This window comes from Coenobita brevimanus, chromosome 101 (assembly GCF_032717465.1).
Source record: "Coenobita brevimanus isolate Jiangsu-jjx chromosome 101, ASM3271746v2, whole genome shotgun sequence".
Taxonomy (NCBI): domain Eukaryota; kingdom Metazoa; phylum Arthropoda; class Malacostraca; order Decapoda; family Coenobitidae; genus Coenobita; species Coenobita brevimanus.
In genome coordinates this window covers 50425782-50497870 of record NC_137054.1, presented here as the reverse complement: position 1 = coordinate 50497870, position 72089 = coordinate 50425782, and positions in this window count along the sequence as shown.

Genomic DNA, 72089 nt, shown 5'->3' with positions numbered 1-72089 from the left:
AAAAACACGAGCACTGGAACGGGGTCCTTTTACTAGACCGGATGTAATGCACTAACAAAGGAACAGGGCATAAAGAGAGACAGTATACCGTATCACATCTATTGCTTAAGTTCTACTCATTACAGTGTACATACAACGATATTTAGTACATAGGAGAACAGAGATACAATATTACACTCGTTTACATAGACTGATCCAATATATATTAACACGTGGCACAGGGCAGTCGTGGATATTCTTACTGTTACTTGAATGGAATGTTACCTCACTGTGATTGTTAGTTTGAATTAATTATTATGTTACTTGTAGATAATAATAAATGGGGGAGTTTCACTTTGAATCACTGCGATTGGGAGTCTGTGTCGGAGATATTACTATAATAGAGGTAGGGTGCGGATGGCGACACTCGACACTGTCACCAAGTCGCGGGGGCACATCACTTGCCTTTCGGCTCACTCGCGCACCTACCTCCAGTTCCACAGAAAACTCCCTGGTTCCTTGATGCAGGGGGGACTGAGTTATTTAACACTTTACACTTCGTACCCTGATTACACGAATTTCTGTTATGCCACTGTTTAATATATCTTTCATAAAACACTGTCACTGTACTTTGGATCACTGTCACTGTATTCTGGGTCACTGTCACTGTCACTGTCTTACCCTTGTTTCCTGGGTTATTAAATCACTGGTACTTACTGTCAGGGGGGCTCCCTTGTCTGGGGCCTCGACCTGAGGGGCGGCTCCTTCCTAGGGCCGTGCTGGTGGGGTGCAGGGAGGTCCTGTGGTCTGGGGGCCTCGACCTGATCGGGGGCCCTCGGAGCTAGCTAGGGCCGAACAGCCGGAGTAGTCGGGCCTGCTTCCTCTGCTTCCGGGGAGTGAGGGAGCCTAGATCTCCGTCGTTGTAGACTGCAGTGGAGGGCCTGGGCGTCCTGGGACTGCGGGTGCTCAGGGGGAGAGGCGCCGTCAGGGCTGGGCTGCGGCAGCGTCTCCTGTAGGGCTCCGACAGGGCTAAAGAACTCCCGGGTGTGGGTGGTAAGTCCGTTATCGGGCCTTGCCACCACTCTAGTGCCTCCTCCTGGCCTAGAAGCCTGGATGGCAACGAAGGGCTCCCCGAAGGGAAAGAGGCTAAAGGGGGACTCACGCTCTTCGTGGTTCCCTGAGTGTGTCCATAGGTCTGAGTCAGGGCTCTACTTCCCCTATTGTGCACTTGGGCTGAAGCTGTGAACTTGCCCGATGTGCGGGGGACACCTATAGGGTGATCGAGGTCGCCCTTTCGCCGTGGCAAGGTACCGCCGACGTGGTGTTCCTCCCGCAGTAGGAGACAAGCCGGAGCGAGGGGCTCAGGAGCCGCACTCTCTCCAATTCGGACAGATCCTACTGTCAGGGAATTCTCCACCCTGGTACGTGCCCCAGCCAAAACTGAGTGTCTGCCCATACGGAAAGCGACTAACGGATGAACAGGTTCGCCCGTCCGTTGCGGCAAGAGGCCGACCCCGGGACGCCGCTTCCGTAATTGGGTAGCGCTACACGTACGGTAGCAGGGTCTCTCTACCCTGGACCGTATTCTGGCCGTAGCCAAAGAACAACTGGAGAGGGATGCACACAGGCAACTCTCTCTCCTCAGCGTGTTAAGGCCGGAGCCTGGGGTCACCTTCCCCTTTACACACTCTGTCAGGCCGTAGCCTGTGTCTATCTCTCTTTCTCTCTTTTGGCCGTAGCCTTGGGTCTCTTCCTGCCCTTGGGCCTCTTCCTGCCCTAGAGGGTGTAACAAGACCGTCAATACGGTGTTACCTGGGACTGACCTCTTTTCAGTCCCACCCCTGGTCTGACGGTCACTACCCCGCCCGCACAGTAGTTCAGTTTGCCTGAACGCCTGGGGTTGGGGCATTTGCGGGGAATAGGGGCTCGGGGTCGGGCTGCCCCGATGACCCTCTTGCCCGGGACTACTAACCTCACCGGTGTGTCCTCCTGGGGTGGTGGTGGGGTGGCGGCTCGGTGGTGGTGTGGGGGGTGGTGAGGTGGGAGGTCCTGCAGCAGGCACGGCAGGCATTTTAGTTATAATTTGGATAATATGCGTCTAAGGTTGTTGCCTATAGTTTTTATGTCCTGCTTTTCTCGTTGTGTATTCTAGCTCCGGTCTCGAAAGAGGACCCCGGCTATATCACGGATGTTTCTAGGACGAGAAGTCACCCTTAAAACACCTAGCATAACTGTTACACGGGGCGTTTTTAGCTCGACTTCTCTGGCCAAAAACGCTCGCAACTGAGTGGGGTCCTCTTTCCGGATCGGGAATAAAACACTCACAAAGGAACAGGGCATAAAAACTAGGCAGTACACCTTAACACATCTATTAGTGTTATGCTGAGTGTTTTTAGGTAGACTCCTCGTCCTAAAAACACTAGCGACTGAGCGGGGTCCTCTTTCCGGACCGGAAGTAAAGCACCAACAGAGGAACAGGACATAAAAACTAGGCAGTATACCTGAACACATCTATTGCCTTAATTCTAAAACCGTTACAATATAACACAGAGTGATATTTAAGATAAAGGATACATGGACACAGAGTTAGACTTTGATAGCACAAAATACAGTTGCACTTAACACATGATATGATAATGTATACCAATGTCTTTAGTTATTTATATGGAGATACCAATATTTCACTTTAAAATGCCCGCCGTGCCCACCGCAGGACCTCCCACCTCACCACCCCCCACACCACCACCGAGCCACCACCCCACCACCACCCCAGGAGGACACACTGGTGAGGTTAGTAGTTCCGGGCAAGAGGGTCATCAGGGCATCCCGACCCCGAGCCCCTATTCCCCGCAAGTGCCCCAACTCCAGGCGTTCAGGGAAACTGAACTACTGTGCGGGCGGGGTAGTGATCGTCAGACCAGGGGTGGGACTGAAAAGAGTTCAGTCCCAGGTAACACCGTATTGACGGTCTTGTTACACCCTCTAGGGCAGGAGGCCCAAGGGCAGAAGGCCCAAGGCTACGGCCTAAAGAAAGAGAAAGAGATAGACACAGGCTACGGCCTGACAGAGTGTGTAGAGGGGAAGGTGACCCCAGGCTCCGGCCTTAACACGCTGAGGAGAGAGAGTTGCCTGTGTGCATCCCTCTCCAGTTGCTCTTTGGCTAAGGCCAGAATACGGTCCAGGGTAGAGAGACCCTGCTACCGTACGTGTAGCGCTACCCAATTACGGAAGCGGCGTCCCGGGGTCGGTATCTTGCCGCAACGAACGGGTGAACCAGTTCACCCATTAGTCCCTTTCCGTACGGGCAGACACTCGGCTCCGGCCGGGGCACGTACCAGGGTGGAGAATTCCCTGATGGTAGGATCTGTCCGTATTTTTAGAGAGTGTGGCCTCTGAGCCCCTCACTCCAGCTTATCTCCTACTGCGGGAGGAACACCACGCCGGCGGTACCTTGCCACGGCGAAAGGGCGACCTCGATCACCCTATAGGTGTCCCCCGCACGCCGGGCAAGTTCACGGCTACAGCTAAGGTGCACAATAGGGGAAGGAGAGCCCCGACTCAGACCTATAGACACACTCAGGGAACCACAAAGAGCGTGAGTCTCCCTTTAGCCTCTTTCCCTTCGGGGAGCCCTTCATCACCATCCAGGCTTATAGGCCCGGAGGAGACACTAGAGTGGTGGCAAGGCCCGATAACGGACTTACCGCCCACACCCGGGAGTTCTTTGTCCCTGCCGGAGCCCTGCAGGAGACGCTGCCGCAGCCCAGCCCTGACGGCGCCTCTCCCCCTGAGCACCCGCAGTCCCAGGACACCCAGGCCCGCCACCGCAGTCTACAACGACGGAGATTCAGGCTCCTTCACTCCCCGGAGGCAGAGGAAGCAGGCCCGGCTGCTCCGGCTGCTCGGCCCTAGTCCCAAGGGCCCCCGATCAGGTCGAGACCCCGAGACCACAGGGCCTCCCTGCACCCCACCAGCGCGGCCCTCAGAAAGGAGCCGCCCCTCAGGCCGAGGCCCCAGACAGGTGAGCCCCCCTGACAGTAAGTAACAGTGATTTGATAACCCAGGAAACAAGGGTAAGATAGTGACAGTGACAGTGATCCAGAGTACAGTGACAGTGCTTATGCAGAAAATATATTAAACAGTGGCCTAACAGAAACTCGTGCAATCAGGGTACGAAGTGTAAATTGGTAAATAATTCAGTCCCCCTGCATCAAGGAACCAGGGAGTTTTCTGTGAAACTAGAGGTAGGTGCGCGAGTGAGCCGAAAGGCAAGTGTATGTGTCCCCGCGACCTGGTGACAGTGTCGAATGTCGCTATCCGCACCCTACCTCTATTATAGTAATATCCCCGAAACAGACTCCCAATCTCAGTGATCTAAAGTGAACCGCCCCAGTTTATTATTATCTTGAAGTGACATAATAATTAATTCAAACTAACAACCCCAGTGATGTAATTTCCATCCAAGTGACAGTAAAGAATATCCACGACCTCCCTGTGCCACAGTGTTAATATATATGTGATCATTCTGTGCAGTTGAGTGTAATCCTGTATCTCTGTTCTCCTATGTGCTAAATATCATTGTATGTACACTGTAATGAGTAGGACCTAAGCAATAGATGTGATACGGTATACTGTCTCTTTTTATGCCCTGTTCCTTTGTTAGTGCATTACATCCGGTCTAGTAAAAGGACCCCGTTCCAGTGCTCGTGTTTTTACGACGAGAAGTTGCCTTAAAAACACAGCATTACACACTTAAACCCAAAACATATATGCACTTGATAACAAGGGGAATAAACAAGGTTCAGAGTCTGTGAGGAGAATATTACTATAAAGAAGACAGGGTGTGGATCACGACACTCAAAGTGCCGCCGCGACACTGGTTGCGGCGGCACTTTACACAGGCTTTTGATTCTCCCGCGCACCCTGATCTTCATTCACAATTACGGAAAGTTCTTTTATTCTGGGGCAGGTGTAATTACTCTACTTTCTATGATTGGTGGTCTAAGTATTTTCTACTCTGCTGGGTATGTAATTCTTTTGGATTAATAACAATTATCACTGGTTTTACATTAATCACACTGTCACTTCACTGTTCTTCTTCCCTGGCTCATTTTCGGTATAAGGGGCGTCACTTATTTACCCGTGTTTCCTGGGTTGTTACACTCTGTCATCGGGCGGGAGAAGAGGACCTCAGGGGGACTGCCTGTAACTGGCAACACACTACCCGCAGGGGAGTCACTGCCCAGGTCCGGGCCGTCGCTGAGGTGCAGGGAGGCCCTCCTGTCTGGGGGCCTCAACCTGAGAGGTGGCCCTCGGGACTGGGGCCAAACAGCTGGAGGAGGGGGGCCTGGCGTCAGTGGCTCCGCGGGGTGAGGGAGTCGGGGTCGCTCTCGCCTGTAGTCTGCTGGACTCACCTGGGGGTCCTGGGGGTGCGGTCGTCTGCCAGGGGACGCAACGTCAGGGTTGGACTGTGGCCTCGTCTCCTGCTGGTGCCTGCAAAGGACAGAGATTTCCCAGGCGTGGGAGGCAGGTCCAGTCTCGGACTTTGCCACCACTCTGGCGACACCTCCGGGGCAACACTCCCGGGTGGTGACGAGCAGTTCCCACAGGGGAACGAGATAGGCTGAGTGTACATGGAGACTATGTCCTCTCCTATATACAGGGAGGGAAGCACAGAGGTGACTCTCTCTCCTGGGTCTGTCACAGCCGTGGCTCCAGGTCTTTTCACCCTGGGACCCACTTCTAGCCGTCTGCTAGGGCCTCCTGCCCTTGTAGTGCCTGAGGGTACTAACGCCTCGGTGCTCACTATTGGGCCTCTTGCCTGGGAAGTGGCTGAGGGCACTGACACCTCGGTGCACACTATTGGGCCTCCTGCCCTGGACGTGGCTGAGGGCACTGACACCTTGGTGCTCACTATAGGGCCTCTTGCCCTGGAAGTGGCTGAGGGCACTGACACCTCGGTGCACACTATTGGGCCTCCTGCCCTGGACGTGGCTGAGGGCACTGACACCTCGGTGCACACTATAAGGCCTCCTGCCCTGGACGTGGCTGAGGGTACTGGCGCCTCGGTGCTCACTCTAGGCCGTAGCCTTGGGCCTCCTGCCCTTGAGGGTGTAACTATGGCCGTCGCCAAAACGTTACTTGGGACTGAAACCTGTTCAGTCCCACCCCACTGCTGACGATGGTTGTCCCGCCTGCAAGGTCGTTGCCGATCTTTGTTCACCTGGTGTCGGGGCAGTTGCGGGGAAAAGGGGCGCAGGTCAGTAGTGGACGGGTGACCCTCTTGACCTGGGTCACTAGCTCCCCCGTTGTGTCTTCCTGGGGTGATAGTGTGGCGGTGGCCCGGTGGTGGGGTGGGGGGGTGGCGGGGTGGGTGGTCCGGTGGCGGGCATTTTAATTAGCTTATTTCAATACACTGTTACGATACAAAGAGTTACAGGATATGATGGAGACAGGTTTACAGAGTTAGCTTCCCAGTAATATATATCACACACAGCACAGGCAGAGACTAGAGTTCTGTAATTGTATCTCGATAGTGAGTTGTAAGTTCTATATACCCGTATTGTGTCTATAGGCAAAATTAGTATTTAATAGTCTCGACCTGATGCACTATAGGTGGAGAGGGCCTCGAGTCGAGGGAGTGAATATTACAATAATTGATTAGAGCGCGAGTCACGACACTCGAAGTTATTTAGTCGCGGGGACACTTCACAGACTTTTGGCTTTTCCTCACGCTCAGGTTCTATGTCCGGGTTCACTAGTCTTTTCTGTTCTGCCTGGATATTTATTTCGCAGTGTGTTACTGATATTATTCTGGCTTCACTCTTTCACTGTCATTGTTCACTCCCGTCTCTGTGGTTTTCTATGACACAAGAGATACACTTCAGTCACTGTTGGCCCTTGTTTCCTGGGTTTAGCACAAGAAGCGCCTGGGCGTGGGAGGGGGCTCTACTGGGGAGCCCTCCTGCAGGAGACAGTGGACTACCCGTAGGGGTGTCACTGCCCAGGGTTCCTTCGTCAGGGGGGCACAGGGAGGCTCTCCCGTTTGGGGGCCTCGACCTGAGAGGCCCTCGTGTTGGAGCCTCGTTGGTGGGGTGCAGGGGGGTCCTCTGGACTGGGGGCCTCGACCTGAAGGGCGGCCCTCGGGACTGGGGCTGAACAGCTGCAGGAGGCGGGCCTGTTGCCTCTTCTTCCAGGCGGAGAGTCATGGGGGAGTAAAGCCCAAGTGGCCTGACTCTGGGGCCCGCCGGCCCGGTCTGGGAGCCTGGGTTCTGCGGTCACCTTTAGGGAAGGGTGCCTTCAGGGGCAGACTGCGGCACCTCTTCTTTCTGGCATCCGTCAGAGACCGGGACCGACCAGGTGTAGGCGGCAGGGCCAACACAGGGCAGCACCACCACTCCAGTAGTAACTCGGGGGAACCACGCCTGGGGGGAGTAAGAGAGAGGCGTCCCACGCAGCCGAGAGGTGAAAGGCCGGCCGCACAAGGGACCTCCTTCTCCGGGAGGACCTCGGAGATCACAGATGAAGGATGTACAGTGGCCGATCCTTCCCCCACACGTACAGTGGCCGATATGGCGGCTCCGTGATCTCCAAGGTCTACAGCTGAAGGGCGTACAGTGGCCGACCCTTCCCCCACATGTACAGTGGCCGATGTGGCGGTGCTGCTCCCGAAGGAGGAAGAGGCAGATGAGGGGCGCACAGTGGCTACACCCTCCCCGGCATGTACAGTGGCCGATACCGCGGGTCTGCCTGCCCCACGGAAAATAACAGAAGGACGTACAGTGGCCGATCCTTCCCCCACACGTACAGTGGCCAATCCTTCCCCCACACGTACAGTGGCCGATCCTTCCCCCACACGTACAGTGGCCGATCCTTCCCCCACACGTACAGTGGCCGATCCTTCCCCCACACGTACAGTGGCCGATGTGACGGTGTTACTCCCGTAGGAGGAAGAGGCAGTGGATGAGGGGCATACAGTGGCTGAACCTTCCCCGATACGTACAGTGGCCGATATTGCGGTTCCACTCCTGCTTCCTTTTCCAACCAGAGTGTGCTCAATAGCTGACACTCCGGAGGTAGTACTCCCGTAGGAGGAAGAGGGAGTGGATGAGGGGCGTACAGTGGCCGAACCCTCCCCGGCACGTACAGTGGCCGATATCATGGTTCCACTCCTCCTCTCTCTGCCAGTCGGAGTGCGCTCAATAGCTGACACTCCGAGACCTTTGCCAATCGGAGTGAGCTCAATAGCTGACACTCCGAGGCCTTGTCCAGATGTGGCTGTAGCTGAAGGGCATACAGTGGCCGAACCTTCCCCCACACGTACAGTGGCCGATGTGGCAGCTCTACAGGGGGAAAACAACTGAGGGGCGTACAGTGGCCGAACCCTCCCCGGTATGTACTGAGGCTGTACCGCGGTGTTGCTTGTGACTGACTCTGGATCAGTCCCACCCCGAACCTGTTGGGTGCTGTCCCGCCCGCAGGGTCGTGTCTTCCGCTGGCGTAGTTTCCGTCGGGGTGGTTGAGGAGTAGAGGGACTCAGGACAGGGGGGCACCAATGTCCTTCTTGCCCCGGGTTGACCTCTCGGTGACCCAGCCCTACGTGGTGTCCTCCTGGGGTGGTGGTGAGGTGGCAGCTTGGTGGTAGGGTGGGGGGTGGTGGGGTGGCCGGTCCGGCGGTGGCAGGTATTTCAGTAACAAATATAATAAGAGAACAGATGTATTTTTCTTCAAATTTCCAACAAATAATATGGCCATTGTTATGCAATGTTGCCTGAACCCGCCTCCTCGGGTTCAGGTACGGTGCGGGCCTTGAGTTCTTTGTTCTCGACCAGGCCAGAGTTTGCAAACAAGGAGGGGAAACACCAACTGAGCAAAGGCACACATACATTAAATGCAGAACAGAATACACAGATTGGTACAATGATATACACCACGGTCCATGACCAAACCTAATCAGTACAATACATTTACCGTTACAGAGAAATATAGTACACACTTACACAGAATAATTCACGATACAATACACATATGACAGTTGCACTTAGTATGTCTCACTAGAATATACAGAGGGGAAAGACACAATAGAACCTTTAACACAGTCTATCTCGATATGCATAAATGCGCGTGACAGGGATGGGAATATTCTGTCATTCCATAACACATCCGCATGATATAGATCCCACCACCACCACTGCCAGACGCCTCAATCCCGTTTGGGGTGGCCACAAACAAAGCGCCTCCACGTCACCCTGTCCCCCTCCATTTCACTGCCCTGCTCCCAAATCACACACCCCTCTCTCATACACCTCTCCACCCCATCCCTCCATCTCATCCTCGGCCTCCCCCTCCCTCTTCCCCCCTCCACCTCACTCACATACACTCTCTTCGTCAGTCTCTCACCCTTCATCCTCTCCACATGGCCAAACCACCTCAGTGTGTTCCTCATAACGCTTCCTATCACATCCACATTCACACCACAACGCTCCTTTATATCCTCATTCGTCAGCCTGTCTCTCCATGTGACTCCACAGGCTTCTCTTAAATAACTCATTTCCACTGCTCTCACTCTTGACTTGTGTCCTTCCAACAACGTCCAAGCTTCACTTCCATACGTTAGAGTTGGTATCACAATACTGTCATGTAGTAACTTTTTCACTTCCATGCTCACTTCCCTGTTTCTTACCACTGCTTTCAAAGAACCAGCAACCTTTTCTTCCCTGCTGTACAGCAGGGTGATATAGATGCAACTTTATATTACCTATAACACATCCGCATGACATAGACGAGATACAAGCTGTCTTATGTTACACTCGCGTGATGTGGGATGTAGGGATATATCACTTATTACCTACTTGCATGACATGGACGGAAGGTGATATTATTTCGTTGTGTTCTCGCGTGACAGGCTCACGGAGTATTACCCTGGGCACACTTGCTTTACATGGACAGGATATCACTATGGAGGCATATTGTATATAACTCGGGGGACAAAGGTACAACACTGATATGTCTATGGGGTCAACTGTGTATTGCAGGGGGGAGGGGATGCACACATGAGGTGGCCAGGGACTAGCGCCTTTGTACCACTATTAGCTTTAATGTGAGTTCTTTACTGTGTTCACCGTTCACTGGGTGAGGGGGGGCAGGGGAATGTCATTAGGGACACTGGGAGGGATCTACTTGGCACAAGGTCATACTCTATCACACGAGGGGGGAGCACTGACGGGGGATATGACAGTAGTCTAGGGTTCTTTTACTCACGAGGACAGGCAGCCACAGGCAGTGGCCAGGCATAGGAAGCGGGCTGTCAGGAGTGTGCTCCCAGTGTGGGTCATCGTTGGGATCACCAAGTGTCCTGAAAGAGCTGAAGGGCGGAGGAGCGGCCATCAGGAGTAGGGTCAAACAGGGCTAGGAGGTGCGGGGCATGGCGCCTACTCTTTGTCATGGTGGGTGTCCCAGGGGCAGACCTAGCCGAGTCTGGGCCAGGGGTTGGCTGTGGGACAGGCAGCACCCTCCCGGAGCTGCAGTCTCGCCTGGAGGAGGTGGCCGTCAGGGGATGACTGCAGCCGCCTGCGCTGGGAGGAGTCTGGTGCTATGGCGGGTGGCAGGGGCAGCTCATTGACACCGAGGGCTATGGTCTTACCTCGGGGAGGAGGCCATCAGGGGTGGTCTGCGGCCTCTCACTCCGGGGAAGTCCAGCAGTGGCTGTCACTGGCAAGGGCAGTGCTGCAGCAACAGGATGCATGACCTCGGGGTGGTCTCGCCCTGGTGTGTCTCTGGGGGACTGCGGGGAGCAGTCTCCACACTCCATACGGGAGGGGAGGGGAGAGGCACGCCTTGCTCTGCCACAGGAGGGGCGGCCCGAGCAAGAGATGCCACACTCAGCAGGAACCTCTGGGGTCATGGAGGGGGGAACGACCGGTGGCCTGCTCCCCAACTTGGTAGGCCTGATGGTCCCTGCCGAAATTCCATGCCGGAGCACGAGAGGAGGCTCCGGGGGATGCTCCTTCACCCAGGCAGACCCAGTGGGCACTGCCTGGGTTCCCGCCTGGGTCAGCAGCCGAAGGAGATCCAATGGACACTCCTCCAGGCGACCACTCGTCCCGGGGACGACCAGAGGAGGAGGCCCGTAGGGTCTCCTGGCGGGCACCGCAGGTCCAGTGGACTCTGTCCTCCTGTCGTCGGGGGATGGTGCAGCTGGGAGATGACTGGTGGTCTGCTCTCCCGAGGTAGATCCAGTCGATGCTGCCCCTTGGCCCACCGCCCTCCTGGGGAGATCCAGCGAAGGTCGACTGTGAGACGTGCCGACGTGCTGGCTCCTGGAGGTGGGTGGCAGAGGGAGGAGAACCGGTGGTAACTCCTCCCACGGTAGATCCAGTGGACGCTACTGTGCCGCTGCTCCTCTTCGGTATCACAGGACATGAGAGTCCAGTGGAGACCCCTCCTCTTCTAAAGGCTGATCCGGTGGACATGGCATGCAAAGGCCTGTTTAGGACTTGATGGTTGCAAGTCCCACCTCGATTCTGGCGAGTGCTCTCTCCGTCGGAGAGTAGTGCACTCAAACTGAGTACTGCCTGGTGGTCCGGCTGCATGGACGAGGGGCGTTGGGTCACAGGGGAGATATGTCGTTCCTGCTCGGAGCGCAGAAAAACCTCCCCGTCGTCTCCTTGTGGGGTGGGGGACCCCTCCCTATGCTCTCCTCCTGGGGTGGTGGTGTTTGGCTTGCTCCACCGAGCAGATATTTCAGCCATGTACTTAAGCTAAATCAAAATTTCTTTCTTGATGTCACATTGTGATTATCAAAGAGATCTGAAAGCAGCATTTCCGTGGCTGTCTTTTTGAGAAAACCTAGACAATACTTTTCACATCAATGGTTGTGTTGCGGTAATCTTCATGTATGCCAAACCTGACAGCCTGTCTCCTGACATAGTGCTCCTAAGGTATGTTTTTAAAATCCATGATTTTCCTTTTTTTTTTTTTTTTTTCTAATGTTAGACATTGTTTTTCTCCTCCAAACAAGTCATGCTTGAACGAAATCTCTGGTGTAATAGCACGTATTCCTGGCAAAACATCGACCTCAGGGACTTGAGACAATAGGTTCATGAGGTAACGATGGGGATTGGTCAATTAGTTATCTATGAGTTACTAAAGCGTGTATTGCGATTTTATGGGCCTTGGTGTATGCTAAGTTGTGAAAGGAAATTGTCGTAAGTACGTGATCCATGCTCAGTGGGTGTGAAAATCAACATGAGTCCCATTCACTACATTAAAGATTAGTCAACGCTGGCCCGAGACTATATAGCCAGAAAACCTCCCGAGTATAATAGTCAGGGTTACCAGAACAAAACAGTTTTCAGCAAGTTTTTATTTCCATTTATTCACTTTTTATTTTTTCCAAAAAGGAGGTGCGTCTGCACCCGACACACCCTTCCCCCTGAACCCGTCAATGAGCTTTACTTGTGAACATGACTGTCCTTAAAATGCTGAATAGTCTTACTGTGGGCAGCCCAACACCCCCACAAGAAGCCTATGGAGGGGCAAACAGAGTGTGACTTGACTGGGTGACAGGGACATAAATCCGCCAAGGCCGCATGCCCCCTATGACCCGGAACTCGCCCATCGCCACCATAGCAGGAAAGAGACTATCTTCTGGGCAAGCCAACCACCGACAGGATCGGGGTGGAGCTCTTACTCTAGCTCCATTCAGCACCCCTGAGACGGCTGGTAGCCGTTCAATGCTCCTACAGGAGACGGCCTGCAGCCTCTCTGGAGGTAATCAGGAGACTGCCAGTAGCCACTCCTGCCTTCGTCAGGAGACGGCCAGAAGCCGCTCTGAAGATGCCCTAAAAGAGGCAGCCGGTAGCCACTCGACCCTCCTACAGGAGACAGCCAGTAGCTGCTCTGGAGGTAATCAGGAGATGGCCGGTAGCCGCTCTGAAGGTAATCAAGAGATGGTCGGGAGCTGCTCTGAAAGTGCCCTGAAAGAGACGGCCGGTAGCCGCTCGACCCTCCTACAGAAGGCTAGAAGCCATTCTGGAGGTGTAGCTACTCCGAAGGTGCCCTCAAGATGGCCGGTAGCCGCTCGACCCTCCTGCAGGAGACGGCCTGTAACCTCTCTAGAGGTAATCAGGAGACGGCTGGCCTGGATGCAGTGTAGTCTGCAGGGGCAGCGTTCCTGATGGTGGCTGCATTGAGGGGAAGAGGGGCGCACTGTTGCGAGGGACATAAGCCCGTCTCGCCTGGGTCTTATGCACTCCCTATGCACCTCCCCGTGGTCTACTCCTGGGGTGGCTGTTGGGTCGTAGGTTCTCCCTGGGGTGGGTGTTGCGATATCCTTCCCTGGGCTTCACGTGGGGGTGGGGACTTCACCATCTTCGGTGGGGAGAGAGTCACGTTCTCGAGGTTGGAGGTGGTAGGTGTCCTAGGTGGTGGTTCGATGTGTCGGTGTGAGGTGGCGGAGGAGAGTGGTCCAGTGATGGATGGGTTAGTTGTGCTTCAGGTGCGGGACATAGGCATTGTGGAGAGTGGAGGTGTGTGGTGTCTGCAGAAGGAGGCAGAGGAGTTGAGGTGTCCCTCAGATCTGGTGGCGTTTCCCCTGGGCAGGGAACCAGGTCACACGGCTTATTTTCATCTCTGGTGGTGGTGAGTGGTTGCATCCTTCCGGCTGAATGCTGGCAACAGGTGAGGGGACCTGGTTTTTATGGGAGTTCCGAGGACAGGTGCAAATCCTCTCCCTGGAGGATTGGGTTGGTGGAAATTTCGACCATGCTTGGTGTATTCTCATTGTGATGGGGGTTGTATTAGGTGTGGTGGGGCTGTTGTGGTGATGTTAGGGGTGTGGGTGAGGGTGTGACTGCATACCTGGCTGGTGAGCAGGAGAGGCGGCCGGATCTAGTTGTGGTGGTGGTGAGGACGGGCATGGGTGGTGTGGTGGTTGGGCCAAGTGGTGCATCGGCTTGTCGTGGGTGGGTGGTTGAACGTCCTGGTGGTGGAGTATGTGGGGTGGTGGTGGGTGTGGGGTTGGTGCATGGGGTGTGTGTGGGGAGATTGTGTGGGCATAGGGGTGGTGGTGGGTGGTGATGTGGTGGGTCCAAGTGGTGCATCAGCCGGGTGTGGGTGGTTGGTTGATTGTCTTAGCGGTGGAGTGTGTGAAGTTGTGGCTGTGGTGGTGGGCGAGGGGCTGGTGCATGGTTTGACGTCGGAGGTGGTTGGGGAGTGGGTGTGTGAGGAGGAAAATTGGGTGGGTGTAGGGGTGGTGGCGGGTGTTGTGCGGTGTCGGTGATGTGGCGGAGTGAAGGAGGGTGGGTGGGGGTCTCCAGGGGAATAGGCCTGCGTGTCTGGTGGTGGCAGCGCGGCGGCGGGAGGTGAGGTGTCAGATGAGGTCGTCGGTGATGCATCGGGGGCCCGTGGGGGTGGTGTGGAACGTGGGGAAGGTGGGATGGGGGAGATAGTAGTGGATGGGGAAGGTAGGTGAAGGTGAGGAGGAGGAGGGCGTAAAGTAGCAAGTGTATGAGTCAGATGGGTGTTCTGGGGTGGCAGGTGGTGGCGGGTGGTGTGATTGGAGGTGGAGTGGGTGCAACGTGGTTGAGTGTTGTCTGTTGGGGCACGAAACAGTCGCACGTGATGGTTTCGATATGAGTGTTTGTTGCCATGATGCTGGATGGTGAGTTGATAGGGAATGAGGACGTTGATGATGGTGTAGGGCCCCTCGAATCGTGGCGAGACTTTGCTCATGACCGGTAGGCGTGCTACTACTAATGAGTCTCCTGTCTTGCAGGGGTTGGGTGTTGCGATGTCTGGCTGCAGGTCTTAATGCTTTTGCAGGTGGTGCAGTCGTATCTCGAGGTATTAAAGGGGGTCGGTTGTGGGAGTGGGAAGCGTGGTTGGAGATGGTGTTGGAGGGTTAGGAGGAGGGGGGTTTCTCCAAACATCCGTTTGTGGAGGATGATTCCGTCATCTCTTGGGCAGGTGTTCATACCCCACTGTATAATTTTAACATGCATTGGCCAATCTTCGTTCTCTGTTTCCTGTATTCAAGCTCATACTTGGTTAAGAAGGGTGCAGTGGCTCTTTTCACACACTCCGTTCCCCTGGGGCCAGCAGGGGGAGAAGTGGGAGATCTGGTAACCAAAAATGGTGGAGAGTTCTTTCCAGATCTTGCTGGTAAATTCTCGGGCGTTGTCTGAGTGAAGGGCTTGGGGAATATGAAAGTACGGGAAGACATGGTGGACGAGTGCTTCGGCCACGGCCACGGCCATGTCGTGGTGCTCCTTGGCCGGGCAGGCGAGAGGAATTCTGAATAGACGTCTACAAATGTTATGACGTATTTGTAGCCGGCTTTGGGTGAAAGGGGCCCGACTATGACCATGGACAACAGTTGCCATGGTTTGTGGGTGGTGATCCTTCCTGATGGCCCAGGTGTGCAGGTGATGTCTTTACCTATACTCAGTTTTTTTTTTTTATCGAGGCGAAGATGCACTTGACAGGTTGATGATTATTGGCTGAATGCAACATTACTTCATAATCTAGTATTATTAACTGACAACAAATATCTCAGGGGGAAATTTGAGTTAGTAAATATTTTTCGGACATGTTGCATTCAGCCAATCATCATGAACCTGTCAAGTGCATCTTCGCCTCAATTAAAAAAAAAAAAAAAAAAAAAAAAAAAAAAAAAAAAACGGAGTATAGTGTGCAGGCCAGGCAGGCCTGGATGATTTGTTTGGCCAGGTTTCTTTTTTAATGCGAGGAAGAAGGAACCAAAGGCCACGAGCCCGCAATTATTGTTCCTTCCAAGAGAAAAACAAAATACAAGAGACAGCCAAATTCAAGATCCGATCATTTCGAGATGCCTGGACACACTGCGTTTGAAAGACTGGAGATCATAGGAAGCAGGAAATACAGACAGAGGGAGACAGTTCCAGAGTTGACCTGTTGCATAAATGAAAGACTGGGAGTAACGGTTAACTCTTGCATTAGAGAGTTGGACAGAAAAGGGATGAGAGTTTGCTGCTAGATGGGTGCTACGCGCCGCCCGACGTAGAGGAGGAGGAATGCATGCAGACAGTTCAGAGGAGCAGTGACCATTGAAGTAGCGATAGAAAAGAGATAGAGATGCAACAGTGCGATGAAGAGACAGAGGTTGAAGGGAGTCAGTAAGAGGAGGAGCGTTAATGAGACGAAAAGCGTTTGACTCCACCCTATTAAGAAGAGCTGTATGTGGGGAGCCTCCCCACACATGAGAGTTGTACTCCACACAGGGGCGGATAAAACCCCTGTATAGAGTCAACAATTGTTCAGGGGTAAAGAAGGAACGGAGTCGGCTTAGCACACCTAGTCTCTTGGAAGCAGATGTTACAAGAGATGTAATATGATCTTTCCAAGATAAGTCCCGAGTAAATGAGACCCCAAGCATGTTCAAGGATGATGCAGGATTAAGCTGAATATTATCAAACATTAGTGGGTATACCTGCAGAATACTCTGTCGGGTTGATAGGTGTAAAAACTGAGTCTTTGAAGCATTAAAAACAACCAGATTATTTTTATCCCAGTCAGAGATACGAGCCAAGTCAGACATTAGGTGTGCCATAGCCTCGTCCCTTGTTTGTTGAAGTAACTGCTGAGATGGACGTTGCGGGAACCGAATGGATAGGTGAAGGGTGGAGTCATCAGCATATGAGTGGATAGGGTTAGATGTACAGCTTAGAAGGTCATTGATGAATAAAAGGAAGAGAGTTGGTGATAGGACAGAGCCCTGAGGAACACCACTGTTGATAGATCTAGGAGAAGAACGATGGCCGTCTACAGCAGCGGCTATAGAACGACCAGAAAGAAAGCTAGAGATGAAGGCACAGATAGAAGGATAGAAACCGTAAGAGGGCAGTTTGGAAATTAAAGATTTATGCCAGACTCGATCGAAAGCCTTTGAGATGTCAAGTGCAATGGCAAAGCTTTCGCCAAAGCCCCGAAAGGAGGATGACCAGAAGTCTGAAAGGTAGGTGAGAAGACCGCCAGTGGAGCGTCCCTGACGGAACCCATACTGACGATCAGAAAGAAGGTTGTGATAGGAAAGGTGCTTTAAAATATTTCTATTAAGAATTGACTCGAAAACTTTTGAGACACAGGATGTTAAAGCAATTGGACGGTAGTTAGAGGGTTGGGAATGGTCACCCTTCTTTGGGACTGGCTGAATGAGAGCAAACTTCCAGCAAGAAGGAAAGGTATGAGTTGATGGACAAAGGCGAAAGAGTTTGCCTAGGCAGGGTGTAAGCACAGAAGCACAGTTCTTGAGAACAACAGGAGGGACTCCATCAGGCCCATATGCCTTGTTAGTATTGAGGCCAGTGATGGCAGAAAGTACATCAGCTGAAGAAATTTTGATGTCAGCCTTAAGGAAGTCAGAGGGGGGAAGTGATGGAGGAACAGCACCGGAATCGTCTAAGGTGGAATTGGAGGAGAAAGTCTGTGTGAAGGGATCTACTTTATCAGTAGAAGAAATAGCTACAGAGCCATCAGAGTAGAAAAGAGGAGGGAAGGATGAAGAGGTAAAGTTGTTAGAAAGGTTTTTGGCAAGGTGCCAGAAGGAGCGGGAAGAATTCGAGTTGGAGAGTTGAGAGCATTTAGTATGGATGAAATTATTTTTAGCAGAGCAAAGAACAGACTTAGCACGATTCCAGGCAGAAACGTATAAAAGATGTGATTCAGGGGTGGGTTGGCTCTGGTACCTTATATAGACCCTCTCCTTGTTGCGGGCAGCATTAGAACAAGCATGATTAAACCAAGGCTTTCTTGCATTAGTCAGAGGATATGAGAAAGGAATGTATGCTTCCATGCCCGAGAGAATAACCTCTGTAATGCGCAAGGCACACCCAGATGGCTCCCGACCATGGAAGCAATAATTATTCCAGGAAAAATCAAAGAAGTACTGCCTGAGGGCCTCCCAATCCGCAGCTCCAAAATGCCACAGACGTTGGATGGGCCAGGCATCCAGTAGATGTCAGTGAATACTTGTAAGAGTTTTTTGGTGCCGAGATTGATGCCATTGTTGGAATTAAGTGGGTCATTGCGTCGAGGGTGGCGTCCAGGTCGAGGATTATGTACCCGGCCTGAGTAAACAGATGATCACCATGCCTGTGGAGCTTGAAGAGCACATGGGGTGGTATCCAGTGGGGGCACTCCTTATTTTACCATTGTCGTAGGAAGTTAGAGGTGGCATTGATGGAGCTGATTGGTAGGTGGGACAAGGCGTCGGCGCTGGTGTGTAGTGTCCCTGGTCTGTAAGTGATTTCAAAATCAAACTCCTCGAGGGTCTCTCTCCACCTGATCAGTCGGGCGTTGTGGGTGTTGGATTGTCGTAGCCACTGGAGGGACTGGTGCTCTGTGATGACAGTGACATGAGTGCTGGAGAGGTAGGCTTGGAAATGCTCCAAGGCCCATGTAATGCCCAAGCACTCACGTTTGGTGGCGGCATAATTCTTCTCGGCTTGGTTGAGGGTATGATTGACACATGCAATTATGTGTTGTTGCCCCTCTTGGACTTGGGACAGGATGGTGCTGATCACCACTAGGGACACGTCGGTGTACATGTGAAAGGTCAGGGCATAGTCAGGGAATGCGACGACTGGGGCAGTGATGGGATTAGTTTTGAGGGTGTGGAAGGCGGTGATTTGGTCATCAGCTCAGATGAATGGCTTGCCCTTCTTAGTCAGGTCGTGGAGGGGTTTTACCCTTGATGAAGTGCCAGCAGTAGGATATGTGCCCGAGAAAGGTGCACATGTCATGGACATCTCTTGGTAGAGGGAGGTCTGCGATGGCCTGCAGTTTGTCGGGGTTGGGAGATATGCCTTCCTCTGAAATGATGTGGCCCAGGAAGGAGACAGACCGTTCAGCCAGGACGCACATGGATGGTTTAAGTCCTGCCTGGCGAATGCGCAGGAAGAATTACTTGAGGCGCTGGAGGTGGTCAGCCCCATGTCCAGCTGAAAATAATCACATCATCCAGGTATGCCAGGCAGATTTCCCAGGTAAGGCTGCTGAGGACTGACTCCCTGAGTTGGGAGAACGTGGCGGGGGCGTTGCAGAGTCCGAATGGGAGGACACTGAACTCATAGTGTTTACCATTACGGGCGGAGAAGGCTGTCATTCCTTGGTCCTCAGGGTGTTTGGGAACTTGCCAATATCCCAATTGTAGATCTAAGGTGGAGAACCAGGATGCCTCATATAAGAAGTCAAGGGAGTCGTTTATCCTTGGTAGAGAGGTGGCGTCCTTGGTGGTCATTTCATTGAGTCGCCTGTAATCCACACAGAAGCACATGGTCCCATCTTTCTTTTTGACCAGGACGACAGGTGAGGACCACGGGCTGGTGGAGTGGGAGATGACGCTGGCAACGAGCATTTCCTGAACCTGTTGGTCTTCCTCAGCCCATTGTTTTTTTTTTTTTTCGCTGTGATGGTTGGCGAACAGGTGGTCCTGTGGTGTGGATTTCATGCATCAGGTACGTGGTGTGGCCGATGTCTGCTGGTCGTGACGAAAACAGGTCTTGGAAGTCCAGCAGGAGTTGTTGGAGGCTGTTAGCTTGATGAGGCGAGAGGTGTTCAGGTAGGGAGGTAGGGTCGCAGGGGAAGGGGGGGTTTCACAAGGCATGATCTCCCCCATTTCTCCAACCACTAACCCTCTGGGGAGGGTAAGGGGGATGATGGAGAGAGTGGCGATGGGTACTGTTCCGAGGTGAGGGGGGAGGAAGGTGTTTGACGGTAGGCAGGAGGAGAAGGCCCCAGGTGTTAGGCTGGGAAGAATAGGACGGAGGTTCCAGTATGTCTGTTCAGGTGTAGCCAGGCCTCGTGCTGGGAGGGAAGATGGTCAGGGTGGAAGCGATGGTTGCGGGGAAGGTGGGATGGACAGGGTGGAGGACATGGTGGGAGGGGGGCAGAGTGAGGGGTGTGTGTGCACGTGGAGAATGGCTTCTGGAACTGGAGACGCCGTTTGTGGCAGTCGATGCTGGGGTGCAGCTTCTGTAGAAGGTCCAGTCCCAAGTAACCATCATAGGCACGGCAGGTTGAGTCGAAGGTGATTAACTTGTGTTTGGTGGATATTTGCTGGTGGGTATTGGCTCGTAGGGCCTGGGTTTCCCCACATATTGGCAGGGGGCCATCCCCCATGTGTACAAGGTGAGCTGAGGTGGGGAGAGGCAGGCCAAAGGCCAAGGTGTGGCCGGAGTACAAGTGGGTGTAGAGGCAAGATCTGGCTGCTCCCGTGTTGACCAGTAGCCTCGCTTTTATCCCACTCAGTCTCGTCGTCGACTAGGGGGTGATATTTCTGTGAGATGGTCCCCGCCACTGTGGGGAGGTGCAGGGGCAGTCCTAAAAATCCAGCTGTTGTGGTGCATCTTCCTCCTCATGCTCCATTTCCCCAGGGTCAGCATAGTTGGTGGGTGAGACGTCGTCCTCGGTGCCTTCGTCGTCTATTGATGAGACTTTGTGGTGCCCTTGGGTGGTTGTCCTGTGCCAGGCAGCCTTTAGCTGCTCACAGATGTCGTGGAGAGGGCAGCTGTGGCTGCAGGCAGTGTATTCCCTTGGATTGATTGATATCAGATTCGGGTTTTCCTTGGGATTGGGGCGACTCTTGGTAAGGTGCGCCCTGGGTAAGGAGGGTGTTGTTGAAGGGCATGGGTGGGTGAGGGGTGTCCGTTGCTTCTGGCATTGCGCTGTTCTCTGGGTGGGGAACTTGCTCACTGCACCAATGTGCTTGGGGGTGGAGCAGGTGCTGCATGAGCTGTACGTCCTTGTTGAGGTCTCCAGAAGGGTCGTATTTGGTAAAATGTTCCCTTATGGTGTTGTGGAGGATCCTCAACAATGTGTTAAATACAAGTTGCTCCCGGGTGGCTGCGTCGGTCTCCAGGTAGATGGCGGAGAGACGAGATGCCTGGCCTGGATGAGTGTGTTGTCCAGGTTGCCATCGTAGGTGATGGCGTCGAGCTGTGACAGAGCTATGACTTTTCCTAAAGATGGTGTGACTGCTTGCATCACGATTTGGGTAAATTGTGCCCATGTTAATTCCGGGACAATCTTGGAGGCAATACTTGATACTGCCTTGCCCAAGTGTGGCAGGGTGACAGCTATTTTCTCCCTGTCATGGTCAATGCCTATGTCCAGTAGTGGCTTAACCAGGGACAGGTATATATTGATATCATACTGTTCAGGTTAGACCCTTGGTAATTTGGCGTGAGGTTTGGCTGCCATTTTGCTAGACTTCCCTGTTTGTTCCTTTTTGTACTCTGATCGGGTCAAGAACCACCGTTGGCCACCAGTGTTATTCTAGACGTTCTTAGGTCGACTTCTCATCCTTAGAAAACTAGCTTCTAAGCTGGAGTTCTCTTTCGAGACCGGAACTAGAATACACGACCAGAGGAAGGGGGCATAAAAACTCGGCTGACCAACCTTACATATATATTGCCTTAGTTACAATCAGGACAGGTACAATATTAATTATATACACCAACAGGTTAAGGGGGACATATTAGGACTAGTTGACTCTGGCCTGGGCTGCAGTTGATTTGGGCTGCTTACAGGTGATGCCCGGGCATGGGACGTGGCTTGTCAGATGTGCCTTCCTGTAGGAGGCACGGGACTACTGCTGGAGGCTAGGTCGTCCAGACAGGGCTGCTGGTCAGCGTGGAGAGAGGCCCTTCCCTAATGGGGCCTTGGTGGGGATGGCAGTCCTCTGGGCTGGGACCAAACAGGGCAAGCAGGCGTGCTTGCCTCTGCCTGTTCCTGGGGGAGGACTGCCTGCTGGCAGGGCTGGTGAGGTCACGTTCTGGTGTCCGGGTGCCCCTGGGCGTCTGGGGCCTGCAGTCTCTGCTGGGTCAAGCTGCTGTCAGGAGCTGCCTGCAGCGTCCCTTCCTTGTCGAGTACATCAGCTGAGGGCATTGCCTGGACACTGGCTGCAGGGCATTGATCCCTAGGCTCGTGATGGGCCCTCATGAAAAGCTCCTCCAGCTGCAACTCCTCGGAGGAACTGCATCTGTGGGGAGAGAGAGAAAGGCATCCCTCTTGGCCTCTGGATGGATTGTGGGCCAAGCCAGGGACTTCCTCCAGAGGGGTAGTCACGAGGGGAGTGGATGATGGGTGTACGGTGGCAGTCATTTTCTTCCCGGTGCGGCAGATGGCTGTCACTGCGGTTCCAGAGACCATCGAGACAACAGCCAAAGAGTAGACAGTGGCTGTCTCTTCCTCCCCTGTGCAGCTGGTGGCCGTCACCGTGGTGCTGCTCCCTGAGGAAGCAGCTGCAACTAAAGAGAGACTGGTGGCCCTCTCTTCTTTCTCGGTGCAGCTGGTGACTGTCACTGTGGTGCTGCAGGGGACAACAGCTAAAGAGTGGCTGGTGGCCCTCTCTTCTTTCCCAGTGCAGCTGGTGGCTATCACCGTGGTGCTGCTTGGGAGTATACTTAGACAAGTCCCACTCCAATCCCTGTGAGGGCTGGCCCAGCCGCAGTGTAGTCTGCCAGGGCGGAGTTCCTGTTGGTGGCTGCGTTGCGGGGAAAAGGGGCACAGGGTCGCAGGGGACACAGACCCGTCTTGCCTAGGTGTTATGCACTCCCTATGTGCCTCCTCGTGGTCTCCTCCTGAGGTTGGTGTTGGGTCATGGGTCCTCCCTGGGATGGGTGTTGTGACACCCCTCCCTGGGCTTCCTGTGTGGGTGGGTACTTCAGTATATATATATATATATATATATATATATATATATATATATATATATATATATATATATATATATATATATGTAGTATATTACTCGGGATTTAGGCTATCAGACTTAGCTTGGGGTTAAAAGATACATACATATCCAAGCTATTTTTAACGAAATGCCTACTGTGACAAGACACCACAGGGACGTCACGACACCAACCCCAGGAGGAGACTACGGAGGGGCTCTGAGGGTGCTCACAATACCCAGGCAGTATAGGCGTATGTCCTCTACTAACTTGAGCCCTTATTCCCCGCAACGGACCCAGTGAGAACTAAACAGTGCTTGTTCATTACCCTCCAGCTGGACCAGCCCTCACCAGGTTCAGGGTGGGGCTGATACTTTCGTCCCAGACAGCACCCGAGTGACGGCCACTAGCTGCACTAGGCTCGAGACAGCCACTAGCCACACACTAGCTGCATCCCCCTCTCTGCATAAACCAGTGACGGACACTAGTCACACTCAGGGAAAGATGGCTACCACCCGCACTCTTTGTGTAGCTATCTCTGGGAACTGGACCTCGGCGACAGCCACAAGCCTCACCAGCAGGCAGTTGACGGCCATTAGCTGCACTTCGTCTGCCATTCCCTCCCCTCATAGGACCTCGGTGATGGCCATTAGCCACACCTGTGAGCAGGTGACAGCCACCAGCCACACCCAGCCCACAGTCCACTCAGAGAACAAAGCCCCCATGATGGCCACTAGCCATGCCTCCCCTCACAGGACCTCGGTGATGGCCACTAGCTGCACCAGTGGACAGGTGGCAGCCACTAGCTCCACCTCGCCCTCAGTCCTGCCAAGAATTCGGGCCCCGGTGACAGCCATTAGCCACACCTACAGGAGAGGGACGGCCACTAGCCACCCTACCCCTGTTGCCCTTAGGACCTCAGCGATGGCCACTAGCTGTGCCAGGGAGAGATCAGACACCACCCGTTTCTCGCCCACCGTGACTTCCCCTCTGGAGGACGTCCCTTGCTTGGCCCCTCCTGCGGCCGAGCACGACGCCACTCCTGTTCTCCCCACAGAAGCAGCCCCCAGGAGGAACTATGCCTGAAGGAGGTCTGGCAAGGCCTCATTATGACCCCAGGTATAAGAGCAATGCTGTCGGCACCCATACCACCCACTGTCGGATTCCTGAAGGACAGGAGGCTGCATACCACCCCTGATGACGACCTGACCCGAGGGAGGCCACAGTCCCTGGACTCCCCGAGGCGCCCCCAGAACCCTGGGGCGTGACCTGCCCAACCCCATTGGACGACAACCCTCTCCCCAGGGTGGGTGCAGACAAGCGCGCCTACTCTCCCTATTTGGTCCCAGTCCTAAGGACCGAACACCCAACTGAGGCCCCACTAGGAACGGGCCCCTCACCACGCCGCGCAGCAGCCCATCCCGCGCGACGCGGCCCCTGAGAGTAGTCCCGTGCCCTCTAAGGGAGGGCACACCTGACAGGGCCCCTCCCACACCTGGCTGACACCTATAGACAGCCTGAGGTCTCAGCAGCCCTGACAGAGTCCTCCAGTCCAGACAGTGCCTTTGAACTTGTATAGAGTATTGCGACTAATTTGTATTTACATTGTATTCAGTGCTGTGTGAATTTGAGATAATATACGTGTAAGGTTGGTTGACCCGAGCTTTTATGCCCTGTTCCTCTCACAGCGTATTCTAGTTCTAGTCTCAAAAGAGAACGACGCCTCAGCAGCTATTGTCTTTAGGACAAAAAATCGACCTAAAAACACCAAGCATAACAGATAAGTATCTTCTAACCCCCAAATAAGTGTGTTCACTTCCGACCGTCATGTAACCACGACAGCTGCTTCACTGGTTCTATACAAACATCCAACACTGCGGTTTTTACAGTACCGTGTCTTATCACTTTCTTCTGGGAGGAAGGTAGTCAGTACTTAAGTGCGAAAACCACTAATTATATTCATTCATATATCAACCTTCTCTTACTCCAGTGGTGCAATATTAGGTAAAGTTAAGGCCAGCATAAAAAAAAGTCAACAAAACTAGGGTGACTGGAATGCGTCTGGTTTGGCTGCAAACTGTTTCTTGATATATAACTTTTCGTTATTTTATGGCAATATTAGATTTATTATTGCTGGCAGAAATAAAGTTTCTTCATGCTGCCATATTTTTTTCTGACTTACAAAACCTAAGCTGGTGAATATACTGTATTATCAGATGATAAGTACTGTTGCGTCCCCACCCCACACTGCCACAGGCTCCAACAGCAGTAGTTCAATACAGGAAGGACGTTGCCCAGCGAGTTGTTCTTCCTATGGTCAGCCTTAAGGTGTACAGCACACAAGATCAACTGAAGCAAAAATAAACACTGGCTTCTTAAAGTTCACTATTTTATTTTCCAAATAATTCCATTTAACACTTTCCAACTTCACTTCACTGTTCTCACAAACACTGAAGCTATACAAACTTCACTAACTGCAATTGCACTTAATGCTTGACACTTCACTATTTTAACAAGTTCTGAAAATATACTGTACAATCTTCACTGACCCTGCACTACACTAGAGGTGTATCGGATATCTGCATCTGCATCCACATTCGCAAATAGTCCACATTTTAAAAAATCCGCATCCGCATCTGCATCCACATTTGCAATACAAGTAACATCCGTATCCGTATCTGCATCCGCAATAATGGTAAATTTAACATCTGCATCCGCATCCGCACTTTGAGAATGAGGATATGAGGATATTACTGAAATACCCACGCGATGGGGTGAGCCCGACACCACCACCCCAGGAGGAGAGTACAAGGGGGTGACACCCACCCCACGAGGAGATGACGGGGAGGCTGTTTTCTCCGACGAGCCGTCCAGGCAGGAACGGCATATCTCTCCCGTGACCCGACGCCTCTCTTTCCCTCAGCCAGACCACCGGGCAGTGTACAGTGAAAGTACACTACACTTCAGCGGAGGAAACATTCGCCAGAATCAGGGTGGGACTTGCAAAAGCAAAACCAAGGTCCCAAGCAAGCCCTCGGATGCCGTGTCCACTGGATCGGCCTCCAGAAAAAGGGAGGACTCAGGAGGAGCCTCGAGACTTGCTACACCCCAGGGGAGCAGCGGCACAGTAGTGCCCACCGGGTCTACTGTGGGTGGAGTGACCACCGGTTCTCCATCCTCTGTCATCCACCTTCTGGAGCCGGCATGTCGGTATGTCCTATGGACGACCTTCGCTGGTACTCCCCAGGAGGAAGGCGGACCCAGGGGTAGACTCCACCGGAGATACCACTCGGAACAGGCCACCGGCCGTCCCCTAAGGCTGCCCCAACCCTGATGGATGGAGGAGAGACTCCACCAGAGCTGCGGCTTTGCCCAGGAGTGCCCATTGGGCCTCCCCCTCCTGACATCCCTGGGACAGGCGCCCCAGTCTCGACGGCAGAAGAGCAGACTCCACTGGAGCTGCAGCTATTGCCAGGAGTGCCCACCAGGCCTCTTCTTCCTGCCGTCGCCAGACTCTGCGGCACCTGGAGGAATCCCCTCAGACCTCTCCTCCGCCCCTGTCCGGCGTAGGAGTTCAGGCAGTGTCCAACGGGGCTGCCTGGCCAAAGGAGTGTCCCTCGGGCCTCCTGCTCGCCCCCCAGACCGGAGCTTCGGCAGGGTTTGTCAGGCCCGCCAAGCTGGGAAGCAGGCCTCTGGCCGATCTCCCTCTGTGAGTCTCGGAGCTCCTACCGAGAGTAGTGCCTTTTGCTCAGCCCGCCCATCCGGTGGCAGAGTGAGCTGCCCCTCTCTTTGCCTCTCTCCCCGAGAGGGTGGGATCTGCTCCCCCGCAGGTACCTCGCCGGAGACCAGACCAGGAGAGATGTTCCTAAGGCCCCGTGTACTGTTGCTGCAGCCCCTTATTCCCTGCCCCCAGGCACTGTCGGACTCCACTGGAGTGAGAGGTTGCTGTCCACCCCTGACTAAGGGCCAGTGCTGTGTGGCACGCCTCCTGGCCCTCTTCAGCCCTAGCCCAGAGAGCCTCGCATCACCCAGGGCCTCTATAGAAAGAGGGCCACCCACCACGCCACCCAGCAACTCCTATGGGACTCGTGGCGACCCCACAGGCGACCTACCCCTGGACCACACTCTGGATGGCCTGCCCCCAACGCCTGGACGCCACCTGCGGTTCCCGGCGTAAGGGCCTCCTGCTTCCCGTGACCCGAGCACTTCTCTCCGCCTGCCCCGTGAATAAAAGACTCTGAGGTTGTTTGTCCCCTAGTGTCTGTGAGCCCCTACCTCAGTGCACCAGCCCCCCCCTCCTTCCCCAGTGCTCCCAGCATTCCCCCCCCCGCCTTCAGTGTTACCTTCCCTGTGTGGAACAGTGATTCTCTCCCCCCAGTGTTACCTTCCCCGTGTGGAACAGTGAACCCCCCCACAGAGAAACTCATTCGTGGAGTGTGTGGCACCAGGCAACGGGTTGTCCCAAGTGTGATTATCCTCTCCCAGTGTTATATCCAACAGACAGCACCAGTGCCGTGCCCCCTCCCCCTTGTCCATGTCAGGAGAAGCCGAAGGTGGCATATAAGGTATACTCCCAGCAATCAGCCCCGTACGAAAGTTTGTGTCCCCACAGAAATTCTCCCTCACTCTCCCCCCTCCCCAGTCCCTGTCGTGCGAATCACTTCAGGAACACCACATCACCATTTCAAGATGGTGGCTGCGCAGATGCATCGATAGCAGTGCCATGCGGCATCTAGGTTTACTTATATCTATGTTCTATACTGAGCTCTATGACATTTAGGGACTTTCTTAGCGCCACATAGTTTGTGTGTCTGCTGCCAGGGTGGCGCTGGTGTAGTGACAGTCATGTTGCACCTTACTTGATGCGCCCTTTCTGAGATCAGCCGATGGGCCCGGAAAATATGGCGCCATGTTCCACAGTGCAGCTTACAGATCCAAAAATGGGCAAAGAAATTCAATGAAGAGAGATGGCAATACATTTCACAGGTAAGAAATATATCTTGTTGCTAACACAATAAGATTACTGGATGTTTTAAATGGCCGAGAAAAAGCTTCTTAGTTCTCAAGAAGCAATGGTATCAGCGTCTAAAGGCTATAGTTATTTGAGCACTTTTATTGGCAAAGAGAGACAGGGGAGGCCTTCTCTATGCAAGTGAAAGTGTAGTTAAAATCTGTCATGAAACTGAGGAATGCTTTCAAATTTTGCAAAAGAAAGTTTAAAAAAAATAAAACATCAACATATACCACTAATTATATCCACAGAAGTGTTATACACCATTTCGCACAGTAGTACTATTCAAAGAATATTTGGTTGTCTAAACACCCATATGTTTCATATTTCCATTAAGGACTGTAATGCTACGTGTTTTAGGGTCGGCTTCCCGTCCCTCTAACGCCTAGTGCTAGCTGGGTTCTCTTTCTAGACGAGCTTAGACAAATAAGAGAGAGGCAGGACACAAAAACTCAAGGCAACAACCTTACACGTGGATTGCTAAATTCTACGAGTGGAACGGGTAAATGTCAAGAGGATTTATTCTGAGCAATTATAAACCTTAGGTCTAGATTGTGGGTATTAGTATTGCGCAGGATACTATTTGAGACAAGATCAGGTAAAGTGAATAGCACTAAGATCAGGAGTCCTAGGAAAGTGAAACCAAATACTGTCACTCGGGGGAAGTCCAGACTTTATCTATCAGGTGGAGTTCCGTTCACTGGGGCCGCGGCACTGTTATCACTGTTGGCAGTCTACTTAGTTTGTCTATCACGTTATTAATTATTACTATGGCAATGGGAGCCTCTGATTGATCTCAGTGTGAGGCAATGTCACTATGATGGTATTACGTTCACTCTGACAGACACTTTATTCACTGCCCAGCCGTGTTCACTGTCTCAGTCAATTTATCTATTCCACCTTTCTTTTACACTAACACTGACAGCTTTTATTTCTGACTTCCCGTATTCTAATAATTCACTGTTCTGCCCTTGCTTCACTGTATTGCTTTCACTGTGCTTTCACTGTCACTCACTATCGGGACTGAGTGTGGTGGCGGTCAGGTACAAGGGCGTTGGGAACGACTCAGCCCGACTACTGATGGGGCTGAGCTCTGCCGAGGGCCTCCATATTCAGTGGCCATGGGCTCATGCGTAGGGGCATCCTCTCTAGTCCGGGGCTGTGGGTGACGAAGGGCCCCGGGCTCTCAGGGCTCGGGGCTGGAGTCTGGCCCTCTGGGCTGGGGCCGAGCCTGAATCATTCACTCAGGCGTCTGATGGAGGATGAGGGTCTCCGGCGTCGGGGTGTAGGGATGTCCCACCCGGGGGTCCTGGGGGCAATCTGGAGGTCCTGTGGGCTGCGGTCTCCGGTGGTCAAGGACACCGTCAGGAGTGGGCTGCGGCACTGGCCTCCGTCGGGGTCTATCAGGCGTGGGACTTGTCTCAGTACAGTCCCAAGCTGCACCACGGTGATGACGACCAGCCGCACTGGGAAAGAAGAGAGGGCCACCTGCCACTCTTTAGCTGTTGCCCCCTACAGCAACGCAGTGACGGCTACCAGCCGCACTGGGAAAGAAGAGAGGGCCACCAGCCGCCCTTTGGCTGTTGTCTCATGCAGCACCGCAGTGACAGTCACCAGCTGCACTGGGAAAGAAGAGAGGGCCACCAACTGCTCTTTAGCTGTAGCTGCCTCATGAGGGAGCAGCACCACGGTGACAGCCACCAGCCTCCTTGGAGAGGAAGAGTTGGCCACTGTCTGCTCTTCGGCTGTTGTCTTGAGGGTCTCTGGAACTGCGGTGATGGCCACCAGCCACACTGTGAAGGAATGGATGGCCACCATATGCCCTTTATCCACTGCCCTGGTGACTACTTCTCTGGAGGAAGTCCCTGGCTCAGCCCACCACCCATCCAGAGGCCAAGCAGGATGCCTTTCTTTCTCTCCCCTGCAGTTCCCCCGAGGACTTGCAGCTGGAGGAGCTTTGGTGAGGGCCCATCAAGAGCCTCGGGATCAGTACCCTGCAGCCAGTGTCCAGGCGACACCTTCAGCTGACAGACTAGGCAAGGAAGGGACACTGCAGGCAGCTCTTCACGGCAGCTCGACCCAGCAGAGACCACAGCCCCCAGACACCTAGCGGCACCCCTGGGACTCCAGGGCGTGACCTCCCCAGCCCCATCAGCAGGCAGTCCTCCTCCAGGAGCAGGATGAGGCAAACGTGCCTGCTTCCCCTGTTTGGTCCCAGCCCAGAGGACCACCTTCCCCACCGAGGCCCCACTAGGGAAGGGCCTCTCTCCACGCCGACCAGCAGCCCATTTCGGATGATCCAGCCTCCAGCAGTAGTCCCATGCCTCCTACAGGAAGGCACACCTGATGAGCCACCTCCCACGCCCGGGCATCACCTGTAAGCAGCCCAAATCCACAGCAGCCCAGGCCATAGTCAACTAGTTCATTTGTGTCCCCCTTAACCTGTTGGTGCATATTATTAATACTGTACTTGTTATGACTGTAACTAAGGTAATATGCATGTAAAAGCCGAGTTTTTATGCCCTGTTCCTCTTGTCGTGTATTCTAGTTCTGGTCTCGAAAGAGAACCCCAGCTCAGTAGCTAGTGTTCTAAGGATGAGAAGTCGATCTAAGAACGTCTAAGATAATATATATATATATATATATATATATATATATATATATATATATATATATATATATATATATATATATATATATATATATATATATATATTGTTACGGAACAGAGAAAGATAATGTACACTTTAAGTGAGAATACTAAAAATCACTACTGTCCCGTAAAGTTCCAGGTTCAAAACAAAAGAGTTAGGTAAAATTACAAGTTAAAGTTTAATGCTCAAACTAACAACAAAACATTCAGGACTCATAAGGATAATGTAATGGCAAAAAACAGGTTAAATATATGGTTAACTGCAATAGCCTCTATTAACATGAAATTAGCAAGAGTAAATTTATCTAAGTCAGCCCTAATAAAATGAAAATACACTGGGTAATGCTCAGTTAATGCAAGATAAATTATTACAGATACAAACTATTATTAAAAATGACTGACAATAAGAACTTTACATGAATTACAAAAAAAAAAACTCACTAGGCCTAAGAATTAACCCTATGCTACACAGCACAAGAAAAAATGCAACAACAGTTATACTCAAAATTACACAGCTGCTAGATGGTTGGAGACTTCCTGAGCACTCAATAATAACTGTACAGGGGAGGACAGAGATGTGAACAAAATGAGGAGTAGATCTAATTGGCAATGATGCAGAGACTGAGCTCATTATATAGGGGCCAGCAGAGCTTGATACAACTTGTAAGAAGGACGCGCAAATGAAGCCATGGGGACAAAGAGCTGACAATCCCGCTCTGAACAACAGAAAGGACGACTTACTCTACTATAACGGTAGAAGGGGGGGACAGAGGCAGAACACGCTCGTGATCAAACATGCAGCATACTGTGCGTTAAAATTACACAAAGGATGATGAAATCATAGGCTATGTAACACCTCCCCACAAAGAAAAAGAAATTTACAAAGGAAATTTCTTATTACTCTAAAACAATCTGTCTAAAGTCTAGATAAGCAATCTGCAATAACATTTTCTTTCCCCTTGACATGTTGTATGTCTAATGAATACTCCTGAAGAAGTAGATTCCATCTTGTCACTCTCTGATTTTTATCTTTAAACTTACTAAGGAATTTCAGTGGGTTATGATCGGTATAAATGACTATGGGGTCAAAACCAGAACACAAATAAAATGAAAAATGCTGTAAACCCAAAATCAAGGCCAAAAGCTCTTTCTCAATAGTTGAGTAGTTCTTTTGAGGTGGAGTGAACTTCTTACTGTAATAAGATACAGGGTGTTCAATACCCTGATCATCCTCTTGCAGCAAAACAGCCCCAGCTCCTGTATCACTTGCATCAACAGCCATCTTAAAAGGCTTAGCAAAATTTGGAGTAGCGAGCACTGGCTGACTTAATAGAATAGCTTTAAGTTTGTTGAAAGAGGATTCACAGTTATCGGTCCAGACAAATTTAACTCCCTTTTTCAGTAGGTCTGTAAGTGGTGATACAAGAATAGAAAAGTTAAGAACAAATCTCCTGTAATAACCTACCATTCCCAAAAATCTTTGTAGCTCTTTCCTACTTTTAGGTCTGGGAAGATCACTTATAACCTGAACCTTAGCTGCTGGCGGTGCAACATGTCCATCACCAATTACGTACCCAAGGTACTGAACTTTAGCTTGACCAAACTCACACTTTGATAAATTAGCTACAAGATTAGCCTGAACCAAACGCTCAAGAAATTTACTGACATGGCATAGGTGATCTTTCCAGTTGTCACTGAAGATTAATACATCATCAGTATAAACAACACACCCTGCCAAACCCTCTGTTACAACATTCATGAGCTTCTGAAATGTGGCTGGTGCATTCTTCATGCCATATGGCATTACCGAACATGCAAAAGTCTTTCCTAGTGTTACAAAACATGAGATCTCCCTAGCACGTTCAGTCATTGGTACTTGCCAGTATCTCTTTAACAAATCAAACTTACTTATGTACCTAGCCTTTCCGATCTTGTCTATGCAATCTTCCATACGAGGGAGAGGGTAAGTGTCTGTTTTGGTTATCTGATTAACACGTCTGTAGTCGATGCAAAGCTGCTGTGACCCACCCGGCTTAGGGACCAGAGTGACAGGAGAACTCCACTCGCTCTGACAGGGCTCAATCATCTTGTGGTCCAACAGGTAGCCAAGCTCCTTCTGGATGAGAGGAACTTTCACTGGGATCACACGGTAAGGAGGCAGTTTAATTGGCTTTGCGTCTCCAACATCGACATCATGCATCAACACAGTAGTTCTTCCTGGAGTGGCACGGAACACTTGCGGGTACTCCTGCAGTAATGCCGAAAACTCCTGCCTTTCCTCGGGAGGTAGATGAGAAAGCTTAGTCTGGAGATCATTCATGATATCAGGATTCTTCCCCAAACTATCACTCAGGCTCATACTGCATGGGAGAGCTTCACTAGCAGACTCGGGTGGAGCAGCTACAGTGCAGACTGGATTATTTTCGTCCCGCCTGTGATATAACTTTAGCATGTTGATGTGACAAAGTTGCTTGTTCTTTCTACGATCTGGTGTGGCGATGACATAGTTGACATCACTGAGTTTCTTCTCCACGAAATAAGGACCACTAAACTTGGCTTGAAGAGGTTGCCCATGCACTGGTAGCAGAATCAAAACCTGATCTCCTGGCTGAAAGTGGCGTAACCTGGACTTCTTATCATACCAAGTCTTCATCTTCTCCTGAGCAGCTCCTAAATTCTCTCTCGCCAGCTGTAAAGCAGTGGACAGCCGTTCTTTGAACTTCATCACATACTCCAGCAGGTTGACGTCATCTTCCTCCGACAGCCAGCATTCCTTGAGTAACTTAAGGGGTCCTCTTACTTCATGGCCAAACAGTAGTTCAAAAGGTGAGAAGCCCAGTGATTCATTTGGAGATTCTCTTGCGGCAAACACAACGAATGGAAGACCTTTATCCCAGTCTTTCTGATGTTCCAAACAGTATTTCTTGAGCATCGATTTGAGTGTTTGATTATATCTCTCCAACGCTCCTTGGGTCTGGGGATGGTAAGCTGAAGATGTGATCTGGGAGATGCCCAAGTCTTTTAGAGACTGCTTGAAAACATTTGACATGAAATTACTTCCCCGGTCTGACTGTACCTCCTTGGGCAGACCAAACTTTGTGAAGAACCCTAGCATTTCCTTAACCACGTTCTTTGCTGAGATATTTCTAAGTGGAATGGCTGCAGGATAACGAGTAGCCATATCAATTAGGGTCAACACATAAGAAAATCCTGAAGAAGTCTTAGGAAGAGGGCCCACAATATCCACCAACACACGGAAGAAAGGCGCCTCAAAAGGAGGAATGGGAACTAGAGGTGCAACCTTTTCGGTCTGATTACACTTCCCCACAACTTGACAGGTGTGACAAGACTTACAATACCAGGAAACATCTCTGAAGATACCTGGCCAGTAGAAGTGTTTCAAAATGCGTGCCACAGTCTTCCTCACTCCAAGGTGTCCTGCCAAACTGGAATCATGAGCCACTCTAATGATATCCTCCCTACAAACACGAGGGATGACAACTTGATGTACAACCTCCCATTCACAGTCGGCTGATGTTGTTGGGGGTCTCCACTTCCTCATAAGTACTCCTGACTTTACATAATAACAAGTAGAAGCACCGGCTGACTCTTCTTCACTGTAAGCAGAGTTAGCTAGACCTTTCAACTCAGGGTCAGCAACCTGCAACTCAACCAACTCTTGACGAGACAAATTATCAACACTACGGGGTACTGCCTCATCTGGTGAGTGGTCCAAATTAGCAAGAAAAGTGTCAGCTAGGATAACATCATCATCATCATTATCCTCTAAATCACCAGTAACTTTAGACTTAGCCCTAGTGACAGCACATGCAGGGAACACATCAGGGACATCACAATCATGGGTCGCAGCCACTGGCTCACTAGACAACTGAGGAGCTGGACACACTTGACTTCCACCAATATCATTTCCAAGTAAGAAAGTTACACCTGACATTGGAAGTGTCTCAACCAACCCAACCATAACGGAACCATTAACAAAACCAGACTCTAAATTCACTCTGCACAGAGGGACAGAGAAGTAATTATTCCCTACACCTTGTAAGATTACAGTTTCATCAGAGGAATTAACATTAGAGCCTAGAACACTGGTCAGCATAAGGGAATGGCAAGCACCTGTATCACGATATATTTTAACTGATTTCCTGTCATTACTGTCCAGAGGACTGACAAAACCATCAGACAGGAAATTAGCACATGAACTCTTGAGAGTGTCACCCACGTTACTGCTCAAAAGAGGAGCTCCATCATGAGAATTTAAGTTACCCCTCAAAGCAGGTTCAGTTAACTCAGTTAAAGAATTCTGGGAACTCTCAAGGGTGGACACTAGACCAATTGACTGAATATTTAAAGACTCCTTTTTGTTCACATCACGCTGTCTCCTGAAACATTTCTCCGTAGTATGACCAAGCTTACTACAATAAGTACATTTACTTTTCTGAAATCTAGAGGTGAAGCTGGTATTTACCTCCTGAGAAACATCATCTTTATTCTCTTTCCTGTTACATGTACTCTGAGTAGAGGCAACGTACTTACTCTCAGCTTTCCTTTTTTCTCTAGAATATCTCTTGTGAGTGAGAACATATTCATCAGCTAAAACTGCAGCATCAGGCAAATTATCTATTCTTCTCTCATCAAGATATAGGCTTACATCTTTATAAATACACCTCTTGAAGTCCTCCAGCAAAATCATCTGCTTAAATTTACCAAAATCAGAATCCACATTCTTAGAATTTAACCACTGCTCTAACAGATCTTCTTTGATTTTTGCATACTCAACATGGGATTGCTTGTCTTGTTTGTAAGTTGTCCTAAATTTTACTCTATAGGCTTCAGGAACAAGCTCATAGGCCTTAAGAATCAAGCTCTTAACTACATCATAATTATCACATTGATCCTGAGGCAAAGATGCATAAGTTACTTGAGCTTTACCGGTGAGAACAGTTTGAAGGAGTGCTGGCCAATACTTTTTGGGCCAATTAAAACCTGTAGCTACCCACTCAAACAACTGAAAATACTTGGTTAAATCAGATTCATTAAAAGGAGGGACAAGTTTAACATTTTTAGCCACATCAAAATCATCAGAGCTAGATGATCCAGTTCCACCTTGTTTTATGCAATACTCATGGTCTGCCTGAATCCTAGCAATTTCAACTTGTGCCTCAGCCTCCTTAGAACGGGCCTGAAATTCAGCTTCCTTCACACGAGCCTCCTGCAGGGCTAGCTGTAACTTAGCTATTTCAATCTGCTTTTGCTCATTTGGAGGAGTTACATTAAACAAGCTTTTATTAATCATGCCAACAATTTGATCTTTAGAATGATGACAGTGAACTGCAATTCCCAATTGTTGAGCAACAAGCTTAAGTTCATTCTTTGTTCTGTTTTCTACATCACACACTGTTTACACATTTGACAAAAAATCTTTGGCTTCATCAAGCGTAGTAATAGTAGACATCATGAATAAGTAACAGTCACAAAATATCAAGCAATATCCTTATGATAATATCCTGGTGAGGTCGCCAAATTTATGTTACGGGACAGAGAAAGATAATGTACACTTTAAGTGAGAATACTAAAAATCACTACTGTCCCGCAAAGTTCCAGGTTCAAAACAAAAGAGTTAGGTAAAATTACAAGTTAAAGTTTAATGCTCAAACTAACAACAAAACATTCAGGACTCATAAGGATAATGTAATGGCAAAAAACAGGTTAAATATATGGTTAACTGCAATAGCCTCTATTAACATGAAATTAGCAAGAGTAAATTTATTTAAGTCAGCCCTAATAAAATGAAAATACACTGGGTAATGCTCAGTTAATGCAAGATAAATTATTACAGATACAAACTATTATTAAAAATGACTGACAATAAGAACTTTACATGAATTACAAAAAAAAACTCACTAGGCCTAAGAATTAACCCAATGCTACACAGCACAAGAAAAAATGCAACAACAGTTATACTCAAAATTACACAGCTGCTAGATGGTTGGAGACTTCCTGAGCACTCAATAATAACTGTACAGGGGAGGACAAAGATGTGAACAAAATGAGGAGTAGATCTAAATGGCAATGATGCAGAGACTGAGCTCATTATATAGGGGCCAGCAGAGCTTGATACAACTTGTAAGAAGGACGCGCAAATAAAGCCATGGGGACAAAGAGCTGACAATCCCGCTCTGAACAACAGAAAGGACGACTTACTCTACTATAACGGTAGAAGGGGGGGACTGAGGCAGAACACGCTCGTGATCAAACATGCAGCATACTGTGCATTAAAATTACACAAAGGATGATGAAATCATAGGCTATGTAACAATATATATATATATATATATATATATATATATATATATCTATATATATATATATATATATATATATATATATGAAATCATCATCATCATCATCATCAGCCGTTTGAGTATATATATATATATATATATATATATATATATATATATATATATATATATATATATATATATATATATATATATATATATTGTTACGGAACAGAGAGAAATAATGAACACTTCAAGTGAGAATACTAAAATCACTACTGTCCCGCAAAGTTCCAGGTTCAAAACAAAAGACTTAGGTAAAATTACAAGTTAAAGTTTAATGCTCAAACTAACAACTAAACATTCAGGACTCATAAGGATAATGTAATGGCAAAACGGGTTACATTTATTGTTAACTGCAATAGCCTCTATTAACACGAATTTAGCAAGAGCAAATTTATCTAAATCAGCCCTGATAAAATGAGAAAACCGGATAATGCTCAGTTAAAGCAAGATATAATATTATTACAGATACAAAATATTCCTAATACTGGCTGACAGTAAAAACTTTACCAGGCTTACGAATTAACGCCTTATGATATACAGTACAAGAAAAATGGTAATAACACTTATACTCAAATTATACAGCAGCTAGATGGCTGGAGACTTCCTGAGCACTCACAAAAATAATAATATACTGTACAGGGGAGAACAGAGATGTGAACAGAATGAGGAGTAGATCTAAGTGGCAACTAATGCAAAGACTGAGCTCATTATATAGGGGACCGGCAGAGCTTGATTCAACTTATAAGAAGGACGCGGAAATGAAGGCATAGAGGACGAAGAGTTGACACTCCTGCTCTGAACAACAGAAAAAACGACTTACTCTACTATAAGGGGGAGAAGGGGGGAGTGAGGTAGAACACGCAAGCCTGGTCACTATGGAAGCCACGTGGCGAATCGTGATCAAACATGCAGCATACTGTACATTAGAATTATACAAAGGATGATGAAATCATAGGCTATGTAACACCTCCCCACAAAGAAAAAGAAATTTACAAAGGAAATTTCTTATTACTCTAAAACAATCTGTCTAAAGTCTAGATAAGCAATCTGCAATAACATTTTCTTTCCCCTTGACATGTTGTATGTCTAATGAATACTCCTGAAGAAGTAGATTCCATCTTGTCACTCTCTGATTTTTATCTTTAAACTTACTAAGGAATTTCAGTGGGTTATGATCGGTATAAATGACTATGGGGTCAAAACCAGAACACAAATAAAATGAAAAATGCTGTAAACCCAAAATCAAGGCCAAAAGCTCTTTCTCAATAGTTGAGTAGTTCTTTTGAGGTGGAGTGAACTTCTTACTGTAATAAGATACAGGATGTTCAATACCCTGATCATCTTCTTGCAGCAAAACAGCCCCAGCTCCTGTATCCCTTGCGTCAACAGCCATCTTAAAAGGCTTAGCAAAATTTGGAGTAGCGAGCACTGGCTGACTTAATGGGATAGCTTTAAGTTTACTGAAAGAGGATTCACAGTTATCGGTCCAGACAAATTTAACTCCCTTTTTCAGTAGGTCTGTAAGTGGTGATACAAGAATTGAAAAGTTAAGAACAAATCTCCTGTAATAACCTACCATTCCCAAAAATCTGTGTAGCTCTTTTCTACTTTTAGGTCTGGGAAGATCACTTACAACCTGAACCTTAGCTCCTGGTGGTGCAACGTGTCCATCACCAATTACGTACCCAAGGTACTGAACTTTAGCTTCACCAAACTCACACTTTGATAAATTAGCTACAAGATTAGCCTGAACCAAACGCTCAAGAAATTTACTGACATGGCATAGGTGATCTTTCCAGTTGTCACTGAAGATTAATACATCATCAGTATAAACAACACACCCTGCCAAACCCTCTGTTACAACATTCATGAGCTTCTGAAAAGTGGCTGGTGCATTCTTCATACCATATGGCTTTACAGAACATGCAAAAGTCTTTCCTAGTGTTACAAAACATGAGATCTCCCTAGCACGTTCGGTCATAGGTACTTGCCAGTATCCCTTTAACAAATCACACTTACTTATGTACCTAGCCTTTCCGATCTTGTCTATGCAATCTTCCACGTGAGGGAGAGGGTAAGTGTCTGTTTTGGTTATCTAATTAACACGTCTGTAGTCGATGCAAAGCCGCTGTGACCCACCTGGCTTAGGAAATAGAGTGACAGGAGAACTCCATTCGCTCTGACAGGGCTCAATCATCTTGTGGTCCAACAGGTAGCCAAGCTCCTTCTGGATGAGAGGAACTTTCACTGGGTTCACACGGTAAGGAGGCAGTTTAATTGGCTTTGCGTCTCCAACATCGACATCATGCATCAACACAGTGGTTCTTCCTGGAGTGGCATGGAACACTTGCGGGTACTCCTGCAGTAATGCCGAAAACTCCTGCCTTTCCTCGGGAGCTAGATGAGAAAGTTTAGTCTGGAGATCATTCATGATATCAGGATTCTTCCCCAAACTATCACTCGGGCTCATACTGCATGGGAGAACTTCACTTGCAGACTCGGGTGGAACAGCTACAGTGCAGACTGGGTTATTGATATAACTTTAGCATGTTGATGTGACAAAGTTGCTTGTTTTTTCTACGATCTGGTGTGGCGATGACATAGTTGACATCACTGAGCTCCTTCTCCACGAAATAAGGACCACTAAACTTAGCTTGAAGAGGTTGCCCATGCACCGGTAGCAGAATCAAAACCTGATCTCCTGGCTGAAAGTGGTGTAACCTGGACTTCTTATCATACCAAGTCTTCATCTTCTCCTGAGCAGCTCCTAAATTCTCTCTCGCCAGCTGTAAAGCAGTGGACAGCCGTTCTTTGAACTTCATCACATACTCCAGCAGGTTGATGTCATCTTCCTCCGACAGCCAGCATTCCTTGAGTAGCTTAAGGGGTCCTCTTACTTCATGGCCAAACAGTAGTTCAAAGGGTGAGAAGCCCAGTGATTCATTTGGAGATTCTCTTGCGGCAAATAAAACGAATGGAAGACCTTTATCCCAGTCTTTCTGATGATCCAAACAATATTTCCTGAGCATCGATTTGAGTGTTTGATGATATCTCTCCAACGCTCCTTGGGTCTGGGGATGGTAAGCTGAAGACGTGATCTGGGTGATGCCCAACTCTTTCAGAGACTGCTTGAAAACATTTGACATGAAATTACTTCCCCGGTCTGACTGTACCTCCTTGGGCAGACCAAACTTTGTGAAGAACCCTAGCATTTCCTTAACCACGTTCTTTGCTGAGATATTTCTAAGTGGAATGGCTGCAGGATAACGAGTAGCCATATCAATTAGGGTCAACACATAAGAAAATCCTGAAGAAGTCTTAGGAAGAGGGCCCACAATATCCATCAACACACGGATGAATGGCGCCTCAAAAGGAGGAATGGGAACTAGAGGTGCAACCTTTTCGGTCTGATTACACTTCCCCACAACTTGACAGGTGTGACAAGACTTACAATACCAGGAAACATCTCTGAAGATACCTGGCCAGTAGAAGTGTTTCAAAATGCGTGCCACAGTCTTCCTCACTCCAAGGTGTCCTGCCAAACTAGAATCATGAGCCACTCTAATGATATCCTGCCTACAAACACGAGGGATGACAACTTGATGTACAACCTCCCATTCACAGTCGGCTGATGTTGTTGGGGGTCTCCACTTTCTCATAAGTACTCCTGACTTTATATAATAACAAGTAGAAGCACCAGCTGACTCTTCCTCACTGCAAGCAGAGTTAGCTAGACCTTTCAACTCAGGGTCAGCAACCTGCAACTGAACCAACTCTTGACGAGACAAATTATCAACAGTACGGGGTACTGCCTCATCTAGTGAGTGGTCCAAATTAGCAAGAAAAGTGTCAGCTAGGATAGCATCATCATCATCATTATCCTCTAAGTCACCAGTAACCTTAGACTTACCCCTCAAAGCAGGTTCAGTTAACTTGGTTAAAGAATTCTGGGAACTCTCAAGGGTGGACACTAGACCAATTGACTGAATATTTAAAGACTCCTTTTTGTTCACATCACGCTGTCTCCTGAAACATTTCTCCGTAGTATGACCAAGCTTACTACAATAAGTACATTTACTTTTCTGAAATCTAGAGGTGGAGCTGGTATTTACTTCCTGAGAAACATCATCTTTATTCTCTTTCCTGTTACCTATACTCTGAGTAGAGGCAATGTACTTACTCTCAGCTTTCCTTTTTTCTTTATAATATCTCTTGTGACAGAACATATTCATCAGCTAAAACTGCAGCATCAGACAAATTATCTATTCTTTTCTCATTAAGATATAGGCTTACATCTTTATTAATACACCTTTTGAAGTCCTCCAGCAAAATCATCTGCTTAAATTTATCAAAATCAGAATATACATTCTTAGAATTTAAGCACTGCTCTAACAGATCTTCTTTGATTTTTGCATACTCAACATGGGATCGCTTATCTTGCTTATAAGTTGTCCTAAATTTTACTCTATAGGCTTCAGGAACAAGCTTATAGGTCTTAAGAATCAAGCTCTTAACTACATCATAATTATCAGATTGATCCTGAGGCAAAGATGCATAAGTTACTTGAGCTTTACCGGTGAGAACACTCTGAAGGAGTAGGCTACTGGCCAATACTTTTTGGGCCAATTAAAACTTGTAGCTACCCTCTCAAACAACTGAAAATACTTTGTTAAATCAGATTCATTAATAGGAGGGACAAGTTTAACATTTTTAGCCACATCAAAATCATCAGAGCTAGATGATCCAGTTCCACCTTGTTTCATGCGATACTTATGATATGCCTGAATCCTACCAAGTTCAATTTGTGCCTGAGCCTGTGCCTCCTGAATACGAGCCTGAGACTCAGCCTCCTTAGCACGTGCCTGAAACTCAGCCTCCTTAGCACGAGCCTGAAACTCAGCCTCCTTAGCACGAGTCTCCTGAAGGGCTAGCTGTAACTTAGCTATTTCAATCTGCGTTTGTTCATCTGGAGGAGTTACATTAAACAAGCATTTATTAATCATGCCAACAATTTGATCTTTAGAATGATGAGAGCGAACAGCAATTTCCAATTGTTGAGCAACAAGCTTAAGTTCATTCTTTGTTCTGTTTTCTACATCACACACTGTTTGCACATTTGACAAAAAATCTTTGGCTTCATCAAGAGTAGTAATAGTAGACATCATGAATAAATCACAGTCACAAAATATCAAGCAATATCCTTATGATAATATCCTGAATATCCTGACAAGAGGTCGCCAAATTTATGTTACGGAACAGAGAGAGATAATGAACACTTCAAGTGAGAATACTAAAATCACTACTGTCCCGCAAAGTTCCAGGTTCAAAACAAAAGACTTAGGTAAAATTACAAGTTAAAGTTTAATGCTCAAACTAACAACTAAACATTCAGGACTCATAAGGATAATGTAATGGCAAAACAGGTTACATTTATGGTTAACTGTAATAGCCTCTATTAACACGAATTTAGCAAGAGCAAATTTATTTAAGTCAGCCCTGATAAAATGAGAAAACCAGATAATGCTCAGTTAAAGCAAGATATAATATTACAGATACAAAGTATTACTAATACTGGCTGACAGTAAAAACTTTACCAGGCTTACGAATTAACGCCTTATGCTATACAGTACAAGAAAAATGGTAATAACACTTATACTCAAATTATACAGCAGCTAGATGGCTGGAGACTTCCTGAGCACTCACAAGAATAATAATATACTGTACACGGGAGAACAGAGATGTGAACAGAATGAGGAGTAGATCTAAGTGGCAACTAATGCAAAGACTGAGCTCATTATATAGGGGGCCGGCAGAGCTTGATTCAACTTGTAAGAAGGATGCGCAAATGAAGGCATAGAGGACGAAGAGTTGACACTCCTGCTCTGAACAACAGAAAGAACGACTTACTTTACTATAAGGGGGAGAAGGGGGGAGTGAGGTAGAAAACGCAAGCCTGGTCACTATGGAAGCCACGTGGCGAATCGTGATCAAACATGCAGCATACTGTACATTAGAATTATACAAAGGATGATGAAATCATAGGCTATGTAACAATATATATATATATATATATATATATATATATATATATATATATATATATATATATATATATATATATATATATATATATATATATATATATATATATATATATATATATATATATATATGCGATGGGTCCATTATGATGTGGCAGGGGTAAAGCAGCTCTGCTGTTGGGCCTTGCTGCAGATATCACTGGTTGCACGGCGAGGTTGACCCTCGTGTGGTGTGGTGAGGTGAGGATCTGTCCCTTCTCCCCTCTGGGGCTAAGATGCGAATGAATGTGTTTGAGTGGATGAGTAAATTGGGAGTGTGTCGTCCTGTCTCGGCTACCTCCCTTTCCTTGGGAGAAAGAGCCTAGGTATATAGATAGATTTTTAAAGATTAATACTGTCACAGTTTAATGCCCTTTAATATATTAAACTGTGATACAGTGGGGAAGAAGCCTAGATATACAGATAGATTTTTAAAGATTAATACCGTCACAGTTTAATGCCCTTTAATATACTAAACTGTGATACAGTTTTAACTATAGAAATCTCTTGTTTATGTATCTCTCTTACCCCTATCTAAGTATGATAACTCCCGAGTAATATAGCGTGTGTGTGTGTGTGTGTGTATATATATATATATATATATATATATATATATATATATATATATATATATACTGAAGTGCTCACCTCCACGGGAAGCCCAGGGAGGGGTGTCGCAACACTCATCCCACGGAAGACCCACGGCCAAGGTGGCGAAATACCAGCCCATAGGGAAGCCATGGGGAGGCATGTAGAGTGCGTAAGGGATCCGAGCCAGAGGGTCCTACGTCCCCCACCACAATGCGCTCCTCTTCCTCTCAAGCAGACCCAACGAGAGGTATGCAGTGCTGGTACACCACACTCCAGCCAGACCATCAATCGCCAGGATCAGGGAGGGACTCGTCTTAGGACAGTCCCAAGCAGCACCGCGGTGTTGGCCACTGTATGCACTGGGGAAAGGACAGCCACTGCATGCCCTTCAGCTGTTTCCTCCCTGTAGCCCCACAGTGATGGCCACTGTATGCACCGGACAGGAATTCATGGCCATTGTATGCACTTCGGCTGCAGCCACACCTGGAACCAGCCCCAAGGTGACGGCCACTGTACGCACCGTGCAGGAAGTGACGACCACTGTACGCACTTCAGCTGGTAAACCAGGAAGAGGCAAACCTGCAGTGACGGCCAGTGTATGCACCAGGAAGGAAGGGATGGCCACTGTATGCCCTTCGTCTGCCACCTCCTTAGGGAGCAGCCCTATGGTGACAGCCACTGTATGCACCGGGCAAGAAGTGACAGTCACTGTATGCACTTTGGCTGTTGTCTCTAGTGCCCATGGACCTGCAGTGACAGCCCCTGTACACACAGGACAGGAAGGGACGGCCACTGTACACCCTTTGTCCACTGCCCTAGAGACTACCCCTTTGGAGGAAGTCCTGGCTCGGCCCACCACCCATCCAGAGGCCAAGTGGGATGCTTCTCTCTCTCTCCTCACAGGTGCAGTCCCCCCGAGGAGTTGCAGCTAGAGAAGTTGTGGCACGGTCCCATCCCAAGCCCGGGGATCCACACCCTGCAGCCCACCCCTGGACAACGCCGCCCTCTGCTGACAGACTCCATGAGGAATGGACACCACAGACAACTCCTGACAGTGGTCCGACCCTGCGGAGACTGCAGCCTCCAGACACCCAAGGGCACCCCTAGGACTCCGGGGCGTGACATCCCCAGCCCCACCCGCAGAAGACCTTTGTACAGGAGCAGGCGAAGGCAAGCACGCCAGCTGGTCCTGTTTGGCCCCAGTCCAGAGGGCCACTTTCCCAGTGAAGGCCCCGCCAGGAAAGGGCCTTCCTCCATGTCGACCAGCAGCCCCGTCCGGACAACATCACCCCTGTCAGGAGTCCCGTGCCTCCTACGGAAAGGCACACCTGACGAGCTACCTCCCACACCCGAGCGCCACCTGTAAGCAGCCCAGCCCCCCAGCAGCCTGGGCCAAGATCTATCAACCTGACAGTGTCCCCCTTAACCTTTATATGTATATCATTGTTGTTGTATTGTAAAGACTGTAGATAAGGCAATATACGTGTAAGGTTGGTCAGCCGAGTTTTTATGCCCTGTTCCTCTTGTTGTGTATTCTAGTTCCAGTCTCGAAAGAGAACCCCAGCTCAATAGCTAGTGTTCTAAGGACGAGAAGTCGGCCTAAGAACACCTAGCATAACACTGGTGGCTAGCGGTGGTTCTTGACCTGATCAGAATACACGGAAGAGGAAACAGGGATGTCTAGCAAAATGGCGGCCAAACCTCACATTCAAATGCTAAAGTTCGATCCTGAGCAGTATGATATCAATGTATACCTGTCCATGGTTAAGCCACTACGGGTCATAGGCTTTGAAAAGAACAGGGAGAAAATAGTTGTCACCCTGCCACACCTGAGCAAAGCAGTATCAAGCATTGTCCCCAAGATCGTCCCGGAATTAACATGGGCGAAATTCACCCAGATCGTGATCCAGGCTGTCACCCCATCCTTAGGGAAAGTCGAAACCTCGTCACGGCTCGACACCCTCACCTCCGACGGCAACCTGCACGACACACTCATCCAGGCCACGTGACTCGTCACCGCCACTTACCCACAGACCGACAAGCCACCTGAGAACAATTTATCTTTGATATCCTGTTAAGGATCCTCCCCAGCATCATAAGGGAACATTCCATAATCTTTGACCCAACGGGAGACCCTGACAGGGATATCCAACTTATCCGGTGTCTTCTCGCCCTTCGCACCACCCCACAACACACTGGCACAGCGAGTGGAATCCCAATGAATCTGGCACAACCCCCAAAACCACGGACGCCCTCCAGATGCACAGTTTCACCAACACCACCCAGTAGGGCCAGGGCATACTAACAAAAGTACCGACCAGATTTCCATAGATCCATGGGAATTTTCAGCATGTAATCACTGGTGCCCCATTCATGACATGTGGGAACAACTCATAGCTGCCTGATGGAGACCAGCTACCCAAGACCGCCACACGGTCTCCTCCATCCAACATCACAACACTCCCAGCACATACGGCAATATCCATGTGCATCTCTTCCGTCCCCCACCCGACACCCCTCAACCACGCCACACTAACTCCCCCATCCAGCACGCCATGCCACTACCTACCTTCATCGACCACAACTGATTCGTACACCTGCTATCTCACACCATCACACTCCTCACCCACATCTACTCCCCCCTCAACAATCACGCCTCCCACCATACCCCCCACCAGCTCCACACCCTCACCACAGGCGACCTCACCTCCCACCCCAGCACTCGCCGCCTCACCACCACCACTGGACATGCAGGTCCACCTGCCCATGCTCAGCCGATGCACCACGTGGCCCCACCACATCATCACCCACCACCGCCCCTACACCCACACAGTTTCCCCCCACACACACACGACACACCAGCCCCTCACCCACCACCACCACCACCACTCCGTGTACTCCACCACTAAGACAATCAACCACCCGCCCATGCCCGGCCACCTCACCATGTGGCTCAAGCTCCTCACCACCCACACCCATCCTCACCACCGCCACTACCAGATCCAGCCGGCTTCCCCACCCACCAGCTAGATACACATCCACACCCTCACTCACACCTATCCTCACCGCTGCCACTACCAGATCCAGCCAGCTCTCCTGCCCACCAGCTAGATACACAACCACACTCTCACCCACCAGCCAGCTCTCCCGCCCACCAGCTAGATACACATCCACACCCCAACCCACACCCCCAACGCCCCTAACACCCACCAAACCAACCACCTCCATTAGCTCTTGGTGATCCCCTAAGGTCCAGGTCGCCTCACCCATCTCCAGCCTTCAGCCAGGAGATGTCGGCCACTCACCACCTCCAGAAATGAAGATACGCTGAGTGACCTGGACCCCTGCCCAGGGGAAACACCAGCGTACCCGAGGGACATTTCAACTCCTCCCTCTCCTCTTGAAGACACCACAGACCTCCACCCTCCACGTCACCCACACCCCGGACCAGGGACCCAATCCACCCATCCCCCACTTGACCACTCTCCACCACCTCACACCGGCCCACCGGACCACCACCTCAGACACCTACAACCTCCAGCCACAGGGACGTGACTTTTTTCCCCACAGATGGTGGTGAAGTGCCCACCCCCACAGGAAGACCAAGGAGGGATGTCGCAACACCCACCCCACGGAGGACCCATGGCCAGGGTGGCGAAATACCCACCCACAGGGGAAGCCATGGGGAGGCGCATAGAGCACGTAAGGGATCCGAGCCAGAAGGTCCTACGTCCCCTGCCACCATGTGTCCATCTTCCTTTCAAGCAGACCCAACAAGAGGTATGTAGTGCTGGTACACTACACCCCAGCCAGACCAGCACTCGCCAGGATTGGGATGGGTCTCATCTTAGGACAGTCCCAAAGGAGCACCGCAGTGATGGCCTCTGTACACACCAGGGAAGGGATGGCCACTGTTTGCCCTTCAGCTGTTACCCCCCTGCAGCCCCACAGTGATGGCCACTGTATGCACCAGGCAGGAAGTCACGGCCACTGTACACACTTCAGCTGCAGCCACACCTAGAACCAGTCCGGCGATGACGGCCACTGTGCGCACTTCGGCTGGTGAACCAGGAAGAGGCAGACCTATGGTGACGGCCACTGTATGCATCAGGAAGGAAGGGATGCCACTGTATGCCCTTTGTCTGCCACGTCCTTAGGGAGCAGCCCTGCTGTGATGGCTACTGTACACACCGGGCAGGAAGTGATGGCCACTGTACGCACTTTGGCTGGTAAACCAGGAAGAGGCAGACCCACAATGACGGCCACTGTACGTGCCGGGAAGGAAGGGATGGCCACTGTACGCCCTTTGTCTGCCACCTCCTTAGGGAGCAGCCCCTCTGTGACGGCCACTGTACGCACTTTGATTGTTGTTTCTAGGGCCCGTGGACCCGCAGACAATGCCACTGTGCTCACCGGGAAGGGACAGCCACTGTACGCCCTTCATCTGCCACCTCCTTAGGGAGCAGCCCCACAGTGACGGCCACTGTATGCACCAAACAGGAAGTGACAGCCACTGTACGCACTTTGGCTGTTGTCTCGAGGGCCCGTGGACCCGCTGTGATGGTCAATGTATGCACAGGGCAGGAAGGGATGGCCAAGGTACACCCCTTGTCCACAGCCCTAGAGACTACCCCTTTGGAGGAAGTCCCTGGCTCAGCCCACCACCCATCCAGAGGCCAAGCGGGACGCTTCTCCCTCTCTCCTCACAGGTGCAGTCCCCCAGAGGAGTTGCAGCTAGAGGTGTTGTGGCGTGGGCCCATCCTGAGCCCGGGGATCCACACCCTGCAGCCCACCCCTGGACGACGCCCTCCGCTGACAGACTCCACGAGGAAGGGACACGGCAGGCAACTCCTGACATTGGTCCAACCCTGCGGAGACTGCAGCCTCCAGACACCCAGGGGCACCCCTAGGACTCTGGGGCATGACCTTCCCAGCCCCACCCATGGAAGACCTTTGTACAGGAGCAGGCGGAGGCAGGCACGCCTGCTGGCCCTGTTTGGCCCCAGTCCAGAGGGCCATTTTCCCAGTCGAGGCCCGCCAGGAAAGGGCCTCCCTCCACGTCGACCAGCAGCACCGTCCGGACGACATCACCCCTGGCAGTAGTCCCGTGCCTCCTACGGGACGGCACACCTGATGAGCTACCTCCCATGCCTGGGCACCACCTGCAAGCAGCCCAGCCCACCGCAGCCCAGGCCATGGTCTATCGGCCTGACAGTGTCCCCCTTAACCTGGGGGAGGCAGTAGCTCGATCGGTAGAGAGGTGGCCTGCAGTCCTACCGGACCCAGGTTCAAATCCCTGCTGGGGTAGGGAACAGTTTAAGGATTTGAATTTCCTAAAATCAGGCTTTACTGATCTACCAGAAGACCCGCCGACATGTCGTAAAAATACCCCCAGTAATACCAATACACCAGTCCTGTATGAGACAGCCCTAGCATGTATTCAATATGGACGGTGGATGTTAGTGCCGAAGTGATGACATGTAGAGGTGTATGGTATGAAGGAGGACTACTGGGCCTTGAGAGCAAGCTGTGAAGCTTATGCCCAGAGTCACACACATTAAATATATATATATATATATATATATATATATATATCATTGTTGCTGTACTGTAAAGATTGTAATTAGGGCAATATACGTGTAAGGTTGGTCAGCCGAGTTTTTATGCCCTGTTCCTCTTGTTGTGTATTGTAATTCCGGTCTCGAAAGAGAACCCCTGCTCAATAGCTAGTGTTCTAAGGACGAGAAGTCGGCCTAAGAACACCTAGCATAACATATATATATATATATATATATATATATATATATATATATATATATATATATATATATATATATATATATACACTGTAAAATGAACAGACAGACAGACAGACCTGCAGAATAACATCACTACATATTGCTGACAGTGTTACCAGAGCTAGATTAGACATTGTGATGCCCTCAAACTCTGGTTAGCTGTTGAAGCCCTTTTTGGCAACTTAACAGAGAACGGGGCTGTACCCTCAAAATGCATAACAAACCCTTGCAGAGTTGGTTAAGTAGTTTAAATCACTGCATGCATATAGTGTAGAGTAAAACTGTAGAAAAAAAAAAGGAAAAAAAATGAGGTTCCCTGTGACTGTGAGGCCTGAAGTTGTGGCTTACCTTGTTTAGTGTACAGTATGTCTAAATCCGGCCAGCTTCGATTGGAGGGTTTGGTGGGGGGGGGGAGGAACCTTCCTGTTTTTGTCCCTGAATTGCTTTGTTAATCATAACCCTCCCTGAAACAAACAGCCACGATAGTACCAACAGGTCTGTTATTGTTTGCTTTCCACCCCAGACTACTCCTTCCTTTACCAATCTCGCCTTCAATGTCATGGTTAACAAGTCAAGTTCCAGGTCCCCCACGCTGATGGTGGGACAATAAAGGGTTGAATGACATGGATGGACAGACTGTTATGTCAGTTAACGATCAGGCTACACAGGGATAACACTGGTACGCGGCCAATGAATGCATTAACTTACAAGAGCTCAGACTAGTTCTTGAAATGCCCGCCTCCCTGAGACACTCATGGAAGGGTTGCGCAACACCCACCCTGGGAAGGACCCACGGCCTCACACCTATCCCAGGAAGACACCACAGAGGGGCATATGAAGAGAGCACTGGGCCCGATCGAGACAGGCCTAGGTGGACCACGGACCTACACCCCTATTCCACTCAACACGGTTGCAAGCAGGAGAGCAGTCCTGACCTACTGCATCACAGCCGGGCCAGCCCTCGCCAGGATCGAGGTGGGACTTGTCTACAGATAGTCCCAAGCAGCACCGCAGTGATGGCCACTTTACACACACGGGGATGGGACGGCCACTGTGCGCCCTTCAGCTGTTGCCCCCTGTAGCCCCATGGTGACAGCCACTGTACGCACCGGGCAGGACGTGACGGCCACTGTACACACGTCGGCTGCAGCCACCCCTGGAACCAGCTCCACGGTGATGGCCACTGTACGCGCCAGGGAAGGGATGGCCACTGTACGCCCTTCGTCTGCCTCCTCATTAAGGAACAGCACCACAGAGACTGCCACCGAACACACCGCGGAAGGGACAGCCACTGTACGCCCTTCGTCCACTGCCCCTGAGACTACCCCTTTGGAGGAAGTCCCTGGCTCAGCCCACTACCCATCTGGAGGCCGAGTGGGACGTCTCTCTTCCTTTTCTAACAGGTGCAGTCCTTCAGAGTTGTTTTTTTTTTTAATGTGTCCAACTCTGGGCATAGGCTTCACAGCCTGCAATCAAGGCCCAGTAGTCCTCCTACATACCATACACCACCACATGTCACCACTTCGGTGCTAACACCCACCATCCATATTGAATACATACTAGGGCTGTCTCATACAGGACTGGTGGATTAGTATTAGCAGGGGTATTTTTATGACATGTCGGCGGGGCTTCTGGTAGATCAGGAAAACCTGATTTAATGAAATTCAAATCTTTAAACTGTTCCCTGACCCAGCGGGGATTTGAACCTGGGTCTGTTAGGATTGCAGGCAACCTCTCTACTGATTGAGCCACCGCCTCCCCCTTGCAGCTTGAGGAGTTGTGGAGAGGGCCTCTTCCCGACCTAGGGATCCATGCCCTACTGGCCGCCCCTGGACAACGCCCAACGCTGACAGACACCACGAAAAAGGAATGCCACAGGCAGATCCTGACAACGGTCAAACCCAGTGGAGACCACAGACCCCAACCCTCCAGGGACACCCCCAGGATCCCAGGGTGGGACCTACCGAGCTCCACTTCCAGACGATCCTCCATCAGGCACCGACACAGACAGGCGTGCCTGTTGGCCATGTTTGGTCCTAGTCCCGAGGGCCAAACAACAGGTTGAGGCCCCACCAGGAAAGGACCTCCCTGTACGCTGACCCGCAGCCCCACTCGGATGACCCTGCCCCTGGCATTAGTTCCATGCCTCCTGGGGAAGGGCACGCCCGATGACCTGCCTCCCATGCCCGGGCGCCACCTGTATCCTGTCCAGTCCCAGCAGTCCAGGAAGAATCAGACAGTGTGTTTCCCTGTGCCTAGTGTATATGGATGGTGAAACCTGACAGTGTCCCTAGTTACCTGGCCGTATAATTTCGTGTGAACCCAGGCCTTACAGTGTCTATACCTATCTGGCCATATACGGTTGTGTACATCCAGGCCTGACAATGTCCATATCTATCAGGTCGTATAGTGTTGTGTGTACCCAGGACTAACAGTGTTTGTATCTACCTGGTCATATATTATTGTGCACATCCAGGCCCAACAGTGTCCAGATCCATCAGGCCATATAATATTTTGTGAATCGGAGCCTGACAGTGTCCATATCCACCTGGCCCTATATTATTGTAAGTTCAAGTATAGTACTGTGTATAACTAGGCCTGACAGTGTCCATATCTACCTGGCCATATATTACTGTGTCTATCGAGGCCTGACAGTGCCCATCCCTACGTACATATATATTATTGTGTGAAATATCCACCCGGCAGAGCAAGCCCGACACCACCACCCCAGGAGGACATAGGGAGGTAGCCCCCACCCCACTAAGAGGCAATGGGGAGGTACATCTGCATTCCACGTGGGAGGGATATATATCCCCCGTGACCCGACGTCTCTCTTCTACGCAACCAGACCACCAGGCAGTACTCAGATTGAGTGCGTTACCCTCCGACGGAGCAAGCACTCGCCAGAATCGGAGTGGGACTTGCCATAGCAAAGTCCCAAGTAGTCCCTTGGACACAGAGTCCACCGGACCTGCCTCTAAGAGAGGTCGAGCTGTAGCTAGAGCTCATACACCTACTATACCCAGGGGAGCAGTGGCACAGTAGCATTCACCAAATCTACTGTAGGAGGAACATCCACCGGATCTCCTCCTTCTGCCACCCACCTCAGGGAGCCGGCATGTCGTACCGTCTCACTGATGATTTTCTCTTACACTCCCCAAGAGGGCGGCGGGCCCCATGGTGGTATCCACTGGATCTGCCACAGGAGGAGAGCCCATTGCTCATTCTCAAGCTGCACCATCCCCCAACCACAGGAGGGCAGCAGAGTCCACCAGACCTGCTTCACAAACCAGAAGGTCCTACGGGACTTCTCCAGCTTTCCCCGGGACAAGTGGTCCCCCTGCAGTGTCCACCAGTTCTGCCAGCCTGAGGAGGTATCCACCAGATTTCCCTCGACCACCACCCCGGGAGGGAGCCTAGGCAGTGTCCTCTGGACCTACCCGGCCAAGGGAGTGTCCTCCAGACCTTCCTATGCCCCAGCACGGAGTTTCGGCAGGGACTGTCAGGCCCACCAGGCTGGGGATAAGGCCACTGATCATTCCCCCCCCTGCGACCCCGGAGGCTCCCTGTAAGGGCGATGCCTCTTGCTCGGCCCACCCATCCTGTGGCTGAATGAGGCGCCCCTCCCACCTCCCCTCCTTCTTGGAGAGTGGAGACTGCTTCCCCACAGGACCACTGCCAGAGAGTACCTGGGATGAGACCACCCCGAGGCCAGGTGTCCTGTTGCTGCAGCATAGCTCCGGATGCCCGCAGTCACTGACAAACTCCCCCAGAGCGAGCAGCCGCAGTCCACCCCTGACGGCCTCCTCCTCCAGGCGAGACCGCAGCCCCCAGGTGATGGTGAGCTACCCTCGATGCCACCAGCAGCTGCCAGACTTCCCCAGTACAGGTGGCCACAACCAACCACTGTCAGCCGCCTCCTCCAGGCGAGACTGCAGCCCCAGGAAGGCGACGAGTGCCCCGTGGCAGACCCTTGGCTCAGACCAGCCCAGGTCTGCCCCAGGACTCCCACCACTACAAAGGGCAGGCACAGTGCTCTTAGCCCGGTTCAGCCCTAGCCCAGAGGGCCACCATGCTCCCAGGATCCCTACCAGGAAAGGGCTGCCCAACACTCCGTCCTTCAGCTCGACCCGGACCCCAGACTACGCTGCCAGAGACTCTTGCCAGGAGCACACCCCAAACGGCCCCCCTCCCACACCTGGCCGCCACTTATGGCTGCCTGGGTATTGGCCATAGGCGCACCCCTCACGTCCACCGACGACCAGCTATACCATGAGTTGTAATGCTACAGACTTTGTGTTATCCCCCTTCCGCATACCTAAAATACCGTGCCCCTGTGTGTGCCCTCTACTTGTATCAACCCCCCCCCTTGTGTTAGTGTATGCCCCTGTAAGAAGTGCCCCTGTTGCCCCCAAGTGACATCCCCTTCTTTTACTTCCCTGTGTAACACCCTAACCCCCCCACCCGTGTGATTTAGACCCTACTAGTGGTAATACACCATGGTTTAGTGTACAGTAAGGGGCTACCCAGCCCCATCCCTGTCACATACCGTAGTAGTGAAACCATTCTCGGGCTGTCAAGCGTGTTGGTCCCTCCCCCATGTAGTACATACATACCTGACCAATCTAGTGTCTAAGTATTGTGTCTGTACCACACAGGCGTATTGTACTGTGATACAGTATACCGTGACTGTTGTTATATCACGTCCATGCTACACGCATGTGGTGTATAGTCATATATCGTATCCCACAAGGTATTGCGTTCATGTCAAGCGTGTATACTTTTACTGTGATATACCGTGCCAGAGGCTATATTGTGTTCATACCCCTATGTGTATTATATTGATATATATCTAGTGTCGTTTGTCATAGTGTATTCAGCCTTCCCTGTGTGTAATGTATCGTGATATATTTAGTGTGTGTTTTACATTGTATTGTGTCATCTAGTGTACCTGTACTTTATATAGGATTGCCCATGTACTTGTGTGCGAATTGTTGTACTCTGTTTGGTAATATACAAGTAAATCTGGTTAGCCTGTGTTTGAGCCCTATCCCCTTGTCTGCATACTCTGGCCCGGTCAAGAATAAAGAACCCAAGGCCCGAGCCGTATCTGAACCCAAGAAGTTGGGCGCAGAATTCGCTGCATGACACTGGTGGATAGCAGTGGTTCTCGATCCGGCAGAGTGCAACAAGGGAAAAAGGGAAGGTTACAAAAATGGCTGCCAAACCACACGTCCAATTACCTAAGTTCGACCCTGAGTGGTACGAAATACACACGTATATGTCCATGGTCAAGCCTGTATTAGATATAAGTTTTGCAAATGACCGAGAAAAAATAGCAGTTACACTCCCACACCTCGGGAAAACTGTGTCGAGCATCATGGCACAAATCGTCCTAGAGGTGAAATGGGATCAATTCAGCCAAATCGTGACACAAGCCATCACACCCTTACTGGGGAAGGTCGTCGCCTTCTCCCAGTTAGATACCCTCACCTACAGCGGCAATCTGGATGATACTCTCATCGAAAGTAGGAGGCTTGTCGCTGGCGCACACCTAGAGGCTGATATCAACAGCCAGGACAAGCATATATTCACCATCCTTCTGAGGATCCTCCCCAGTGTTGTCAGAGGGCATTTTACAATCTACGACCCTACTGGTGACCTCGATAGGGATGTACAGTTTGTGAGGTGCCTACTCACCGCCCACATCACTCCTCAGCAAATCAGGGTGGTAAGCTGAGTTCCCACTCAGAAACTCCCCCCCCCCAAGTCCTGGACACCCCCCAGAAACACGGTGCCCCAAAACCCTCCCACCATACCAAGGGCACTCCACACCAATAAACATCCCAATCCCAGAGATACCACCAACCTTATCTCTATCAACCCGTGGGAGTTCTCCGCATGCAACCATCGCTGACCCATACTCGACATCAGGGAGCAGTTGAAAGCCACCCGTCACAAAGCAGCCAACCAAGGGCGCCACAAAGTGTCAGCCATCGAGGATGACCACGTCGAGGACGTGGCCCCTCCCTCTGACTACCCCGAGATAACAAGGAGGCGGACCTCGGTGGCAAGGAGGACGCCTCACTGCAACTGGATATTTAGGACAGCCCCCGCACCTCCCCACGGTGGCAGGGGCCACCTGGCACAAATATCGCCCCCCAGTCTACAACAAAATGAGGCTGAATGGGGTGCAAGCATGACTTCTGGTTGATATGGGAGCAGCCAGATCATGCTTTTATCACCACTTTTACACCCGCCACTTCATGGCCTTTGGCCCTCTTCTCCCCACCTCTGCCCATCTCATAGACGCAGGGGACGGCCCCCTGTCCATCCGTGGGGAGACACGGGCCCTTCGTGTCGAAACTCACCAACAGGTGACCACCAAACACCAATTCATCATATTTGCTTCCACCTGCCGTGCCTATGACGGCTACCTCGGGCTGGATCTGCTACAAAAACTCCACGCCAACATAGACTGCCACAAGCGGCGATTTAACCGTCAGATCCACCCCCTCAGCCCCTCTGCACGTGCACCATTATGACTGACCCACCCACCCCAGACCCATCCCCGTCCCCCCGCCCTCCCCTCTCCACAATGACCCCCCCTCTTCCCCCCTCATCCCCTACCTTCCCCGCTACCATAGCCTCCACAGTCACCGTCCCTCCCCACCACGAGGCCTGGCTCCCTTTGCATCACCCCGCCGAAAACTGCGTAGTGTTCTCCCCAAATCCATCGACAGATGCCACCACCTAATGCCTGTTATTCCCCACCTTCCTCCCCCTCCCACGTCAGAGCAGTGTGCATCGCCCACTTTCCACCACTTCCCTCACCCTCCCTAAGGGATTAGTGGTTGGAGAAATGGAAGAGGCAGAGCCCTGTTCCTCTCCCCCCACCCTGAACACTCTTGCATTATCCTCCATCCCTGACCACCCCTCGCCCCACCAAACCGACAGCCTTCGACGCCTCCTCCTGGACTTCTGAGACATCTTCTCTTTGGGACCCACAGACATAGGCCATACCTCTTACCTGGCCCAGGAGATTCATTTGACAGGGCCGCCCATCCTCCAACCCTCATAAAGGAAAAAACTAACACATCGGGCTGAGGAAGATCGGCAGGTCCAGGACATGTTATATGCCAGTGTAATATCACCATCCACCAGCCAATGGTCCTCCCCATCGACCTCATGAAAAAGAAAGATGGGACCCTGCACTTCTGCATAGATTACCGTCACCTGAACGATGTAACAACAAAAGACACGACTCCTCTACCCAGAATTGACGAGTCCCTTGACTCCCTCCACGGGGCATCCTGGTTTTCCACCCTCGACCTGCAATCAGGATACTGGCAGGTCTCCATCCACCCTGACGACAGAGGCAAAACCGCATTCTCCACCAGTAACGGGAAGCATTACGAGTTTAATGTGCACCCCTTTGGCCTCTACAATGCCCCAGCCACATTTTCCAGACTAATGGAGTTAGTACTAAGTGGCCTCACCTGGAAGATATGCCTTGCCTATTTGGATAACGTAATAATTTTTTGTAAAACCTGGGCCAACCATCTCCACTGCCTACGACAAATCTTCATCAGGATTTGACAAGCCGGGCTCAAGCTTCATCCATCCAAATGCGTCCTAGCCCAATGCTCTGTCTCCTTCCTGGGGCACGTCATATCCAAAGAAGGCATAGCCCACGACCCAGAAAAACTATGGGCAGTAGGAGAACTTCCCCTACCCCGGAACGTGCATGAGGTCCGCGTGTTCATAGGCCTTGCATCGTATTACAGATGCTTTGTGAAAGGATTCACGAACATCATCAAACCACTGCACGACCTAACCAAAGAAGGGGAACCTTTCACATGGACATAAGAGTGCCTGCAGTCCTTCAACACCCTTAAGTACAAACTCATCACCACCCCCATCATGGCATTCCCCAACTATACCCTCCCTTTCCGCTTATACATGGATGTGTCATTAGTGGCGATCGGAGTCATCCTAGAACAAGTTCAGGACAGTAGGGAACATATCATGGCCTGCGCCTGCTGCCCACCGAACCAAGCGGAGGGAAACCATGCCACCACAAAGCGAGAATGTTTGGGCGTCATCTGGGCCTTAGAATACTTCCGGGCCTATCTATTAAGCGCACACGTCACCATCATCACTGATCACCAATCCCTACAATGGCTGCAACAATCAGAAACACACAATGCCCAAATCATCCACTGGAGAGAGACCTTAGAAGAATTTAATTTCGATATTGCCTACTGGCCAGGCGAACTCCACACCAACACCGACTGTCTCTCCTGGATCCCCATAAACTCCATCCGTGCTGCCTCCACCATCCTACAACAATGGCAAGCAAAAGATTGCCCTAGCTGGATGCCCACCCACGTTTTTTCCAAACTACAGTGACACGGCGATCACCTGTGCACCCACTCAGGACATATCGCCCTAGACCCAGAAACCGCCCTAGACACCCTAATTCACCTCCATTCCGACAACAGCATTCACCTCGGCACAAAGAAACTCTTGCAAATTTTCAGTGACACTTTCTGGACCCCAAACCCCTCCCAACTCGCCAAACAGTTCGTCCAAGCATGCCAAGCCTGTGCCCTGAAAAAGGACACCACCAGGACACTGGGCCCATCCAGCCACATCCTAACCAGCAAACCCTGGCAGCTACTATTAGAAGATATCGTCGGCCCTCTCCCACCTAAATCAGGCTACAAATACATAATAACATTCGTGGACACCTACTCCAAATTCCTAATTACCTGCCAGCGAAAGAACACCATGCCCTTGCCGTTGCAGATGCGCTACCTTGCATGTATTTCCATACTTTGGCATCCCTCAGGCCCCCCACTCTGACAATGCCCCAGAATTCACAAGCAAGATCTGGACCGAACTCTCCACCCTTTTCAGCTACAAAATTTCCCACTCCTCACCATACTGGCCACATGGAAACGGCATCTGCGAACAGAGTCACCGCACCTTACTCAACTAAGTGTGGATCAGAATACAAGCAACCCAAAATGACGATTGGCCAGTGCACGTCAAGATCGTGCAATGAGGCATTAACTCCTGCCCCCGCGAGGATGGCATCACACCTCATGAGCAAGTATTCAGTGAGGCACCCCTACTCCTACCCCTCTGCCAGCATGTGCAAGCACCCACCGATCCTCACTCCTCTGACTCCCTTCACCACCTCAAGTGTAAACTCCACCACCTCCAAAACACTCAAGATCTAGTACCCGACACCTCTGCAACCAACCCAACAAACCAGGAGAATCCGTCATGGTAGCCATGCTGCCGACACCAAACAAGCTAACCCCACGCTAAACCAACCCCTACACACTTGAAAAAGTTCCCAACCCATACCAGGTCACCATCCAGTACCACAACACCACACGTGCATACCGAAACCACCATGTGTGCCGCTTTCACGCACCCCCCGCACCACTACACAGCCACCCTCACCTGCCTACCACACACCCCACTTCCTCACCCGGCCCCAATGACTCATACTCCTGCTACCTCTCCAGTCTCCACTTCCCTATCCTCACCCAGAACCCCCGCCATCACCACCACTCCTTCTCCAGACACCTTCCCTTCCCCCTACACCTCCGGCTCACTTCTAACGACCTTGCCACACAATGCCCTCACCACACCGCCACCACCAAATCTCTCACCACGTGGCCACCCGACGCCCTCACACCCATCACCATCCCACTCTCACCACTCCACCTCACCCAATGCTCCCACCAATCACCCCGGTCCCCCATCACAACGTCCTCACCTCCACCTGCATCCACAACTTCACCGGGCCACCCAATAGGCGCCCACTCCATCCACACACTGCCCCCAGCAACAACCCCTACAACCTATGTCGATGCCCCTCCACCCACCATCACCCCTCCACACCCATCACCATCACTGCCTCCCCACACCACCACGCCCCCCGCCCACATGCCCGCTACCCACCCTTCACCCCACACACCAGTACTCACCACCACCTGTACCAGATCAGGCCGCCTATCCTGCTCCCCAACCAGATACACCTACACGCCCTCTCCACCCTCCACCCCACCTCCTAACACTGCTCGCCTCACCCTTAAAATCCACCATGCCCCATGGGACATCCCAGTGGCACGTCCCACTAAGCCGCTTAACCTTCCATTACCTCTTAAAAGCAAGGTGACCTCACGTGTCTCCAGTCTGCAGCTGGATACCACACATCACGTCCCTCAATCTCTACCACCTGAGATGAAAATCAAGCACATTATTTGGAACCTGGCTGGAGGACACAAGCAACGCCTCAAGGACACTACCCAGCTCCTCCATCTCCTACAGCAGATCCCCCTACAATCCACACTTACAATAGTCTACTGTCCACATCAGCAGCCGAACCAACCAACACTCCACTGGACAGACCTCCTTCGCCACCTCATGCCCTCATATCGCAACCCCACCATCGATGTTTACCATCTCCAGTCACAGGGACGTGACGTCCACCCCCGTGACGGTGGTGAAATATCCACCTGGCACAGCAAGCCCGACACCACCACCCCAGGAGGAGGATATAGGGAGGTAGCCCCCACCCCACTAGGAGGCGATGGGGAGGTACATCTGCATTCTGCATGGGAGGGACATATATCCCCTGTGACCCAACGCCCCTCTTCCATGCAGCTGAACCACCAGGCAGTACTCAGATCGAGTGCTTTACTGTCCAACGGAGCAAGCACTCGCCAGAATCGGGGTGGGACTTGCCCTAGCAAAGTCCCAAGTAGGCCCTCGTACACAAAGTCCACCAGACCTGCCTCTAAGAGGGGACAAGCTGCAGCTAGAGCTCATACGCCTCCTATACCCAGGGGAGCAGCGGCTCAGTAGCATTCACCAGATCTACTGTAGGAGGAGCATCCACTGGATCTCCTCCTGCCACCCACCTCCAGGAACCAGTGTGTTGGACCATCTCACTGGTGACCTTTGCTTGTGCTCCCCAGGAGGGCGGCGGGCCCCGTGGTGGCATCCACCAGATCTGCCACAGGGGGAGAGACCACTGGTCATCCCCCAGCTGCACTATCTCCCAATGGCAGAAGGAAAGTAGAGTCCACCGGACTTGCAGCACAAGCCAGAAGGTCCTACGGGACTTTCATTCCGGCTGTCCTAGGGACGAGTGGTCCCCCGGCAGTGTCCACCGGATCTGCCAGCCCGAGGGAGCATCCACCAGATCTCCCTCGACCACCACCCCGGGAGGAAGCCTAGGCAGTGTTCTCTGGACCTCCTTCCTACGCCCCAGCAAGAAGTTTCGGCAAGGACCGTCAGGCGCGCCAGGCTGGGGAACAGGCCACCGGTCATTACCCTTCCAAGACCCTGGAGGCTCACCATGAGGGTGACGCCTCTTGCTCGGCCCGCCCATCCTGTGGCTAAGCGAGGCGCCCCTCCTGCCTCCCCTCCTTCACAGAGAGTGGAGACTGCTTCTCCACAGGACCCCTGCCAGAGAGTACGTGAAACGAGACCACCCCATGGCTAGGTGTCCTGTCACTGCAGCACAGCTCCCGATGCCCGCAGTCGCTGATGGACTACCCCAGAGTGAGTGGCCATAGTCCACCCCTGACGGCCTCCTCCTCCAGGTGAGACCGCAGCCCTCAGGTGATGGCGAGCCGCCAGTGTTGCCACCAGCAGCTGTTGGCCTCCCCCAGTACACGCAGCCACAACCAACCCCTGACAGTCGCCTCCTCCAGGCGAGACTGCAGCCCCAGGGAGGCAATGAATGCCCCGCAGCCGACCCTCGGCTCAGGCGAGCCCAGGTCCACCCCCAGGACTCCCACCACAATGAAGGGCCGGTGCCATGCTGAGCACCTCTTAGCCCTGTTCGGCCCTAGCCCAAAGGGCCACCATACTCTCTGGGCCCCCACCAGGAAAGGGCTGCCCATCACTCTGCCCTTCAGCTCGACCTGGACCCCAGACTACGCCGCCAGAGACTCACGCCAGGAGCACACCCCAGACACCCCTCCCTCCCACACCTGGCCCCCACTTATGGCTGCCTGTGTAGTGGCCATAGGCACGCCCCTCGTGCCCACCAACAACCATCTATACCATGACTCGTAGTGCTACAGCCCTTGTGTTTATACTCCTTCCACATACCTAACGTACCGTGCCCCTGAGTGTGCCCTCTACTTGTATCGACCCCCCTTTGTGTTAGTGTACTCCCCCGTGAGAAGTGCCCCTGTTGCCCCCAAGTGCCATCCCTTTCTTTTACTTCCCCATGTAATACCCTGACCCCCCCCCTTGTGTGCTTTACACCCTACTAGTGGTAATACACCATGGTTCAGTGTAAGGGGCTACCCAGCCCCAGCCCCGTCACATACTGTAATAGTATACCTCAGTGTAGTGAAACCATTCTCAGGCTGTCAAGCATGTTGTTCCCTCCCCCGTGCAATACATACCTGACCTGACTCTATATCCCAATCTATTGTCTAAGTATTGTGTCTGTACCACATAGGCATATTGTACTGTGATATACCATGCCTGTTGTTATATCACGTCCATGTTACGCACATGTGGTGTATAGTGATATATCGTATCCCACTAGGTATTGCGTTCATGTCACGCGTGTATACTTATACTGTGATATACCGTGCCATAGGCTACATTGTGTTCATACCCCTATGTGTATTATATTGAGATATATCTAGTGTCGTTTGTCATAGTGTATTCAGGCTTCCCTGTGTGCACTGTATCGTGATATATTTAGTGTGTGTTTTACATTGTACTGTGTCATCTACTGTACTTGTATTTTATGTAGGATTGCCCATGTACTTGTGTGCAAATTGTTGTACTCTGTTTGGTAATTGAAATACCTGCTCGGCAGAGCGAGCCAGACACCATCACCCCAAGAGGAGGGGACAGGGAGGTGACCCCCATCCCACAAGATGACGGGGAGGCTCTTCCTCCCTCTGAGCGGAAACGACATATCTCCCCCATGACCCGACGCCCCTCTTCCTCGCAGCCAGACCACCAGGCAGTATGCAGTTTGAGTGCACTACACTCCGACGGAGATAGCACTCGCCAGAATGGGAGTGGGACTTGCAACAGTCAAGTCCCAAGCAGGCCCGTGGTCGCCGTGTCCACCGGATTAGCCTTAACAAGAGGAGGGGACTCCACCGGAGCCTCACATCATGCAATACCCCAGGGGAGCAGCGGCACAGTAACGCTGTCTGGATCTACTGTGGGAGGAGCAACCACTGGTTCTCCGCCCCGTCACCCACCTTCGGGAGCAAGCACGTCGGCACGTCTCCCAGACGACCTTCTCTGGATCTCCCCAGGAGGGAGGCGGGCCCAGGGGTAGTATCCACCGGATCTACCTTCGAGGAGCAGACCACCGGTCATCCCCCAGCTGCACCATCCCCCGACAGCAGGAGGGCAGAGTCCACTGAACCTGTGGCACCAGCCGGGAGACTCACAAGGCCTCCTCCTCTGTCCCCAGGACAAGTGGCCACCCAAAGGAGTGTCCTCCAGGTCTCCTTCAGTCACTGCCCCGAGTAGGAACCTAGGCTGTGCCCACCAGGTCTGTCTGGGCGAAGGAGTGCTCACCGGGTCTCCCTCTCACATCCCAGCACGGCTGTTCCGGCCCGCCAAGCAGGGGAGCAGACCACTGGTTGCTCCCCCTCCATGACCCTGGAAGTTCCTAATGAGGGCGACGCCCCTTGCTCGGCCCGCCCCTCCTGTGGCAGTGCGGGGCGCCCCTCTCCCCACTCCTCCTGTACGGGGGGTGGGAACTGCTCCCCCGCAAGCACCCTACCAGAGACCAGCCAGGGCGAGACCACCCCGAGGCCAGGTATCCTGTTGCTGTGGTATCACCCTCACCACCGACAGATACTGCCGGACTCCGCCTGAGTGAGCAGCCACAGCCAACCCCTGACGGCTGCCTCTCCTGGACGGGACCGCAGCTCTATGAGGGCGTCGCCTGTCCTGCAGCCGACCCCTGGCCCGGGCTCTGTCAGGTCCATCCCGAGGACACCCACCACGATGAAGGACAGGCGCCGGGCTGAGTGCCTCCTGGCTCTATACGGCCCTAGCCCCGAGGGCCACCTCTCTCCTAGGGTCCCTATTGAGAAAGGGCTGCCCACCACCCCGCCCTTCAGCTCTGCCAGGACCCATGATGATCCCGACAGTGACTTACACAGGGAACACGCACCTGACGGCCCGCCCCCTACACCCGGACGCCACCCGTGGCTGCCAGTGTAGCGAGCCCCCGGTGCACCGTAATGTCCCTCACCATCCATACCCATGAGTAAAGAGATTCTAAGATTGTCGTCACATCTCCCCGTCAGTGTTACTGCACGACACTGTGTGAGACAGACCACCCCTAGTGTCCCTAGCCATGCCCACTTCCCCCTCCCCCCATGCATTAAACAGTAATCCCAAGGAAAGCTCACATTAAACGTTAGTGTTGGTAGTTGGTACAAAGGTGTGAGGTCCCAGTCGCATTCCACATGTGACCCCCCCCCCCAGTGCAATACACAGTGAACTCCCTCTAAGCATCAGTGTTGTGCCTCTGTCCCAGAGTTGCCATATATTCCACTTCCCCCCCCCCCCATAGTTCTATCCCATCTATGCCGAGTGAATGTACTAAGGGTTTACTCTCTGTGTCCAGGTTAAGTAGTAATAAAGTGTCACAGTAGTGTCTCCCGTCCCTGTCATGCAAGTAGGTAATAAGTGATGTATCTCTCCGTCCCATGTCACGTGGGTGTAGCATAAGGCAGCCTACATCTCGTCTATGTCACGCGGATGTGTTATAGTTGATAATATAAGGTTCCACCTGTCATGCAGATGTGATGTGGTTATAAGAGTATATTCCCGTCCCTGTCACGCGATGTGTATGTAGAGATAGACTGTAGTGAAAGTGTTTATTGTTACTTCCCATCTTTGTGGATATGCTAGTGAGACACACCTGATATATTGTACGTATTACACGTGTATTTCAGTGTGGAATTACCATGTGTAAGTGTGTGATATATTTCTCTATATTGGTTAATATTTTGTATTGACTACAGTAGGTTTGGTCACGGACCACAGTGTGTATTGTTCTCTATCTCGCTTTATTGTTAATATACGTGTGCCTTTGATCAGTCAGAGTTTGGGCTTCCCCTCCTTGTCTGCATACTCTGGCCCGGTCATGAACAAAGAACCCAAGGCCCGCACCGTACCTGTACCTAAGAAGTCGGAGCCCAGACTATGCTGCATAACACTCGTGGCTAGCGGAGGTTCTCAATCCGGCAATAGAGCAGCAAGGAAAGAGGAGAAACTGAAAAACATGGCTGCCAAACCACACATTCAACTCCCTAAGTTTGACTCCGAACTATATGATATACACACCTGCATGTCCATGATCAAAGCTTGATTAGACAGAAGCTTCGAGAACGACTGCGAGAATATAGCAGTCACTCTCCCACACCTCGGGAAGCTGTATCGAACATTGCCACAAAAATTGTTGTGGAGCTGAAATGGAAGCAGTTCCAACAAACTGTGATGCAGGCCGTCACACCCTCGCTCGGAAAGGTCATCGTCTTTTCCCAGCTAGACGCCCTTACATATAATGGGAACTTAGATGATAACCCCTATACAAACCCGACACCTTGTTGCCACCGCCTACCCAGAGGTGGATGCCAACACCTTGGACCAGCATGTGTTCAACACCCTGTTGAGATCCTCCCCAGCATCATTAGGGAACACTTTACAATCTGCAACCCAAATGGGGACATTAACAAAGCTATCCAGGTTGTGAGGTGCCTACTCCCTGCCCACACCATCCCCCAACAAATCTGGGCAGTGAGCCAACTTCCCACACGTAAGCCTCTCCCCACCAAATCCCAGACGCCCCCCAGAAACACGGCGCCCATGGAACCTTCCAGCCTACCAAGGCCCATCCCCACCAAGAAGCATCCTAACCCCAGAGAAACCACCAACCTTATCTCCATTAACCCATGAGAGTTTTCCGCATGCAACCACTGCTGCCCCATATATGACATCCGGGAGCAGCTAAAGGCCGCCCAACAAAAAGCGACCAACCAGGGGCACCATTGAAGATGACCATGCCGAGGGCACGGCACCCCCCACAGATGACCCCCAAACCAAGGAGACAGAACTCAGCGGCGAGGGAGAGGATGCCTTATCCCAGCTGGATTTTTAGGATCGCCCCCGCATCTCCCTACGGTGGCGGGGGCCACCTCACACAAATACTGTCCCCAGTCTACAATAAGGTAAGGCTGAACGGGGTGAAAACTCGACTGCTTGTTGACATGGGAGCAGCCAGATCAATATCTATACCACCACTTCTACTCCCGTCACTCCACAGCCTTCGGCCCTCTTCTCCCCACCTTGGCTCACCTCGTAGACATGGGGGATGACCCTCTGCCTATCCATGGGGAGACACGGGCCCTCCGTGTTCAAACACACCAACAAGCGACTTCTCAACATCAGTTCATCATATTCAACTCTACCTGCCGTGCCTACGACGGCTACCTTGGTCTGGATCTACTGCACAAACTCTGAGCCAACATTGACTGCCACAGGCAGCGGCTACATTGCAACAAGTCACCAGATCCACCCTCTCAGCCCCTCTGCACATGCATCACCACCACACCACCACCCACACCGCCCGTCACCATACACCCCACCCCCCGCCCCTCCTTCCTTCCTCCAGTGAACCTTCCCTCCCCTCATCCCCCACATTCCCGCTACCATCACCTCCACCATCACTGTCCCCCCCGCACCACGAGGCCTGGCTCCCCTGTATCAACCCGCTGGAAACTACATAGCGTTCTCCCCAACTCCTCCAACAGGCGCCATCGCCTCATGCGTCCTATCCCCCACCTTTCTTCCCCCCCACATCGCATCAGTACACCTAGCCAACCTTTCCATCTCACCCCTCACCCTCCCTAAGGGACTGGTGGTAGGGGAAATGGAAGAGGCTGAGCCCTGCACTTCCCCTCCAAGCCACCCATCCTTACCCCCCATCCCTGACCACCTCTCGCCCCACCAAACGAACAACCTTAGATGCCTCCTCCTGGACTTCCAAGACATCTTCTTGATGGGACCCACGGACACTGGCCATACCACCTTCCTGTCCCACGAGATCCATGCAACAGGACCACCCATCCGCCAACCTTTGCGCAGGAAAAATCCGACCCAACAGGCTGAAGAAGACCGGCAGGTCCAGGACATGCTAGATGCCAGCATGATATCATCCTCTTCAAGCCCACGATCCTCCCCCATCGTCCTAGTATAAAAGAAGGATGGGACTCTGCGCTTTTGCATGGATTACTGTTGCCTCAACGACATAACAATCAAGGACGCCACCCCCTGCTCAGAATTGACAACTCTCTTGACTCCCTCTACGGTGCATCCTAGTTCTCCACCCTCGATCTCCAATCAGGATACTGGCAAGTCCCCATCCACCCCGAGGACCGAGGGAAGACAGCATTCTCCACCAGCAACGGGAAGCACTACTAGTTCATCGTGCTCCTTTTCGGCCTCTGTAATGCCCCCGTTCACGTTCTCCTGATTAATGGAGTCCGTGTTAAGTGGTCTCACTCAAGAAATATGCTTTACCTACCGGATGACGTCATAATCTTTAGCAAGACCAGGGCCAACCATCTCCATCGCCTATGACAGGTTTTTTCCAGGATACGGCAAGCCAGGCATCTAAATGCATCCTGGCCCAGCGCTCAGTCTCCTTCCTGGGTCACGTCATATCCAGAGAAGGCATGGCCCCCAACCCAGAGAAACTCAGGGCTATGGCCGAGCTCCCCCTGCCCCGGAACGTGCATAAGGTCCACACGTTCATAGGCCTTGCGTCGCACTACCAGCACTTTGTGAAAGGGTTCCACGACCATCTCCAAACCACTACACGATCTCACCAAAAAGGGGAACCTTTCACATGGACTGAAGACCGCCTGCAGGCTTTCCGCGCCCTTAAGGACAAATTTATCATGGCCCCTGTACTGGCGTTTTCTCCTAAACCTTCCCCTTCCGCTTGTACACCGACGTGTTGCTAGTGGCAATCAGCGCCATCCTAGCACTAGTACAAGACGGCAAGGAACATGTGTGCCAGCGCCAGCTGCACCTGAACCAGGTGGATCAGAACTACACCTCCACCAAGCAGGAATGTTTGGGCATTATCTGGGCCTTTGAGCATTTCCTGAGCTTATCTAGCAGGTACCCACATCACCATCATCATGGATCACCAATCCCTGCAATGGCTGCGCTAGTCGGACACCAAAAACACACAAATAATCCGCTGGAGAGAAACTCTTGAGAAATTTAATTTCGACATCGTCTACCGGGCCGCCAAACTCCACACTAATGCCGACACCCCCCCTTGCCTCCCTGTCAACGCCGTCCAGACCACCTCCATCCTCATGCAATGTTGGCAAGCCAAGGATCACCCCGACTGGGTGCCCACCCACATATTCTTGAAAATACAACAGCACGGTGACTACCTGTACACCAACACCACCCTTGACACCCTCACACACCTCCACGCCGCCGATAACAGGATCCACCTTGGCACCAAAAAGCTCTTCCAAATTTTTAATGGCATCTTTTGGTCCCCAAAATCCCTCCAAACTCGCACAGCAAGTAGTGCAGTCCTGCAGAGCTTATGCTCTGGGAAAAGACACCACTAGGACACCAGGCCCAACTGGCCACATCTAGCCAGCAAGCCCTGGCAGCTGCTATCTGTGGATGTCGTTGGCCCTCTCCCACCTAAGTCGGGCTACAAATATATAATCACATTCGTGTACACATATTCCAAGTTCTTAATCACGTGTCCGGCAAAAGAACATCACGCCCTCCCTGTCGCTGATGCCCTGACTCGGCACGTGTTTCCGTATTTCAGCATTCCCAGGTCCTCCACTCTGACAATGCCTAGAATTCACAGGAAGCGTCTGGGCCGAACTATCCATCCTCATCAGCTACGACATCTCACACTTCTCCCCTATTGGCCCTAAGGAAACGGCATTTGTGATCTGAGCCACCACACCTTACTTAACCAAGTGCGGACCAGAACTCAAGTTATCCAAACGATGACTGGCCAGCACATGTCAGAATAGTGCAGTGGGGTATGAACACCTGCCCCCGCAAGGATGGAATCACACCCCATGAACGGGTATTCAACGAGGCACCTCTGCTCCTGCCTCTCCGCCACCACCTGCAAGCACCTGACAACCCCACCTCCTCCGACCCCCTTCACCACCTCAAACGCAAGCTCCACCATCTACAAACCACGCAAGACCTGGCCCCAGACACCACAACTACCAACCCCGACAAACCGGGCAATTTCATTATGGTAGCCACCCTCCCAACACCATCCAAACTAGCCCCCCGCTACACGGGCCCCTACAAAACCATAAAAGTCCTAAACCTGTATCAGGTCACTGTCCAGTACCACAACACTACCCGCACCTACAGGAATCGCCACGCACAGCACTTTCAGACACCTCCCACACTACCCCATCACCCACACCACCCCCTGACTGCACCCCCCCACCTCCACACCGGACTCTGACAACTCCTACTCCTGCAACTCTCCCCCTCCTTATCCTCACCCAGCATCCCTATCACAACCACCACCCCCACCCCAGACACATCCCCTCCCTCTCTCACACCCGACTCACCCATAACCACCTCACTTCGTTCTACTCCTGCCACACCGCCACCCTCGAGCCCTGCACCATGTGACAACCCAATGCCACCGTCAACCCACACCTCTCCTGCACCCTGTCCCACCCCACCCACCACCTCCTCACCTCTGCCCTCACCCACAACCCCTTCCAGCCACCTGCAGACTGCCCATGCTGCTCACACACCAACTCCAACAAAAACCACTTCTGCAGCTGACACCAATGCCAGACCTTCCGCCACCTTTCCCTCACATCCACCCCCGTCGCCACCTCCCCACACCACTACACCACCCACACTCACGCCCGTGGCCCATTTGTCACCCCCTACACCTAAACTCACTACCACCTGCACCAGGTCAGACCATTTGTCTCGCCCTCCAGCCAGATACACCTGCACACCCTCCCAGCCATCGACAGCCCCCCCTAACACCGTTCCCTTCACCCTCAAATTCAACCATGCCCCGTGGGACATCCCAATCGCCCGCCCCACTAAACCGCTTAGCCATGGACAGCTTCTTAAAAATAAGGTGGCCTCACCTGTCTTCAGTCTACAGCCAGACACCATTCGTCGCATCCTTCTATGTTCACCACCCAAGATGAAAATCAAACATATTTTCTGGACCCCAGCCCTAGGATGGAAATGCCGCCTCAAGGGTACTGTGCAGTTCCTCCACCTTCTGTGGCAGACACCTCTACCATCCACACTCACCGTGGTCTACTTCCCATATCAGCAGCCCAACCAGCCAACACTCCACTGGACAAACCTCCCCCGCCACCTCACGCCCTCGCACCACACCCCCACTGCCCACATTTACCAACTCCAGTCACAGGGACGTGATTTCCACCCCGGCGACGATGGTGAAATACACGCTTGGTGGAGCAAGCCAGACACCACCACCCCAGGAGGAGGGCACAGGAGGTGACCCCCACCCAACAAGGAGATGTGGGAGGCTCTTCCACCCTCTGAGAGGAAACGATACATCTCCCCCGTGACCCAACACCCCTCTTCCTCGCAGCCGTGCCACCAGGCATTACGCAGTTTGAGTGCACTACACTCCGATGGAGACAGTAATTGCCAGAATCGGGGCAGGACTTGCAACAGCCAAGTCCTAAGCAGGCCCTCAGACGGCATGTCCACCGGATCGGCCTTCACAAGAGGAGGGGTCTCCACCAGAGCCTCACGCCCTGCAATACCCCAGGGGAGCAGTGACACAGTAGTGCCATCCGGATCTACTGTGGGAGGAACGACCACCAGTTCTCCTCCCTCTGCCACCCACCTTCGGGAGCAAGCACATCGGCACATCTCCCAGACAACTTTCGCTGGATCTCCCAGGAGGAAAGCAGGCCCAGGGCAGTATCCACCGGATCTACCTTCGAGGGGCAGACCACTGGTTGTCCCCCAGCTTCACCATCCCCTGACAACAGGAGGGCAGAGTCCACTGGACCTGTGGTGCCAGCCAGGAGACCCACCGGGCCTCCCTCTCTGGTCATCCCCAAGACAAGTGGCTTCCCGATGGAGTGTCCTCCAGATCTCCTCCGGCCACTGTCCTGAGTAGGAACCTAGGCAGTGCCCACCAGGTCTGTTTGGGTGAAGGAGCGCCCACCAGGTCTCCCTCTCACATCCCGACATGGAGTTCTGGCTGGTACCGTCTGGCCCGCCAAGCTGGGGAGCAAACCACCGGTCGCTCCCCCTCTGTGACCCCAGAGGTTCCTACAGAGGGTGACGCTCCATGCTTGGCCTGCCCCTCCTGTGGCAGAGCGAGGTGCCCCTCTCCCTGCTCCTCCTGTACAGGGGGTGGGAACTGCTCCCCCACAGGTACCCCGCCAGAGACAGCCAGGGCGAGACCACCCCGAGGCCAGGCATCCTGTCGTTGCAGTATCACCCTCACCACCAACAGACACTGCCAGACTCCCCCAGAGCGAGCAGCCGCAGACTCCCACCCCAGGTGGCCTCCTCCCCCGAGGCAAGACCGCAGTTCCTGGTGCTCGGACGAGCCGCCCCTACTCGCCTCACCGCAGCTGCCAGACTCCTCCCGACCGCCCAGGCAGCCACAGCCAACCCCTGGACGGCTGCCTCTCCTAGACGTGACCACAGTTCCATGAGGGCGTCATCCGTCCCGCAGCTGACCCTAGGCCCTGGAAGGCTTGATAAGGCCCTCCCTCAAGACACCCACCATGACGAAGGGCAGGCGCCGTGCTGCGCGCCTTTTTGGCCCTATTCGGCCCTAGCCTCGAGGGCCACCTGTCTCCTAGGGCCCCTCATTGAGAAAGGATCGCCCACACCACCCCGCCCTTCAGCTCTGCCAGGACCCCAATGGCGATCCCGACAGTGACCTACATCAGGGAACACACTCCTGGATGGCCCCTGCCCCCTACGTCTGACCGCCACCTGTGGCTGCCAGTGTAGCAGGCTCCCGGCACACCATAGTGCCCCTCACTGCCCATACCCATGAGTAGAGAGACTCTAAGACTGTTGTCACATCTCTCCCCATCGGTGTTACTGCACGACCTCTGAGTGAGACAGACCTCCTCTAGTGTACCTAGTGATGCCCCTGAGCCCCCCCCCCCGTGCAGTAAATAGTAATCCCAAGGAAAGCTGATGTTGAACGTTAGTGTTGGTACAAAGGTGTGAGGTCCCAGCCATCTTCCACGTGTGACCCCCCCAAGTGCAATACAGTGAACTCCATCTACAAGTAAGCATGTAAGTGTTGTGCTGCTGTCCTAATGGAGATTGCCATATACTCCATGCTTTCTTCCCCCTCCCCCATAGTTCTATCCCATGTATGCCGAGTGAATGTACTAAGGGTTTACTCTCTGTGTCCAGGTTATGCAGGAATACTGTGTCACAATAGTGTCTCCCGTCTCTGTCACTCCAAACAGGTAATCAGTGATATATCTCTCCGTTCCATGTCACGTGGGTGTAGCATAAGGCAGCCTATATTCTCGTCTATATCACGCGGTGTTGTAGTTTATAAAAGTGCATAGCACATCTGTGTGGACGTGCTGTGTATATGATATTTCTCTATATTGGTTAATATTTTGTACTGACTGTTTGGTCATGGACCATAGTGAGATATTGTTCTGTATCTCACTTTATTATGTTGACATATACGTGTGCCTTTGATCAGCCAGTGTTTGGGCTTCCCCTCTTTGTCTGCATACTCTGGCCTGGTCGTGAACAAAGAACCCAAGACCCACACCGTACCTGGACCCGA